Here is a 72089-nt window from a genome sequence, read left to right as displayed (position 1 = left end):
AGAAATCGAAGGATTCTTGAAAATTAGGTGGACTGATAAGGTTGAAATGAGGGGGTTCTAAGCAGAATCGGATAATAGAGGAATATGTGGAAACCACGGAAAAGGAGAAGGTTCAAATGATTCAAATGGCTCTGAGCACTATGGGACTTAACTTCTGAGGTCATGAGTCCCCTATAATGTAGAACTACTTAAACCTAACTAACCTAAGGTCATCACACACATCCATGTCCGAGGCAGGATTCGCACCTGCGACGGTATCAGTCACGCGGTTCCGGACTGAAGCGAGTAGAACCGCTCGGCCACACCGGCCGGCTCAAGGAGAAGGGACACGATAATAGGAGATCTTTTAAGACATGAGGGAATGATTTCCATGGTACCAGAGGGAGCTGTATAGAGGGCAAAAACTGTAGAGGAAGGCAGAGATTGGAATACATCCAGCAAATAATTCGTGGCGGTCCGCATCAAACCAGTCAGAAGACTGATGGAAAGAAAGAAAGAAAAAAAAGCAATACAGTACAGTGCATACGGACTGTTGTGGTTCAGCAGTCATTAATACACAGCACTGTAATATTTTAATATAAACGCGCATATGTAAGAATGGACCTACTTAGACATCCAACAATTCTTTTTTTGCTGCTACATCTGCATTTAGTTTTATCCTGCCAGTTTCACCAGTTTCCGCTTTAGCGTCCTGTCAAACTGGCAATTTTACCAGCCCCATTTTGTGTCTTACCAAATTCCAAATTTTACAACCTGTTTTACCATTTTCCAGATTTCCCAATTCTAGATACCGTTTACCAATTTCCGAATTTGGTGTCCTCCCAGACTGCCAATTTCACAAACAATTTTACCAATTTCCAGTCAGCATCCTACCAGTATACAAATCATACAGCCAATTTACCGACTTCCGACAAGAATTGACGTATTTACACACCCACCAATTCTTTTTTTGGCCACTGCATCTGTATTTTGGTTTATCCTGCTAGTTATACCAATTACCGTTTTATCGTCCTACCAAATTGCCAAATTTACCATATTCTGAGTTTCTTGTCCTTCCAGTTTTCAAATTGTAAAACCAATACTACTGAGCCGTGCGTTGCTCATATTCGTGACATCTAATATTTAACATCCTGTTTTTTAACGTACGGCTGACACGTCATTTTAATTTCAATACTGGTGTCACTGAATTGCTGTCTTGCCTGCCCATGAGTGGCAGCAGCCACGCGTATCGCTATTAGCCCTGCCGTATTATCTTTGCTGGACGGCTGTTACTTCCCGGTCGTCGTGTATCGTGAAGGTGAGATCGCACCTGGCAGTCGTGGGGTTGGAACGCTGCAGAAGTGCAGTCGGGACGTAGCAGCAGTCGGGGACGGAGCGCTAGGGAGGATTTTTTTCAAATGGCTCCGAGCAGTGTGGGACTTAACATCTGAGGTCATCAGTCCCCTAGAACTTAGAACTACTTGAACCTAAGTAACCTAAGGACATCACAAACATCCATGCCCGAGGCAGGATTCGAACCTGCGACCGTTGCTGTCGCGCGGGTCCAGACTGTAGTGCCTAGTACCGCTCGGCCACCCCGGCTGGCCATAGCGCTAGGGAGGAGTCGCGGACAGCCAGTACTCGCCTATCGCTCGCGACTCACGATGAACTGTCCGATGGACGGAGATGGCAGCGGGATCGACCGCTGGTCGGTCGTTCAGTTGATCGCCTCTTTGGGCGACCTGTGTTTGGTCTTTTGAACGTTTGTGGGCCTCGTCACAGAGTCATCTTGCTGGAAGTGGCTAGGTTCCTTCTTGTGCGCAGACGTCGTGGCCAATCGGCAAGAGTTACCTCTGCGTGGTTGGGTCTGAGCCAGTGTGCCTGGATAGTCAGACTCGCCCGACCGCTACTGAGACACATGGTTTCAGTGGCAACTTCCTTGGTTGGTTATTGGTGAGTCGTCTGGTCAGACGACGTGTGTTTCATCACCGACTGTCCTTCGGTTTTGTGTGTGTGTGTGTGTGTGTGTGTGTGTGTGTGTGTGTGTGTGTGTGTGTGTGTTGTGTCCGCCTGTGATTTCTTCCAGTCGTTCATGAGTGATTCGTTTTACGAGTGTTCCGAGTTTCTTGTGGCAGTGTTTCGTGGAACACTGTGGACCCTGTGTCAGTTCCACTGAGCAATGCTTTAAATGCCGTAAAGCTGTCTGCGTAGTGCAGTGGCCAGTTGGTCGGTTGCGACAGAGCAGCGAGTGAGTGTTTTCTTACCTTGTCCATGCTGTCCGCCATGGCGTGTAGTTCCACAACCGTGGCGATGTTCGTGTATCTCAGTATTTATTGTGCCTTGGCTTGTCAACACACCAATATTTGAAAGCGAGTGTTACTGGTCTCTTCGCCTCACCGAACTCAGGTAGTTGGTTGGTTCGTTGGTTGTCTGTCGGTTGGGTTGGCTTCAGATTAAGTAGTCGTTGGACGGGCTGCCTGTCTCACCTAAACAGGCGTTAGTCTTAGTATCCCAGGCCAACCCTTGGAAACTTCTGAGAGCCGTTCCGTGTCTGTTACGTAGTAACTTCTCTCTTTGACTTTTAGTTATTGGATTGATGTGTGGCCTTCAGCCGATTTTTAATTTCACAGTATATCTTTTAAAGCCTTAAGCCGTTAAATTATTGTGTTGATATGTGGCCTTCAGACGAGTTTTAATATCACTTAAATTAATGTTACTGTTTTGAACATGAAATGTTTTAAGATAAAGCCTTCTGCCTTTGAAATTAAAATTCTTCTTTCTAGGCCTAAGCCGTTAAATTATTGATTAATAGTCAACCTTCAGCCAAGATCCATTAAAATTAAATTGATAAAGTCTTCAGCCTTTTTGGATTCAAGATTTTAAAAAAAAATTTGGGCTTAAAGCTTTAAACCTTCAGAAGAACCTTGTATTTTAATTTCTTGCTTAAGCCTTGCGCCTTGGATTTTGAATATGGCCTTCAGCCGATCTAAACTTAATCATAGGAGATCGATTAAAACTTTGAGTGTTTTTAATCATTGTGTAATATTGTGCGTGGACAAATAAAGTTTGTATGTTGAGTGCAACTGACAGGAACTCATTTTGGCCTCTTTGCACAACCTAATCTGCTCTGTCCTGGCAGCGCAGGCATTTCAACTACCAACGTCCTAACTGTATTATAACATCATACAGATGATAGTTACGAGAATCTGCTGCTGAAAGGTCAGCTGCTAGTATTTTACAAACTGCAAGTGTCTGTGCTGTTAGTGGTTGACAAGGTTGAAGACATGACAACCATTTTATATGACATATTTATTTACACACACACGCGCGCGCGCGCGCGAGCGCGCCTGTATATAGTTAAAGACAAAAAAAAACACACACCAAGAAGAAGAATAACAGAATGAAATTTTCACTCTACAGCGGAGTGTGCGCTGATATAATACTTCCTGGCAGATTAAAACTTTGTGCCGGAGTGAGACTCGAACGCTGGACCTTTGCCTTTCGCGAGCAAGTGCTCTACCAACTGAACTACCCAACCACGACTCACGCCCCGTCCTCACAGCTTTAATTCCACCAGTACCTCGTCTCCTACCTTCCAAACTTCACAGAAGCTCTCCTGCGAACCTTGCAGAACTAGCACTCCTGGAAGACAGGATAATGCGGAGACACGGCTCAGCCACAGCGTAGGGGATGTTTCCAGAATGAGATTTTCACTCTGCAGCGGAGTGCTCGCTGATATGAAAGCTGTGAGGACGGAGCGTGAGTAGTGCTTGGGTAGCTCCGTTGGTAGAGCACTTGCTCGTGAAAGGCAAAGGTCCCGAGTTCGAATCTAGGTCCGGCACACAGTTTTAATCTGCCAGGAAGTTTCAAGAATTATAATACTTCGACGGAAATAGGTATATGTGATGTACATGCACAAACAAACATATGATTACAGTTTCAGAGAATTGGGATGATTTATTCAAGAGAGAGAGCTTCAGAAACTTGTTAACTTTCGTAACCATAGCCGAAATGACAACATCATGACCACTAATCCCTGTCTCAACACTGACACCGTCGATGAGGTTTGGTCTGTTCGTGGCTACCAGATCTAAAATATTTCCATTACGCGTTGGCTGTCGATTTAGCTGCTCATGACAGTTTTCGGATAATGTGTTCAAAAGTAATACACACGACGGCTTGTCTGTACCACTTGTAATGAATCCATAGACACCCCGGTCTATACTAGGTAGGTTGAAGTCGCCTCCGACTAATATAGCATGATCCGGGTACTTCTGCGATACAGAATGTAGACTCCCTTTGAATGATTCTAGGACTGTCACGGTGGAACCTGGTCGCCAGCAACAACACTCCACAATTACCTTTATTTCGCCTAGCCCTGTTAAACGTGTCCAGATAACTTCACAATCACACTCTACTTCGATCTCAGTAGACACAATATTTTTGTCAACTGCAATGAAGACACCACCTTCTACGGTGTTTAATCTGTCTTTCCGATACACGTTCCATCCCTCACCAAATATTTCAGAATCTCCTATCTCAGGGTTCAGCCAGGTCTCAGTCCCGAAAATAATTTGAGGGACACACGTTTCTTGGAGGGCAGTAAATTCAGGAACTTTATTCCGAACACTCTGAAAATTTACTGCTAGTATTCTGGGCACTCTCTTGGCGCTGAGGATCTCGGAATATTGAATTCCCTGACGATTTACAAAATGGAATGTCTCATGTGTCTAGCTCCCACTAACCTTCCGCGTACAGACTCTTTTAGTTCCCGTCGCGCGGCCACTGAAGGATTAGAACTTCAATGTACTGAACCATCCACTGCAGGCACCAGATCTGCAGTTTTATTTCGTAGTGACACACTTGCGTCCTCTACTTATCTACGTTTCTCTGGATAGCAATGCGTAAACTGAAACTGGTAGAGGAGACCTAGTGTACACGGAGCCGCTACACTTACGAAGCCATCGCACCGCAGATGTTTGGGCAAGTAAACTCTTTAGAGATGCGACCCACCCGGCTCGTGGTCCTGACGTGCTACGGGCCCGTCAAAGCGCCGGCACAGGTCATGCGAGATTCGCGTCGCGCGCGGCCGCTGGCTGGCAGGTAACCGGAACCCAGCACCGCAGGGAAGCTGCCTCTGATTAGGCCGCTAACTCGCTAATTAGTGGGGACGAGGCTACGTCGGCCAGGCAGCACGTGGCTTCTGCATCGGCACACTTCTAACCGCGTGGCGCACTCCGCATTTTGCAAACGCGTACGGATTGGTATTTACTATCCATAAGCAACATGCATTATCATTCAATGGACACAAAAAAGAATAACATGTTTTCTTGTTGCGATTATTACGGGGGGGGGGGGGGGGGAGTACATTGTTCTCATTATGGTATGCTTAATAGCGTGCAATGTTTTCATTTTTATTTATTTATTTATTTTTTGACAAGTAAATTGATAATATTCTCAACAAATATTAGCACATGAGGAACATTTTCTCAAAGATTACTTTGCCTATCACTCTTGCTCAGATAACTGAGGAGGGAGTACATTGCCGTTCTTGGGATATTCTCTATAGCCTGCAATGTTTCCATTTTTTTTTTTTTTTTTTTTTGCGAGTAAGTTGATAATGACAATGCTCGATATTTTCTCAACAAATATTAGCACATGAGGAACGTTTTCTCAAAGATTACTTTGCCTATCACTCTCAGTGCTGTCATTTAAAGTATTCCCTATAGTCTGCAATTTTTCAATTTTTTTTTTGTCAGTTAAATTGATCATGACGATGCTGGATGTATTCTCAATAAATATTACCACATGGGGAACATTTTCTCAAATATTTCTTTGCCTATCACTCTTGTTCAGATTACTGAGGCGGGAGTACAGTGTTGTCATTATGGTATTCTTAATAGCGTGCAATGTTTTCATTTTTTTTTTGACAAGTAAATTGACAATGACGATGCTCGATATTTTCTCAACAAATATTGGAACGTGAGGAACATTTTCTCAAAGATTCCTTTGCCTATCACTCTCAGTGCTGTCATTGAAAGTATTCCCTATAGTCTGCAATTTTTCAATTTTTTTGACAGTTAAATTGATCCTGACGATGATGGATTTTTCTCACCAAATATTACCACATAAGGAACATTTTTTCAAAGATTACTTTGCCTATCACTCTTGTTCAGATTAGTGAGGGGGGGGGGGAGTACAGTGTTGTCATCAGGGTAGTCTCTATAGGCTACAATGTTTGTTTCTTTTTTTTAATTTTTTTTTACAAGTAAACTGATAATGTCGGTGCTGGATATTTTCTCAACAAATATTAGCACATGAGGAACATTTTCTCAATGATTACTTTGCCTATCACTTTTGTTCAGATTACTGAGGGGGGAGTACAGTGTTGTCATTAGGGTAGTCTCTATAGCCTGCAATGTTTTTTTTTTTTTTTTTTTTTTTTTTTGACAATTATATTTATCATGACGTTGGTGGATATTTTCTCAACAAATATTTCCACATGAAAAACATTTTCTCAAAGATTACTTTGCCTATCACTCTCACAATGTCATAGATTATTCTTAGTGATTAGACAAGAAAATCTGTGTACCAGTTTTCTACTATTATTCTTAGTTTTTAAATTTATGTGGTTGGTTCACAGCAATTTTTATTTCTCAAAATTTTAAATTAATTTGGCAATAATGCATTTTGAAAAATTTCGTACCACAGAAAGTTTTGTTACAGTATTTACAAAGTATTTACAAGTGATTTCAGCTTTTTTTATCTGCAATGGTTCAGCAGAAAATGGTCCTTGTTGTTGTTGGGGTCTTCAGTCCAGAGACTGGCTTGATGCTGCTCTCCATGCTACTCTATCCTGTGCAAGGTTCTTCATCTCCCAGTATCTACTGCAACCTACACCTTGAAAAATGTAAGTTGAGGAAATGCAAAAAGGAGATTCTATTAGGATTTAAGACATAAATAAGAACCTTAATGTTGGCCATAATCATACATTTGGTCTTCTTGGATTTCATTCAGCGTTTTTCTTCCATTGTAAGCCTTTGCGGCGTACCCTTTTGGTAATACCCTTCAGTGACGTTTTAGATATCATCAATCCTCTTCAATAGGTTTTCAGTGAAGCAACTTGCATCAAGTCGTAATCTCGTAAGTGTGTTCATTCTCCCAGTGTTACCGTGACTGAACACCAGACAAGCATCATATGAGGCAATTTTAACAATAGTAGATGAGCAAAATTTCGTCTTTGGGCAGATCATTCAAATGGAAAACTTCAGGGAAAAATAACTAACGGCAGGGAAAGATAACGCGTCCTAAACTGGCTCACTGCCTTTTACGCTCTTCAAACGCTTATCTGACCGCAGGACAAAATAAAACATCGCAAATAAGAACTGAGATGCGTAGAGAAGGAGGCGTGGCGCTACACATAAGTTGAAACAAGACGGCTTTTACACCATTTTTGGTAAGAATTAAACTCTAACAATTAGAAACATAATTTCTAACACGCAGCAGAACTAAATGATGGTAAAAATCTTCAACATTTTTTTATCAAATTTGCGTGCACCCCCATTTATAATATTCTAATGGCTAGCTTTGGAAAAATCGTTGCCCCTTTTTGTCCTGTTGGTGGAAGAATCTGCCGCTAAGATTCTTCTTAACGTTTCTCAGGATATATCTGATCGTATGAAATCTCATTTTGTTCAATGATCCTGAGACAGCTAACGAATCAGCAGTCAACAACACCAAATAGTGGGGCTTCCACAGAATGTGAAGAGAATTATCTTGCTTTTTGTTTTCTCGTTTCTGGAATTTAGCATTATCCTTGTTGTACACATTAATCGCTTTGTTTTTATTTTTATTATTTCCTGTCTCTCTTTTACTGAGTTTCGTCTGTAACTGATTCTTTGTACATTACTAATATCTTTGTGTATGTTATTAGTGCTCTAACAGTATTATAATAATTTCGTATCCTGGGATCCTAAAATAAGTAAATAAATAAATAAAGCGTTTAGAAACGCTTTTTTTTAAATAATTACCAGATAAAAAATGAGAGACAGACAGGGAGTCTATCTTGGACCATTGTCTTTGACGAGCAATCCTCTTACGCACTGAACTATTGCCTTTTTTAAACATTTATTTTTTAATGAAACCATTCTCGCTGTTTACTTTACTTCGATACCAACGAACGAACACAGAATTAATTAAATCGGAATGTATTAGATTCATCAAGAAGTATAGGACTAATGATGTGATTCCTAAATTTACATGTGTCTGAGTATCAAGCCGACATCAGAAGTGGTGAAACGAACGCTAGAGTTTTAACCAATGCACTCGAAAATAGCTCTAAAGCCGAAATCGCTATATAAAAAAAAAATAGATAATGACAACGTACAGAAAAATGACAGCAATGATATAATTCAGCAACTGTATTAATCTGCTGCCCAAACCAAGGAAAACATTATTTGTTTTTTATTTTTGTACATACTTTAGACCCTCATTCCACTCTTTCAACCCTCCCCTCTTGCATTCATCATATTCAAAACCTCCGGAGTTAGCATAAACTAACGAAATATTCTTCTCTATAAGTTTTTACAGTGATGGATAAAACATAAAATCCCTTTGTGTTCGTGTGTTTCTTGACGACTACGTGGGATAAAATTTTATCATCACGTCGAAAAAGTTGCTTGCAGGTACATGTCTATCATAAGATAGAGGGCTATCAAAAAGTTTCCGTTTGAGGGCATTGCCTCAGCATATATAGGACGTATCGCGACTCCGATGCCGATCTATAAGCATCGACGTGTAGGCAAAGGATTAGTGTGGCATTCGTGTCTTTCGGATGCGCGTGCGATAAATGCGGGCACGTGAACTGTGGCGACGTTCTTATCAAATGCTTCCAAACGTGACATACCTGCTGTTATTCTTTCCCTGCATGCCGAATGACAAACGCCGATAGACATCCACCAGAGAATAGAGAATGGTGTGTGGGGTAGCATGTCTGTCGGAAACCACCGTTGTGGAATGGTGAATCTTTTTGAAAGCTTTTATATTTGGGTGAATATCAAGGCAGTATCAGAAGTGGCGATGCGACCGCTGGACTTTTCACCATTGCGCTTGAAATGTCTCTACAGCCATAACCGCGGTAGTGAATTAACAAATAACAAAAACTTACAGTCAAATGGTGGCAATGATTTCATTCATTAAGTATATTATGACTTCTCCCCACCAAGGAAAAATCATTTATTTTTCTTTTTTTATGTATGAGGTGTATTCGGAAAATAAGGAATGATCGGTCGCGAAGTGGAAATCACAATGAAAATCAATACTGTTTTATTTGTCACAGTTAGCTACAACTTCCAGCTACTTCTTTACATAGTCACCGCTCCGACTTCGACATCTGCCGTAGCGTTGTACCAGCTTTCCAATAACCTCGTCACAAAAGGCAATTTTTTACGCTAGACTGAAGCTCGTTGTCCGTGCCAAAATTTTGCCTTCATAGCCAGCCGTTCATTTGAACAAGGATGAAAAGCGGAGGGAGCTAAGTCCGGGCTGATCAAACACTTCCCATCGAAAACGCTACAGGAGCGTCCTCATTTCCCCTGCACTTTGCGGCCGAGGACTGTCATGAAGAAGGAACGGCATGACAGTTATGTCATGTGGGGTTGCATGACATCAGGCGAAATCTCTCGGCAGGCGCCTATACATGAGGGGAGACACTATTTTCTAGGCATTTTTAGGCGTTCACTGTGCCCTCAGAACTCAGATGACTAACGTGACACTGTCTACGGCCATCCTAGAGACATGCCATCTGTGCAAAGCTCCATTGGATCTTTCACTGTGGTTTTGATTTCGCGACTGATGGTTCCTTACTTTCAGAATAGGCCTCGTATTTAATTTGGACGCTCATTCCACCCCTTCAGCCTCTCCATTCTTGCACGCATCTTAATTGAAACCGTCGGCGTTAGTAAAAACTGTTCTTGTCTGGAAGTTTCTCCCCGTGGTGGATAAAACATAAACTGGCCCTGTGCTAAAGTTTTTCTTGGCGATTACATGGGGAAAATTTTCACTGTAACCTCGAAAAAATAAAGTTATTTCTTTGTTTGGTTGCTGGTACATGTCTGTCATAGTAAAGATAGAAATCGTGGCGTAGCAGCATCCCAGCTCATCGCTAGTGGTTCGAGCACAAAATGACTCATTCCATCCATCAAGTGGGAATCGGCTGAACTATCTTTCTGCTGTGATAGTGTCGCGCGTTGACGTCAATGTGCAGCAGTACAGTAGTCATTGCCTCCTAATAAACAAAAAAATTAATGAGTATTTTTTTGTTTTCAAGCTGATAAAAAAAATTTATTACTATACCTTGTAAATATCTGAAACAAAAAATTCGTTAGAAATATTTTATGGAGATGTTGTTCTACATCTTTAACAAATGTTAAGAATTTCACTATGCAATACAGAGCTATAACGGCGTATTTCATCAGAGACAGTCGATTTCAGCTTAGGAGCAGACCTACATCAGGTACAAAATAATCTATGCATTTGTGTAATAAGGTTAGATGTAAACTATGTGACCTATGTGCAGCTAATACCAATGACGAAATAATGTACATCCGATAACTGTTATTCCAATGACACAAATCCGTAGCTGAGATGGTTTTTGGATCCGATGATGGTCTGATCCTAGAACGAAATCGATCGAGTCTAATAAAATATACCGACGTAGTTGTGTATTGCATAATGGCATTCTTCACAAAATTATTCCTGTGGTACAGAGTTACCGTAAAGTGCATGATGTGTTCGTTGGAAACTAAGGTCAAATTCACACTGCCACCTACATTCCCATATTCCACCAGTGAGTGAACAGTCGACTGTATTTGTTGTTAAGTTGTTTAACCACGTCATTTCCATTTGTATACAATATTTTCGTGAAATACTTTTGATAGCTGGATTGACAGTTTATTCTCGTTTACAATGTAATGTTTGCTAGGCAGTGATGTTGTCTGTTTCACTGACATTATAATTTTATTATCATTTGTATCTATGATGTCTTTTGCTTTTTGTATACTGTGTTTTTATCAGATTCAGTTTCCCAAAATGTCATCAAAATTATCTAGATATTTTTTTTTTTTTTTTTGTTTGAGATCGGTTTCTTCGTTAAGGAAATCGTTTGGATATCTTTTAGTGCTTGTATATATATGTAATTCTTCCATTCTGTTCATGGCATGTTCTTTTAGCGTTCTGTGTAGAACGTTTTATACAGACGAATGTTCAATAGGTTTTTTGTGTTCTGTTTAAAACTTCTGATACAGACGAATGTTCGATAGGAGTCATCGTCTTTGGTCAGTGACATAGGAAAAAAAGCGACGAATGCCGTAAACAATATAGCGACTATAAAGTGATGTTATTGGGGATTTTTCAAACGGGCTAAGGTATAGATCAGTCTGTAACCACAACCAGATGTTTTTCTTTTAATATCACATTCGTAGGTTTCTACAAGTCACAGTCAAACTGTTACTTTCCAGCCTAACCTGTACCTAGGGCTAAACTATAGCTCAATGCATGACCAAAACTAGATTTATTTTTTTGCTTTCAAATTCGTTGGCTTCGCCAACTAACAGAAAACTGTAGACATATGCACCAAATGGTGGCGTGGCAGCAGCCATTCGCATTACGTCACTTGGTCACTGGCCAAAGCCGACGACTCATTCGAACATTCGTCTTGACCCTAACTCGTAATGTATTTTCGATATGTTGCGTTTGTGGTTTTGGTTTCTGCGATGGAGGGAAGAAGCTTGAGTAATTAGTGCCACAATTCCCTGTGTGTTATTTGAGTCTAATCCCAAAAATTTCGACCCACTTGCCCGATATGGAATTTTGTTCAGTCGTTAGGAAATTCTGTGTGTATCTGGGTTGACAAAAACCGGGATTTTGGATTTCCCGGATCGAATTTTCGTTTTCAGCTTGTTGTTTCTCGGAAAACTAACATTTTTATTGTTTTACTTAAGATTTGGTTCATTTTGTTTGATATTTGTCTCAAGTATACTGTCGATAAGAAGGTTGCTTTTTGTTCAGTTTTCATTTCTCTTGTTAATTTTATTTGTGTATGGTTTCCATTTCAAGTATAGTGCGCTTTCTTACAGTTTGGTAACTACCCTGAGGTAAAAATTACTTTCTTGGGCTATATATTGGGGTATTCTACGTTCATTTTTCATTGCCTGGTGTTCTGAAGGTAAACTGATTACTCTGTTGCCCATTGAGTTGAAATAGGCTTTTTTTGCGGTTTGGAATAACAAGAACTATTGATTATGCGGTCTGTGGTAGTTGTTTTTGTATAGATTAAAAAAAAAAAGAAAAGTGATGATCGTTATCACTGCTGATTTTAAGGTCAAGAATGTTTATGGATCTGTTTGTTTCCGTTTGCATTGTAAATTTTAGTTTTGGATGCAAGTTGGTGGGTTCTTGATAAATGTCAAACCTAATATATTCAAGAACTGTATGAAAAACTCACAAAACCCTAAAAATCAAACCACACATAAAGACTTAAAATTAACAAATAAAACTAAACGAAAAGTAACATACTCTGGACAAATATCGAATGAATCAAACCTTAAACAAATCAACCTTAAAACTAGCTTTCCGAACAAATAACAATCTAAAAACAAAAATTCGATCGAGGAAAACCAAAATCGTTGCTTTTGCGACTCAGACAAACACAAAATTTCATATAACGACTGCGCAAAATTCCATATCGGGCAAATTTTTGAAATAAAACATTAGACTCAAAGAACAGACATTGAGACGGCAATCAATTCAGCTCTTCATCTGTATCTCAAAAACTAAAATTACAAAGCAGAACATATCGAAAAATCATTATAAATTCCTCAGAACACTGAAATAATATACCGTGAACATCTTGAAGAACTAGAAATACGTACTTACACAAAAAGCACATGAAACGGTATCGTTAGTGAATAAACTGATCTCAACATAAAAATTATCTAGAAAACTTTATTGATATTTTGTGAAACGGAAACAGATAAAAACACAGTAAACGAAAAAGAGGAGATAGTAATAGATACAAATCACAACAAAATTATAATAAAAATGAAACACAACTAACATCACCAAATAGTAAAGATTACACACTAAGCATAAAGTATCAACGAGAATAAACTGTCAGTCCAGCTGTCAAAAGTACTTCACGAAAATATTGTATACAATTAGAAATTAATTGATAATAACAATCTAACAACAGAGAGACAGTCGACTGTTTACTCACTGGTGTTATATGAACATTCATTCCAAGTAGATTTAAGTGTATGTGTAAACTGACCTTTGTGTACAACTGTTACAAACGTAAGTAGACTCACCAAATGTAAAAATCTACTGGTTTACTTGAGAATGGTGCTATAACCGAAATCAAAAAATGTTCAAATTTGTATGAAATCTTATGGGACTTAACTGCTAAGGTCCCTAAGCTTACACACTACTTAACCTAAATTATCCTAAGGACAAACACAAACACTGTCGTACAATGAACAGTCTAAATACTTCAAGCACTTTAGTCCTCTAATTTCCTGTTAGCTTGATTGGAGGAGTAACGCTTCTGCCGAGAGATCCCTGTACTACAAACTAGTGCACACAACTGCTACACAGTAAGCATTATTGCACGCCACACCATTACAATGAAAAGTTTCGTAGCACCAATGGTTGAACCCGCACCAAGCTCCATCGTCTACTAAAACTTCATATCGAAAAATATCGCAAGAAAACGTAACACATAGTGTTTGCACTGAAGTGTTTCCCATTCAAAACAAAAATCTGATAAATGTGTTACATTAATAAAGCAGCATGTGATAGAAGAAAAGTTGTAATTGTTCTGTGAATAGCTGCATTAAGATATTTGATAAGGAAATTAGAGACCTTTTGTAAAGAAACAATCTGAGGGCTTCTTAGTTTACCCTCTCTTCATGATGCAAAGAAATAATTGCAAGTGTAATTTTTAACCTTGTAGAGACAGTTACTACAATGTTAATATGTAGAGTTGGAATTCAGATTTACAGTGTCCACTATGGCGTCGATTATAGCCATTCGAGACCCAAGTGCTGTAAGCAGGACGGGAAGTATCAAATCATAACATAATTATGTCCAGAGGTCCTTCTTAAATCGATGCAGCTTCCAGATCTTAGCTGTAGGAGCATTCATAATTTCCGTTACTTGACGCTGTCGCAAGAGATGAAATAATTGGCATTTTATCCGCTCTCTGACTTCCTTTCCCAGAAAGTGGCAATAAAGACAAGACAGTAACAAGCGGAATAAGTTATTATCTCGATATACTCTTAGTTTTTCTACGCGAGTAATTCCTAATTTAAGAAAAAGAGGCAGCTCCTGAATTTCGCTTTGAAAGCAGCCGTAGTACTACGGAGTACAATAGAGACAAGCCACACTTCCTGCCTTCCTTAAGATTTTGAGAAGTGGTGAGTTGGGAATAAGTATGCATACTGCATTAATCATTTGGGAGCTATTAATGATTTCAAGAATTAGTTACGTTGTGACGAGGCGAAACCACTTGCGTCCAGCCACAGCTTGGGTTGTTTGGTTGCTCGGTGAGGTGTCACATCAAACGAGAACGCATGAAATATTAATTCACTTCATTACATTAATGAATAGAAGATTTACTGAACTCTTGACATACGTCTTGGATCAGGTTCAAAAATGGCTCTGAGCACTATGGGACTCAACTGCTGAGGTCATTAGTCCCCTAGAACTTAGAACTAGTTAAACCTAACTAACCTAAGGACATCACAAACATCCATGCCCTAGGCAGGATTCGAACCTGCGACCGTAGCGGTCTTGCGGCTCCAGACTGCAGCGCCTTTAACCGCACGGCCACTTCGGCCGGCTTGGATCAGGAGTACTGTATAATTTATAGCTGCCACTGACTAAAAAAGCATCTCTTGATGCACCAATCCACAAACGGTTCACTTGAGGTACAACGTTCAACATTAAAAACACTACAAGTTCATCTAAAACTTTAACGACTCGTTGACCCTACGTTACGATGTTGACTGCTGTAGCTGAGGTCTCGAACTTCGCGACATCTGGCACGCCCGACACTATACTGACCTCAATGTGAGGACCTTGCAGAGCCGATACGGGAAGCTTCGTTTTCAGGAGCGTCTACCATAAGTCGTTGCGAGACTTCGCTGATGTGTGTGGTATCATTAGCCTTACAGGCTTTGGTATGGCAGCGCGATCTCTGTACAGTACCATAAATTACGTTGACCACAACCTAGGACAGTGGCGAGATCTCACGAGCAGAAGACTATAGAACAGGTAATGTAATCCAGTTAACAAAACTTAATTTCGTTATAGGCTCCACTGCGGCAGATGTATATCCAGGGTTACTTCATTTCCGATGGGTAGGTGAGAACGGTAGCATTTTTTGTCTGGAATAAATCACATATAGTGGCGAACTCTTTCATTTCATGTATTCTTTCTTTTTGAGCCTGTTAGAGCATCAGTGTTTATTTTCATTCTTTCCAATTCATCGCAAACCACAGGAACGCCATCAATAGTAACGCGATCATTGAAATACAAGACAATTAACCATCTGTATTTGTGAAACATATAAATACCTAGGGAGTGCAACGAATAAAGGTGGAACATGTGAAGAGACTAGAGGAACAGATTAATCTAAGGATGGTGAGTAATTTCGAAACTGAACTCACTTTCAAGCTTTGGACATTCTTGCGTGGTCAACGACCGTATACAAAGTAAAACTAACAACAATAGCAGCCCTTGGTCGCAAAAGGAGTCTTTTGACCCAGGTTTTCTTTTGACCGAGATTTCGGTATTGCTATGAGTGTCTTTATCATAAAAAAATGGCTCTGAGTACTATGGGACTTAACTTCTGAGGTCATCAGTCCTCTATAACTTAGAACTACTTAAACCTAACTAACCTAAGGACATCACACACATCCATGCCCGAGGCAGGATTCGAACCTGCGACCGCAGCGGTCGCGCGGTTAAAGAATGTAGCGCCTAGAACCGCTCGACCACCCCGGCCGGCTCTTTATCAGAAATAAAACTCCCAAATTAGGCTATAACATAATAGACTCCTTTTTTGCGACCGGGGGCTGCTATTTCTGTTAATTGAACTCCCTTTCGTGGGCACAAAAATCGGATTGAGAACAAAAGTTCAAATATATAAAGCCATTATTAAGCCAATTTCCATCTATGGTTCGGAGAGCTGGGCAGTTAAGGAGAAGAACCGCAGGAAGATCAAAGCTGTTAAAATTGTGTTGCGAAGACGAGCGTCAAGAATCTGCCGTTTGAGAAATAGAACATATGAGGATATACAAGGAACAGAAAAATACCGTAATGGGCGAAACAGAACGCAGACATCTTTTCTGGTTTGGACGCTTGACAGTAAAGGATATGTTTGAATGTAGACCGAGAAACAGGACTGGTTCCAGGGATAGAGACTAGTATGACTAATACAAACTTGACAATTGAAGACACACAAAATAGACTATTATGGACGCCGAGATGCGGGATATGACAGGAGCGGTACGATCCACGCCAACATGCAGGATGAAGCAGCCAAGACAAGTCACCTCAAATACGTCCAGAATGTATACATATATCAAGGTGCGGTTTTCGCCAAATTATAGAGGACAATATCGCGAATTTCCTATCGTTCACACGTTTTTTTATCGCCTGCAGTCGGCAAATTACGACACCGACTTCGTTTGTTTCTAACAGAATTAATAATTTTTTCTGTGGAATTTGAAAGAAGCTTCTAAGAGAACTTAAACGACATAACATTTATGGGACTTGATCTAGTAGTATGAAGATAAAATCACAGCAAATTACCGTCCCACCGTCGGGAGAAGAGGTCCTACAAACGTCTGCCCTGCTATAGAAAATGTAAGCTAACATGTAACACAGATATTTAGCAAGGAAAAATCACCAAACAGCAATATCTGACCAGCCGCTGTCTCGTATCCTCGGTAGATCAACAGAGATAACTCTGGTATCGTTCTTGCCCTTACCTGTGCGCTTTAAGCTCATCAATCTGTGTTCTGCTGTTGCAGCAATTAGAACGTTTTCTCTTAAAGCTGTTCAGACTTTTACGACCGTCGAATGACAATCGTAAGAATGAATATCGTTTTTGGCGAATGCAGCCAAAGTATTAAAGTAGGGGTGCGGTTGAATCCTGAAGAGTATCCAGATCATGCAAGTACTCACGATCTGTATTTTATAAAAAAAAAAAAAAAAAAGGTCTGCAAGTATGGAGAGTAAAATACGCCAAGGAAAAAGAAGAGCAGCTGATGAAAACAAAATAAAACTAACGTTATAGCAGTAATACCGCACAATGCCAACGTCTCTAAGTGGCATCTTGGAAGTACGAGAAGGATCAACGAAAAGAATGTTCTGCAAACACTAGATTCCATAGCATTTCATCCTCTTCAAATTTCGCTATATCTGCAACTTCACAGCAATGATATCCACAATTGGTTACAATTCTCCGAACGTTATCTAGGAAAAATCTAAAGTGATTCCGCATCTCTATGCAAAATTTTATTTAAGGAGAAAACATTGTTTACAGACCATGGGTAAGTCAATCTTCAATGGTTCAAATGGCTCTGAGCACTATGCGACTCAACTGCTGAGGTCATCAGTCGCCTAGAACTTAGAACTAATTAAACCTAACTAACCTAAGGACAGCACACAACACCCAGCCATCACGAGGCAGAGAAAATCCCTGACCCCGCCGGGAATCGAACCCGGGAACCCGGGCGTGGGAAGCGAGAACGCTACCGCACGACCACGAGATGCGGGCAGTCAATCTTCGCAATGTGAGCTATTGGACAGTTTAAATTCCACGCTGACTCAAAGAAGTGGATAAAAACAACGCCCTTGGTCTCTCAATGCTTGGTACGTTTCTTAACATCCGCGTCATTGGTCCCTGTTACACTCTTGGGAATATAAATTTTTCTAGTACATCGAGTTCCTAAGATATGCTGCTGCTGCAGGTATTGGAAGACATTCCACTGGACATAAAGCAGTCAGAGTGGTACCAACATGACGGATGCATTCCGCACGTTTAATGACAGACCTTCTTCGGAACCTATTTGGAAAACAATGGAGCGTTCGTCCATGGAATGCAATATGGTCTGGCTTAAAAAAACTTCACACTTCTATACTTCATCTTGACGAAAATTGAAATTAGGGAACACTGACAACTCACAAAGGCATGAAATGCATATGCCGTGAACTCCAGATGAAATTCCACGTGTAACACTGTCTCCAAAATTACTTTGTAGCTTGTAACAATCTTCAAGGTCAAATTTTGAGCACTTGGTAAGAAAGCCGTGATAATAAATACATTAACCACATCTGGTGTAAAGGACAGTCGTTTGTGGAACCTGTTCTCTTTAATTATTGTTGCAGGGCAGTAGTTTGAGGCGCTGTCATACTATTTGATCAAGTGCCGAAGATCAACTGCCATAGAAAAAAGTGTATAATTTAATTAGAAAAAAATTAAGTGGGCGTCGTAATTCGGTGACTATAAACAATAAAAGTTACGTCAGGAAATCCGCCATATTGTTAGTTATAACTTGGAGAAAACCGCACGACAGTATATTATCATTATCCGTTTTGTTCAAGAGAGTATAAATTTCAGATCATCTTAATGTACCGATGATTAAAGTGTAGTCTTCAAACTGTTTCATTTCTCCTCTCTGTATCTTTCATTAAAAGGCGGACTATTGTATAGCTGTTCTAGCACCTTAGCCTTAAATCTGGGAGTGTCCTTCTTTTACAGAACTCTGCTGTTATTTGAGAGCCTTGTAACTATGACTCCTAATTTTCGTATCCGGCGGTAGCGAGAAATTCTTACTGGGATTGAATACAAATATGGAAACACCGTGAGAAATTCACACAGGAACACAAATGTGTGGTAGATGCCAGCCAGGCCAGCAAGTTTAGCTGTTATTCTTTACCACGTGTCAATCGGGTTGAGAACTGTGTTCTGTGTAGTTGTGAGTGAATTGTGTAGGAGTTATGTGAATACGAATGTGGACAAATTTTTGGTGTTCCACGGTGGATGCTTCGGTAATCAATGGAGCCCAAGTGTTTCATGTTTCGAGAGAACCCCAGCCAAGACTTATTAGGCATACAGGGAAAGCGGAAGTCGAAACACGGACGAAAGTATGTTTCGATTGATGGGTGGTCATTGAAGAGGATTATGACGAAAAATAAGAGGAAGACAGTTGCAAAAGTCACTGCAGAACAATGTCGCACGTGTGAATCCTGTCAGCACCAAAACAACACGAAGGGAACTCCAGAAACTGGAAATTACAGGGCGATCAGGAATTGCTAAGCTACACATCAGTGATGCAAATGCCCGTAACAGGAAAGGTAATCCAGAAGCCATAAAACCTGGATATGGAGCGGTGGAAGAACGTCATTCTGTCGATCGGATGAGTGTTCTTTCACACTCTTTCCAACTTCTTGCCACGTCTACGTGCCAAGAGTGAACCGTGGAAGGGTTCGGTGGTTATTTGGGCAGTCTTTTCGGGGTACTGTATGCGCCCCATGGCTACTCCACAAGGTCACATTGTTACCACAGATTATATGACACCTCACATTTGGCAGAGCTTGAGCCTTCAATATTAAGCTGCATAATACGAACTAGGAGTTTCTCGTCTATAGCTGGACATATTGTATATCACCTATGACACTGTTGCTCGTTTAGCACCACCCAGGGGTCACGTGTACGGTAATTTAGGTTATACCTACGGACGTGAGCAATGTTCAATTGTCTGCTCTTCTTGATTACATTCGCACATTGGTGAACTGATCCAGCCCCATTTGTAGCTAAAGTAGCTACAACAACCATGTCCAGTCCTTAACCAGTTGAGGCGGCACCAGAGGTTCCTCGGTGGGTCAAAACCTTTTGGCTTCTTTATGGGATCAAGGTGATGGACTCTTGTTCCCAATGTTTTTGTTGTCCATTCATGCTTCCAGCTTTCATTTAGATCAAAACCATCCGCGATGAGTTGTCCTGCGGTAACACTTGCTGGTCTTCTTGATCGCAATCGTTGCTATGGCGGATGACAAAATTCCTGGTGCAGTGGTAGGAATTCAGATGAACAAACACGTCTACCAACTTTCGTTTACATCGCACAACTCCTTCTTGGTGTTTCGATTCTTTTTCCCTCATCATAGTTATCGACAAATAATCTTATCCAACAAGACTGGTACGAAAATTTCGTAGCTGTTCTTGATTTCAACTGTGCACTCTCGTCAACTAGAGAGGTATTAATAACATACGCATTTTGAACAAAAATATTGGGACGCATGCTCTGCTGGTCATACGACAAACTATCACTATCAAATACATTTGGTTTAATGAACCTTTTAGCCACTTACAATTCTGAGAATGACGATGTGACCCAGTCATGCAAGAAACTGAACCTATATGCTTCACAAACGCAAGAAGATGGGTGGAGGGGGGTGGAGGGGGGTAGGATTTTGGGTAACATTTAGCACCTTCCTCATGCATAATAACTGAACTCATTACATCTCCTCAATGACTGTTCATAAATGTCGTGTTTTAAGTGTCTTTTGCAAGTTTATGAACAGTGGTGAAACATGGCCCAAAACCCATAGGAATGGAAGTGTCTGACTACAAGAAGACAGCCATTTCATAAGAACAAAGTTGGTTCAGTTGGCTCTGAGTACTACGGGGCTTAACATCTCAGGTCATCAGTCCCCTAGGCTTAGAAATAGTTAAACCTAACTAACCTAGGGACAGTACACACATCCATGCCCGAGGCAGGATTCGAACCTGCGACCGTAGCAGGAGCGCGGTTCCGGACTGACGTGCCTAGAACCGCTCGGCCACAACGGCCGGCAAGAACAAAGGAAGTTATTATTCTAAAAAGAAGTGAACATCAGACCAACTTACGAACTGAATTTCTCTCTTATTGGGTTACGTTTCTCTTTCCCTACAGGATGACCACTGAACATGCGATAACTGTGCAGCACCAATTTAATATCTATGAGTACTTCAGTTAAATATTTTTTTATTGTCATTCTGGCTAAAACATGAGGTGTATATCTCGAAACATTTTGCTTCATTGAAAAATTTAAGTAAGTCAACAAATTTTGTAATTGGGAGGGGTCTCTAAAAACCTTTACAAAGATGTAATATTCTCGGGATTGAATTTGAAAGAAGCTACGATACAAGAACTGTGTCATAATCTCTTATCGTGATTGTAGTGCACGAAACTAGTATAAAGTGTAGCTCAGTTTAGAGTAGAACTCGAATGTAGCTTCTCCCACGAACTCCAACAACATGTAAATTATTTGTGGGCCAATTCATGAAATTAAATCAGATACCGACTGTGACAAAACATATTATTATTGGCAACATACGTATCGATACGCCGGTGTTCCGACGCTGAAGGAGACTCCGGGCCGTAATGTTGCAAATAATTCACAGCTTGCGGTTAATTAGCGCAGGGCACACAGAGATTTATGGCTCTGCCAGCATGTTAGGGCGTAGCAGAGATTGATGCGTAATGCAATAATGTGAGACGTGACAAATGATTGATGCATTAGACGCAGGGCTTATCACTGACCACGTGGAACACTCAACACTTGGCAGCCCGCTGCTAGCAGCAAAATGTGGAACACAATTTGCCTTAGGTATCACTCGATCAAACAACTTTCAGAAGTGAGCGAAATGCGAACTCTTATTGGCCAGCGTGCTTAATAGAATGATAGTTCTGAACTCCAGTTTATTTTTTCTACATATCGCTCTTTTTATCGCGATGCTCTGAGTGTTCCCTTATATACAGATCACATTTCCTAGGAGTTTTCCGTTTTGTAAAATATATCTGAGATCATTTAACCGGACAAAGGTGAGAATTATGAGTAAAACATTTGTGGGTTTGTAATTGCGTCGTGTTCGTGATAAATATGTTCTACGAATGTATGTGGTGATGAAGTTTGGTTTGTGGGACGCTCAACTGCGGGTTCATCAGCGCATGTACAAAGTGCCAATTTTTACACAGTCCAGTTTTTACACAATCCAGTCCAGCCACTGTCACGAATGATGATGATGATGATGATGATGATGATGATGATGATGAAATGATGAGGACAACACAAACAACCAGTCCCCTGGCGGAGAAAATCACCAACCCGGTCGGGAATCGAACCTGGGACCCCGTGATCCAAAGGCAGCAACGCTAGCCTCCACTAGCCCAGGAGCTGCGGACAGGTGTGAGTGTGTGTGTGTGTGTGTGTGTGTGTGTGTTTGTGTGTGTGTGTGTGTGTGTGTGTGCGTTTGTATGTGTGTGTGTGTGTGTGTGTGTGTGTTTGTATGTGTGTGTGAGTGTGTGTGAGTGCTTGTGTGTGTGTGTGTGTGTGTGTGTGTGTGTGTGTGTGGGTGTGGGTGTGTGTGTGTGTGTGTGTGTGTGTGTGTGTGAGTGTGTGTGTGTGTGTGAGTGTGTGTGTGTGTGTGTGTTTGTATGTGTGTGTGTGTGTGTTTGTATGTGTGTGTGTGTGTGTGTGTGTGTGAGGAGGGAGGAAGACAGACAGAGAAAGAGAGAGAGAGAGTATGTGTCACCCCTTGGTGTTACGGCATTTCTAAGACATTCTGAGCCCTTTTATTCGATTGAAGCCAGAAAGGAGTTTCGCTTTATTTCGGACTGCTTTTTTAGATGCAATTGTGTATAACAAGTAGTTCTCTGTATAAGTCACTTTTTTATAACATCCACGATGCGTTTCGATCGATTACACCGTTACCTACAACCAGAAACAAAATATCTTTACGTGCACATTTCTGCTTCACGCTTCTTCTGAAAGGCTCCCCGTGGTATCTAGACAGCGTTCGTTATCAGTAAAAATCAAGTGTGCCTCTTATAGAGCTTGCAATCCCTCGTAAAAGTGACTGATAGAATGAATTTTTTTGCATTGTTTTCCAAATTCTCCTTTTAAGAAAGCTTTTTTCCCTGTCCCCTACATCTTTTTACGCCATTTTCAGGTGATAAAAATGGTCTAAGGATATGTGAGGCGACACTATATATATCCCTTTGTCGGAGAAAAAGAGACAAATGTGCCATTTATGTTAAACTCTGTCTTCTTTATGAACTGCATATTTACATACTATCTCAATAAAGTACTGACAGCTAATTTCCTTGCTAATGTAGTGTCTTCTAGTTACTAAATACGGTGAATGTATTTAATTGCCTTAATGAATAATTTTGCTATTAGTCTTCTTGTGGTGATCAACCACTGTAATTGCAGAAGCTCACAATCTAGGGCTTAGTACATGGACCATAAATAACATGACCTATGCTTTAGCATTTAAGGAAACGTATATCACGTTGTAACTGTAGATAATGTTTGGGATTGTGCCAGGGGTAAAGGTAATATAATCTCAGAATTAGACAGTAGGAGGAGCTGCAGTAAATGTTTTCGAAGTTTAGAATGGAAAAAGCCACGACGTCTAACACTACTTCGCATTTTAAATGACCTCGTATTGTACTCTTCTTACTTGAGTGCGTATTCTATCAGGAATAAAGTGCCTACACGCTTGCATAACGCAAATGTGTAAGCTCGTAACGAGAATGTCTTTGACTTCACAGTTTGTACCTTTCTCAGACCACCTCAGACTGATGGATAAAAATAATTGCAATACAAATAAAAATAAACATTGATGGGAACTCCCCCTGCGGGTCCGGGGATTAGAATAGGCCCGAGGTACTCCTGCCTGTCGTAAGAGGCGACTAAAAGGAGTCCCTCCCCCTCAAGGGGGTAATTAGCAACTGCGTCCAGAGACGGACGGTTCCACGGTCATTTTGCTTTTTCACTTCTCGTTTCTTCCTTCCTTTGGTTGGCTCCTTTCTTTGCTCTTCTCCATCTCACTGTCTTCCTTACTCTTTCCCTTGTCTTCTCCTTGCCTTCTCTGGTCTCCGCCTCGGTGTTTGAAACAGTCTGTCCTCTCTCTCCCTCTCTTTTTCCTCTTCTTCCTTCCTCCCTGTGCGCACCTGAAGGCCGACCCACGCGTTCGCACGCGTAGGCGGTGACGGGGTAACGCGTAATTCCCAGCCCTGGGTAGACATGTAAGGCACGCACGTACCCCCTGGTAAAGGCCAGGCCCAGGGAGGGGTGATTGCCTGAGCTGATACCTTCTGACCACGCCGATTGGTCCCTCCGTCTTTTTCTCGGGAGGTGTAACCTGAGGTGTAAACATTCACCTAAGGCGGGAGTGCCCTCTGAGAGGGTCCCCACAAGGAAGGAGCGCGCCATCGGAGACGCTGGCAATCATGGGGGATTCCTCCGCAATGGATTTCACTCCATTTCTCTCGACTTCTGCCCAAAAACGGAAACTTGACCAGCCACCAGTGACAAAAGTACTACCGCCTGCCCCACAGTTCCTCGTCGTTTCTCGATCTGAGGACGGAAAGGATTTTTCCTCTGTCAACCCTTTCGTTATCCAGAAGGGCGTAGATGCCATAGCCGGATCTGTCAAATCTTGTACCAGGTTGCGTAACGGTACCTTATTACTGGAAACTGAAAGCTCCTTTCAGGCACAAAAACTGCTTCGGGCCACACTCCTGTACACGTTCCCTGTCTGGGTGGAGGCTCACCGCACTTTGAATTCGTCTCGTGGTGTGGTCTATACTAGATCCCTCGACCGATTGACTGACGAGGAGATTCAATCTTTCCTCGCTGAGCAGGGCGTGACGGCTGTCCATAGGGTTATGAAAAAGGTCAACAATGACCTTGTACCGACCCAGACAGTTTTCTTGACCTTCGATAGTGTTAAGCTGCCATCGCGCATCAAGGCGGGCTACGAGGTTATTTCTGTTCGCCCCTATGTCCCGACACCTACGCGCTGCTACCAGTGTCAGCGTTTCAATCACACTCGACAGTCTTGTTCCAATGCGGCTAACTGTGTCACTTGTGGCAGCGATGCCCATGAGGGTGACTGTCCACCTCCGTCTCCTCGTTGTGTGAACTGTCAGGGTGACCATGCAGCATCCTCCCGCGACTGTCCCGTCTATAAGGAAGAGCGCTGTATCCAAGAAATTCGGGTCAAAGAGAAAGTGTCCACCTCGGCTGCTCGCAAGCTTTTGGCTAGTAGGAAGCCCACGCTGCTCCCAGCGGGGAAATACAGCACTGTCCTCGCCTCTCCTCGGACTACCAGGGAGGTGGCAACCCAGACATGCGATCTGACCTTCAGCACCACGGTCGTCCGTTCGGCCAGTGCTAAGATCGCGCGGTCGACGTCTCCTCTTCCTCCCATCACCCCACAGACACCAGCCCCTTCATCAGCTTCTGCTAAGACGAAGACCCAGAAGTCAGATGCACGGGCCTTCATGAAGGAACCGTCCCGTGCAGACTTCCTACGTACCTCGACCTCCCAGCCATCGACCGGTACTTCCACCAAACGACCTTCCAAGAAGGCTCATAGGAAGCACAGTTCTCCTTCTCCGCCACGGCGCATTTCTTCTCCTGCGCCACCCAGCGGTTGCCGCCCCAGGCCGTCATCCGTTTCGCCTGGCCGCACCGCTGGTAGCCGAACATCTGGCCGTTCACCGGCGGAGGAAGCTCCCCCTCCCCGCCATCTTACCAAGATGGCCGTTGAACCTATAGAACCAATGGACGATGACTGTCCGCCTACTGATAGCGGCGGCAGTGCTCGCTCGAAGCCAGGCCCTCAGCGGCCTTCGAGGTGACCCCTTCTTTCATCTTCCTTTTCTTCTTACGATGGCACTTATTCACTGGAATATTCGCAGCATTCGCTCCAACCGAGAGGACTTGAAGTTGCTGCTCCGCTTGCACCGTCCGCTCGTCGTAGCCCTCCAGGAAATGAAGCTACGCCCATGCGATCAAATTGCCTTGGCACACTACACCTCTGTACGTTTTGACCTACCCCCTGTGGTAGGTATCCCGGCCCATGGAGGGGTTATGTTGCTGGTCCGGGATGACATTTACTACGATCCCATCACGTTGCACACTGGCCTGCAGGCAGTTGCCATCCGAATTACTCTCCCCACTTTTACATTTTCCATTTGTACCGTTTACACTCCATCGTCGTCTGCCGTTACCAGGGCAGATATGATGCAACTTATTGCTCAGCTACCTGCACCATTTTTGTTAACTGGAGACTTCAATGCCCACCATCCCCTTTGGGGCTCTCCAGCATCCTGCCCGAGGGGCTCCCTGTTAGCAGACCTTTTCAACCAGCTCAATCTTGTCTGCCTCAATACTGGCGCCCCTACTTTTCTTTCGGACACATCTCACACCTATTCCCATTTAGACCTCTCTATATGTACTCCCCAACTTGCACGCCGGTTTGAGTGGTATGCACTTTCTGATACGTATTCGAGCGATCACTTCCCGTGTGTTATCCATCTCCTGCAGCACACCCCCTCTCTGTGCTCATCTAGTTGGACCATCTCCAAAGCAGACTGGGGGCTCTTCTCTTCCAGGGCGACCTTTCAGGATCAAACCTTCACAAGCTGCGATCGTCAGGTCGCACACCTCACGGAAGTCATTCTCACTGCTGCTGAATATTCCATCCCTCACCCTACTTCTTCTCCACGTCGCGTACCGGTCCCCTGGTGGACCGCAGCATGTAGAGACGCTTTACGTGCTCGTCGACGTGCTTTACGCACCTTTAAACGCCACCCTATAGTGGCGAATTGTATCAATTATAAACGATTACGTGCACAGTGTCGTCGTATTATTAAAGAAAGCAAGAAAGCCAGCTGGGCTGCTTTCACAAGCACCTTCAACAGTTTTACTCCTTCTTCTGTTGTCTGGGGTAGCCTGCGCCGGCTATCTGGCACTAAGGTCCACTCACCAGTTTCTGGCTTGACGGTCGCGAATGACGTCCTTGTGGCCCCTGAGGCTGTCTCCAATGCCTTCGGCCGCTTTTTCGCAGAGGTTTCTAGCTCCGCTCATTACTACCCTGCCTTCCTCCCCCGCAAACAGGCAGAGGAGGCTAGGCCACCTAACTTCCGCTCCTCGAATCGTGAAAGTTATAATGCCCCATTCACCATGAGGGAACTCGAAAACGCACGTGGCCGCTCACGGTCCTCCGCTCCAGGGCCTGATTCTATTCATATTCAGATGCTGAAGAACCTTTCTCCTGCGGGTAAAGGTTTCCTTCTTCATACTTATAATCGCATCTGGATTGAGGGACATGTTCCCGCATGCTGGCGCGAGTCTATTGTTGTTCCGATCCCTAAGCCGGGGAAGGACAAGCACTTGCCTTCCAGTTATCGACCCATCTCGCTTACCAGCTGTGTCTGTAAAGTGATGGAGCGAATGGTTAACTCCCGTTTGGTTTGGCTGCTCGAGTCTCGACGCCTACTTACCAATGTACAATGTGGATTTCGTAGGCGCCGCTCTGCTGTTCACCATCTGGTTACTTTGTCGACCTTCATTATGAATAACTTCTTGCGGAAGCGCCCGACCGCGGCTGTGTTCTTTGATTTGGAGAAGGCTCACGACACCTGTTGGAGGGCGGTCATTCTCCGCACCATGCATACATGGGGCCTACGCGGTCGCCTCCCACTTCTTATTCGTTCCTTTTTAATGGATCGACAGTTCAGGGTACGTGTGGGTTCTGTCCTGTCGGACACCTTTCGCCAGGAGAATGGGCTGCCACAAGGCTCAGTTTTGAGCGTCGCTCTCTTCGCCATAGCGATCAATCCAATAATGGATTGCCTCCCAGCTGATGTATCAGGCTCCCTTTTCGTGGACGGTTTTACCATCTATTGCAGCGCGCAGCGTACGTGTTTCCTGGAGCGCTGTCTTCAGCGGTCTCTTGACCGTCTTTACTCCTGGAGTGTCGCCAATGGCTTCCGTTTTTCTGCCGAGAAGACGGTCTGTATTAACTTCTGGCGCTACAAAGAGTTTCTCCCACCGTCCTTACGACTCAGTCCCGTTGCTCTCCCATTCGTGAAGACAACAAAATTTTTAGGTCTTACATTTGACAGGAAACTTAGCTGGTCTCCACATGTGTCATATTTGGCTGCTCGTTATACCCGTTCTCTAAATGTCCTCCGTGTTCTCAGTGGTATGTCGTGGGGAGCGGATCGAACCGTCCTACTTCGCCTATATCGGTCGATCGTCCGCTCCAAGCTGGATTATGGGAGCTTCGTATACTCCTCTGCACGGCCATCCATCTTACGCCGCCTCAACTCCATACAACATCGGGGTTTACGACTTGCGATCGGAGCGTTTTATACTAGTCCCGTCGAGAGTCTTCATGCTGACGCTGGTGAATTGCCACTCACCTACCGGCGCGATATACTGCTTTGTCGGTATGCCTGTCGGCTACTGGCAATGCCCGACCATCCGTCTTATCGTTCCTTTTTTGACGACTCTCTCGACCGTCAATACGGGTTGTCTGTCTCTGCCCTGCTACCCCCTGGAGTTCGCTTTCGTCGCCTCCTTCAACACCTTAATTTTTCACTCCCTGCAACCTTTCGAGTGGGCGAGAGCCACACGCCACCTTGGCTCCAGGCTCAGGTTCGCGTTCACCTTGACCTCAGCTCGCTCCCAAAGGAGGTTACCCCCGGTTCAGTCTACCACTCCCGTTTTGTCGAACTTCGTTCGAAGTTCATTAATATGACCTTCATTTATACAGATGGCTCTAAGACCAATGACAGGGTCGGGTGTTCTTTTATTGTCGGGGCACAAAGTTTCAAATACCGGCTCCATGGCCATTGTTCGGTCTTCACAGCTGAGCTCTTTGCCCTCTACCAGGCTGTTCTTTACATCTGCCGCCACCGACATTCTGCATATGTCATCTGCTCCGATTCCCTGAGTGCCATCCAGAGCCTCAGTGATCCGTACCCGGTTCACCCTTTCGTGCACCGGATCCAACGCTCTCTTCAGCAGCTGGTGGACGTCGGTTCTCCGGTTAGCTTTATGTGGGTTCCTGGCCATGTCGGTATCCCTGGGAACGAAGCTGCAGATGCCGCGGTCAAGGCTGCGGTCCTCCAGCCTCGGACAGTTTCTTGTTGTGTCCCTTCGTCAGATTGTAGCAGGGTCGTTTGTCGGCGCATTTTATCGCTGTGGCATGCCGATTGGGCTGCACTTACCGACAACAAGCTTCGGGCCTTGAAACCGCTTCCCGCGGCTTGGACGTCCTCCTCACGCCCTTCTCGGCGGGAGGAGGTAGTTTTGGCCCGGTTACGAATTGGACACTGCCGGTTCAGCCATCGCCATCTGCTGACGGCTGCGCCGGCGCCGGCGCCGTTCTGCCCATGTGGGCAATTGCTGACGGTCCGCCACATTTTAACGTCCTGTCCGGTTCAAAATGGCTCTGAGTACTATGGGACTTAACATCCATGGTCATCAGTCCCCTAGAACTTAGAACTACTTAAACCTAACTAACCTAAGGACATCACACAACACCCAGTCATCACGAGGCAGAGAAAATCCCTGACCCCGCCGGGAATCGAACCCGAACGTCCTGTCCGGATTTTAACACACTGCGTCTTGATCTTGGCCTGCCATGTACTCTAGATGCCATTTTAGCGGGTGACCCACGAGCAGCTGCTCGCGTTCTTCATTTTATCAACTTGACAACCCTCTCTAAGGACATTTGATTATGCTGTTTTTTTTAATCCTCTGTCTGTCAGTCTGTCTTTTATCGTGTTTTCCGTTTCGTTGCTGTTTTAAACTTGTGACTCGCGGTGCATTCCTAACGTAGTCTGGGCGCTAATGACCGTTGAAGTTGTGCGCCCTAAAAGCACAAAAAAAAAAAAATTGATGGGAACAGTAATAATAAATGTGTGGTATTAAAAGACGTAAGCATGTTGCAGATTCTTGTACACACAGTCAGGACAGTATCGATTTTATTTGTCATACAAATCCAATTAGAAGTCCTGGCCTACACGCTACTGGGACATTAGTTTGCTATCATTATTAGAAAGCTCATTCTTTGGCAATCACAAACTATTTAATACTTGTTAAATAATGGTGTTATACAACTCTGCAGTTTAGGAGAATAATACGCCCTTCTGATCATAATATGATTGTCACTCGCGTTTCTTTCGTCTATAGGAGGTTATCTTCCTCTGACAATTGAAAATCTGATTCATGTTTCGTATAAAATACTGTTGGTAAAAATACTTTACGCCTGAGAATAAATACTCCTAACACATAATATATTTATTATTTACATTTTCAGATTATTTTGAAATGGAAATTCTGTCGTTGCCACATTAAACAGCTGTTTCAGCGCTATTGTTCTCAGTATCGACCAACGTGGAAAGCGAACATAGTGACAGTAATGAATTGTATTGGTACTGATATTTTCTACCCATTGAGCTTCAGCAGGGCGGATTTCTCATACTACAAAGATAAATTACACTCATAGTATGAAAGCTTTCACGACCGGATGACATATCTTCTGGTAAACCTTCCGGGATGTAAGGTCGTGGTCCATGAAACTCTTTAGTTCCTAATGTTTCGTCCAGAGCTGCGCTGGACATCTTCAGAGGGTGTTTCTCCTCCGGTGATTCTTGCCGACTGAAGCGTCGGACGTCTGAGAGCGACTTATGTATCGTAGAAAGTGGGCGTGACCAGAGTTACACGTGATATGCGGAGATAATCTTTGTCAGAGATAAAACTTAACTATCGGAAAGATGAGACCATGAAACTTAGTGATATTTGGACAGTAGCACTACAGAATTGCTAGACAGTTTTATCCGTGACGAGATTACGATCGATAGTTAAGTTTTATCTCTGACAAAGATTATCTCTGCATATCACGTGTAACTCTCGTCACGCCCACTTTCTACGATATATAAGTCGCTCTCAGACGTCCGACGCGTCAGTCGGCAAGACTCACCGGAGGAGAAACACCCCTCTGAAGATGTCCAGCGCAGCTCTGGACGAAACGTTAGGAGCTGAAGAGTTTCATGGACCACGACCTTACATCCCGGAAGGTTTACCAGAAGATATAAATGACACTGATTAATACGCTATTGTTGTATCTATATAACAATAATGCCTTTTTAGACGTGAGTGTAGATGTCGGATCTACTGTCACCCAACTTTCAGTCGTTATGTCTACGTTTAATTGAAGTATTTCAGTGAGGCCTATTGACCTGTCAGACGGCAGATAAATGAAACGAACCATCCTAGAAAGTTGTTCATGTTTCTGTATTTCGTATCCAGTATCTGAGCTAGTTATGTTTCCTTATTGGTGATTCTGGATGCCTCTGTAGACCAGACAGTAAACACTAAATATTACTAACATAGCATCAGCGACCGAAGGAGGTTATCTAGTGGTTAACTTCTTCCACACGCATTGATTAGGAACAAGTTTCGAATTCACCGACCCATCATCGTGATTTGCGTCTTCCGTGGTCAACGCTAGTACGTTTTACTCATACGTGCTAGGCTCATTTTACATGCATTGTATAAAGGCTTCGGAGTTGACAGGTCGTTAAAATCTCTGAAATACGAGCCAGTATTTGTACTTTAAACCAAGTTATTAGGTTAGGGCTAGCACCTCTTACTGTAATCTACATCAACCGTATCCTTGTGTGTCATCCCTTTCTAACATCAAAAGCGTGTAGAAATAGAAAATACCAAGATTGTCTAACTTAATATAATCTCAAGTAGTTTATTTCTCGCTTAATTGACATCAAGAAAACATTATATTATAAAGTTTTACACAGCTCATAAAAACCTACAAAACTGATTCATTTATACAATGCCCTAGAGGTAACGGTACTTCTACAAAAGCTACGGATATGCATCGGACGGTGGTTACTGCCCTCTCCATTCTAACATATTTCGGATAAACGGGTTTGAAATATAAACACAAGAGAATCGGCGCATGAAATCAATACAAATGATAATATTTCAAAGACAATGGCACCTCGTCTTCATTACACAAGATACAGCAATTCATCGTTTTAGATAGGTACGTACAACGTAAAACATAGGATGCATGGAATATTTCTTATTTTCAGTTATATTATGCACTTTTCTGCCTTGTTTGAAGAGGATCAGCTTGTCGCGGTCAGTACTTCATTCACATTGAAGGAAGTTTAAATTAAACAATTAACTGGATAAGAGTCACTTATTTTTACAAAATCACTACGACCGGACGCGCCGACTTGAAAATATTATTGGGGGAAAGAGACACTTTGTAAGGTGCTCCATGTGGCAGATAACTTCGTTTTTTTGGTTGTGGACTGTATTTTATCATGTTATGAATGATTACAACAGCAAAACCAAAATCTGCCATACCACCCATCTGCTTTAATCCTTGACTTCATCAAGTGGGTGCCGGACACACTTATTTCAAACACAGCCAACTTGGCGACAATGACACCACCAATAGCACCCGCGAACAAACATAAAAATCAAGTGAAATATTTAATACCAGCAAAGAAAAAAATGAAACCAACGGAACAACCGCTGAAAGCAGAAGGTTTTGGGCGGGGTAAACTAAAAATACAATACTAATAACAGCACGATCCCAAAATAAATATTAACCCAAAAATCGAGCACACAAAATTTTCAGTTATCGACAACCAAAGAAAGCAAAATAATTAGTACCATAAATTTAGCTTACCCTATATAGCGCAAACGTAGATCGCGATTCCAGTAACGTACGCACAATTCGAAAAATAGCAAATTTAGCCTGACCGATATAGCTCAAATGAAACTCACGATACCGAAAACGGTAACATTCATTTCGTCAGTTCATTATTTCGATATACTAACAAAGCTACAAACGTAAACACACATACCTTGGCTGGTCCCGGCGGAGGTCCGAGTCCTCCCTCGGGCATGGGTGTGTGTGTTTGTCCTTAGGATAATTTAGGTTAAGTAGTGTGTAAGCTTAGGGACTGATGACCATAGCAGTTAAGTCCCATAAGATTTCACATACGTTTGAACATTTTACACATACCTTATTCCCTCACAACACACGACACTTTACGTGTAAGCAATCCATATAACTGCAAGAACTTGTTGTCGACAACATATCTTTTACCACAGCCGCGTACAATAACCTCCTAGTAAATTTATTGTCATATTCATAACTGACAAAAAAGAAACACACGGCACTAATAACTCCAAATACAAGCACAAATCCACTAGCTACAATATGGAAATTCGAAGTAACTCACTAGCGAACCGGCAAAAACAATTCCAACTACAATATTACACGCCGAGCTAACAATGTTAAATGACTAACAACTAATTCGAAACATAAACATCCAGCACAAGAAGTTGCCACTAAATACAACAAAATGCCATCTACAAACGAGATTCACTTACCCCGTGTCACCATAACGTCGAACAACACAACACAGCTATGTCACGGGTCAGAGTCTACAGTTCGTTCGGCAGAGCTGAGTGGCCGCGCGGTTTGAGGCGCCATGTCACGGACTGCATGATCACAACCGCCGGAGGTTCGAGTCCTCCCTCAGGCATGTGTGTGTGCTGTTCTTAGAATACGTTAGTTTAAGTTGTGTGTATGTCTAGGGACCGATGACCTCAGCAGTTTGGTCCCTTAGCAATCCTCACACATATTTTTGACAGTTCGTTCCGCAGCTATCGGTTCGTCCGCGCCAACCAAATATTTGCATGTAAACACATTAGTAGCACTACCAAATGGTGCAGACATTTATTTATGTTCCATGAAGTAGATCAGCAATTTTACAAGTAAATAAATCTGAAGAGGTATAGCTTTATTTTTGGTCACAAATGCACTCCTCAGATCATTCATGTATATGAACTCGTTACATGTGGCGTCCAGGTCACGGTTCATCGATTAATCTACATGTGCGTTGAGCAGGGCAGTGGTATTAAGACGATCCTGCCGCATTACAGACCGAAAGTATGTTTTCACTCTTCGCAGACAAGAAAATGATCGTTTTGCGGTAAGGTATTGGAAGCGCCAGTATGAATTTCACAAACTCCGGCAGTAATTCAAGTCCGTGTTTTTCCCTTTTTGGGTATTTCACCATTTCATCCAATGAACTAATGCTTGCAGAATCACTGCTGAGGGTAATTTCATGAAACATGCTTCGACGGAGTAGCAAGCCTTCCTTGTCTGTACCTGATTTGTAGAAAGATAAAATATAATATCAATGTTTGTTATTACCAACAAGAAACTGTTCAGTTTAGTTTACAGACACGAGTGACAGAGTGTCGAAGCGTAATTTCAAGAAGTTGATGGACGCATACATTGTCTCATAATAAAATCTTCTATATTTATCACACACTTCAATGAATACCTGTTTTGTAAAAAAACCTGCCTTTTCCTGCTGTTTTATTTACAAAACAAGTATTTATATGCATGCTGCGGAGGGTGGCCACACAAACAAACTTGTACTTTAATAAATGTTTGGAGTCTTCGTATTTCTTAGAGATTTTTCTTTTACGGGGCAAGTTTAGGGAATCAGTATCCATATCTTTTCATTTTGAAATGGTTTCAGCCCAGAATGATTCCAGATTATTTCTCATAAATTTTATCGATGTTACAAGCACGCAGGTTATCTAACTGACCTCCACTAATTGTAGGGACTTCCTCTATAATTGTATATTTACCGTATGAAAGAGACCAAATAGTTTTACCAAAACTTATAAACTGAAACAGAAATCAAAAGTAAGTGTGCTAATTAAAAAGCCGTTTGCTTTGGCCCTAGTGTCTAAACTGCAATTTTTTGAAACATTTAGAAAAAATTCTTGAAGTCTTGTGTAAATGAACGGACCCAAAGATATTGCCAAGTACCTTACGGTCCACCTTGACGACAGCATCTGCCTTTAAGTGAACAAAAGGATCTAATATTTTAGATGGAAAACTAACAAAATGTACTAAACCCTTCACAACATTCATTGAATTTCGACATTCCACGATGACTTTCTCAGTGTCTTTTAGTGTCAGGTTTAAAGAGTATGCAAGGCAGTGCACAAATACAGCTCTGCCCTCAATTTCGATAAATTTGGCCAGGATGCCATTATATAATCCGGCCATGTTAGCTGAACCATCATACCCCTAGTCTCTGCAATTATATGCAGGTAAATCAAACCGTCTTAAAATATCGATAATAGTATCAAGCAGAGCCTTAGCTGTTGTACTTTGTGCACAGTAAACCGCTAGAAAACATTCTTCTAGCTCTAACAAAGAACCAATAAATCTTGTACTCACAGTAAATTGCCCTTGGGTGACTATGTCTTTTGTTTCATCTGCCATGATTGCAAAATGCTCCAAACTTTTGATAACATCCAACAATTTTCTAAGAAATATATGACTTAACAATAGTCAAGACTTCATTTTGTACATCATGGGATGTCCGTTTAAAAGTCACATTGAAAATGGCTGCCGGCTGCTGGTGGCCGAGCGGTTCTAGGCGCTTCAGTCTGGAACCGCGCGACCGCTACGGTCACAGGTTCGAATCCTGCCTCGGGCATGGATGTGTGTGATGTCCTTAGGTTAGTTAGGTTTAAGTAGTTCTAAGTTCTAGGGGACTGATGACCTGAGATGTTAAGTCCCATAGTGCTCAGAGCCATTTGAACCATATAAAAATTGAAAATGGCTGATTATCTTCACATCGAAGGTGTTATAAACTATTGGCAAATTTAGGTGTTTCACCAGTATGTCCTCGTATTGGAGGCCCTTGCACTGCTAACTAACGGATGGAGAATATGATTTTTAGCAAAAAACAGGATTTTCTTTCATTTGTGTCAGTCATTCTTTTGAAATCTGGCGAAATAGATTGACATTCGATTTTAAGGATTTTAATTTCAGTACAGCTTCTGTGTGGCAGCCTGATTTTTCAAAAGTTTTCAACTCTTTTTGGGGCAACGCCCTTGCCGCAGTGGATACACCGGTTCCCGTCAGAAGTTAAGCGCTGTCGGGCGTTGCCGGCACTTTGATGGGTGACCATACGGGCCGCAATGCGCTGTTGGCATTCTTTTGGGTGCTCTCAGCCTCGTGATGCCAATTGAGGAGCTACTCGACCGAACAGTAGCCGCTCCGGTCAAAGAAAACCATCATAACGACCGGGAGAGTGGTGTGCTGATCACACGCCACTCCTATCCGCATCCTCAGCTGAGGATGACATGGCGGTCGGATGGTCCCGATGGGCCACTTGTGGCCTGAAGACGGAGTGCCTTGCCTTCAACTCTTTTACCACTTTTGTTCCACTTCAAAAAGCCAGTTTCCATGAAAACTTTTGTCCATTTGATGAGAAAACTGAAAACGATTCTGTTCAAATGTTTGTTTGCAAATTTTTCAAAAATTACATCTTTTACCTTACTGTAATCGATCCATGCAAATTGCTGGCTTCATGACAGATGATAGTTGCGATGTTTTTTTTTCCTATTACTACTACATTTTCATCAATACTTTTGTCTTCGTTTTCACACACACTATCGCTGACATTAGGTCTAGGTTCACCATTACTAACACTTGGCAATTTAGCACTTTTATTCCTAATTGTAAACGTGTCCATTTGAAAATGGGCAATAAGGGACGAAAGCCTGATTAATAAAGCGACGGAGTCACAGTAAGACTAACAGACCACTAACGCTGTCCACTGTGTACCCTGTTACTGCACACGCCTCAGACGATAAGAGATTTAGACTACCAATCGGACACTTTTATTTTGCCCCTCTCTGATCGGTGAAAGTTCGGAATGTTTACGGTCGCTGTCAACATTAGCTACGAGGCAGTACCGTGCGCCGTAGCAATAAGCAGCCAAGGTGTGATCAGTGTTGAGTCGTGTGCGGTGTCGTTCCTTGTGATCGTCAGTATTATTTACAAAAATTAGCAAAGAGTCTTTACCAGTTCCTGGTCCTTACAGCGTTTCGACATCAATTTTCGTGTTGCTTCTGCGGCACATTAACCAATTACAAGTTTGTTTCTTCTATAAATTGTAAGCTGGCTGCCACGGGAGAAGGAGGCTGAGCTTGTCCGAGCACACAATGCTCTAGAGCTGATCGTAAGCATAGCGACCAAGTAAAAAAATATGCAGTTTGTACAGATGCAGGGGAAATCCCGTCACGACAGCTCCTCATGTACAGAGGTTAGAGCAGTAGCAGAGATGAACTCTCAATTGCTCATGTAATCGGCATTTTTCTCGTAGTTAATCTTTACACACTATTTTGCAACAACACATGCAAGTTTAATAGATTTCCCTGTAAAAAATGGGGGGGGGGGGCAAAGCCAAAACTTCTAAATATTGGGGGGGGGGGGGGGGGGGGGGGAAGGTGGAACAAAGTGCCTCGCCACGCCCACCCTCCCCCTCACCCCCTCCCCGTAAATCGGTACCTCTACGAACGATCCTCTTTTGTCATGCCCCACTTGGCCTCCCCTCTCACGGAACGAATCACACTGAGTTCGAAGCACACTCAGTACGAAAGTTTGCTTGTATTCGCAGCAGAATTTCCCTAATTCGGAGATCCGGTGATGTAATCTCAATTACCCGGTGACATCCCCATCTGCAATAATATTTACACTTCGCAAACTACCGTGAAGTACGTGGTAGAGGGTAATTCCGATTGTACCGTAAGTTACTGCTTCTTCTCGTTTGATAAGTGGGAACAGTGGCTGCTTAATCGCCTCTGTAATTAGTCAGAAGAGCGAAGCATGGAGGCTTGTGCTACATTCCTGGATTACTTACTTAATTGTGATTGTTGGATAATCGGCGTCTATCTTGAAACTTTTGCCAGTCAAGGTTTTCCTGCATCTCCCTGACGCTCCCCCAAGTGCTTAAATAAACGGGTGATCATTCATGCTTCTCTTTCCCCTTCTGTGCAGAAGACCAGTATCCCTCATAAGTCCTATTTCGTATAGGTTGATTGATTACAGGTTAATAATTTGTTATTGTAGTCATAAGATGCAACATTTGCTTTTAAGTGTATAATTTCACATTTCTGAACACTGAAAGCAATCTACACTTGTTGGAAAATATACCAGGATATTACTAAATATTTGTTCAGCTTTTTTTCCTTTTTCAGGTAACATTTTGTTACAGAGAACTGCACCATCTGCATTTAGTCTGAGTTTGTCTACCACGTCATGAACATAAAAGCAACGGTCCCAGTACACTTCCCTTAGGCACGCCTGTAGTTACTGCCACATCTGTCGGTGACTGCCCATCCAAGACAGCACTCAGCTTCCTCCCAATACGGAATTCTCAGTGCAGCCACAAATTTGCTTTGCTGCTGCACACGGTCATACTTTTGTTAATAAGCGTTTGAGTGTCTGGGAGTTAAATTCACTTCCAAAGGGAAGGAATACGCACATCCCTCTCTGCCATATCCCTATCTTTCAGTATGTCATCGAAGTAAAGAGGAAATTGAATGTCGCACAGCGGATGTTTTGGTGCCCATGATGGTTGACATGGAGGATCTCGTTCCGTTTCGGATACCTCACTGACATTGGAATACGTTGCTAGATTCTACAAGAAAACAACGTCAAAGCTAATGGACGGTATCAATTACATCCTTCTCCGGTAGGTGGCAGCGTTTTCAATACGTAAAATTCTCCGACGTTTCGGACATTTGCAACGGTGGCCGAAACGTCGGAGAATTTTACGTACTGACAATTCCGTCACACACCCTAAAGATTTTTGTTGACAGTGACAACGGCACCGGAAGCCTACGCTTACATATTTACAGTAGATTCGTGAATTACTGCTGTTACCCTTTTTGTAGGCACATATGATCTGTGGAATACACCAGCTACTGGATATAGTTCTCCCTTTCCCTGTGGCAGAATTATTTAGAAAACGATAAACTCAGCCTCGTAACAGCAGCTGATGTGACGAAATAAATACGCAGAAAATCTATGTTATATGTCGCTGAACTCACAATGGGCTGCGAACCTAACGATTATTTTTCTTTTTTTTTTGTCGCAGTCTTTAAAGGACCGTGAAAGAAAAGTGTCTCAGGCTGTAAAATTGTAGTCGGTCAGAAAGTCCGCCTATTGATTAGGTCGTCTCCGAAGAAATTGCTCGGAGTAAGGTTTCGCTTTAATCGTAACACTTCACTGGCTTGCACTCTGGCGTACAAGTTATCACCTTGTTAATAACTTTCCACTTTCTTCCCATTCAGCAGAACCTCAACTCACCGTCGTGAAAAAGCGCCGAGAACACTCGCCCTGAGAACTATTCGCCTAGCTCGTGAAATTAAAACGAGAGAGCTCCGGAGATAAAATCTGACGTGGCGAAAAGTTTACGCTATTTCCGTGAAACTGGCGTCTGCAGTGGCTCTAAACTTGGCGCCCCTATTCAAAATGATTTGCGGTTCGCTTCGTCCCGAGCCTTCTCTCCACTCACCAACTGCTCCGTTCCCGCTGCGCGCATCCCGCGCAAAGTGCCGGCTGGTAGCGAGTTCCGATAGGAGGGAAACGCGAGGTTTCCCAGCGCCGCCACATTTTCCTACCTCCCGCCGTATTCAGCAGCGTCTGAAAGGAAGAAGGAGCGCTGGGCCATAACGGTGAGTTAGGCGGGGGGGGGGGGGGGGGGGGGGGGGGGTAGGGGAGCACGGACGGCAAGTAGGTTCCCGCGAAAAGCCACGCCGCGGAAATCGTCGTCGGAAATTAAAACGTTCTTATCGGGCGTTGTCAGCTATCAGCAGGCAAATGCTGCGGCGGTTTTGGACCTCGGAGGCGCCAAAAAAACCGATGCTTTCGTCTAACGTATGTCTAGGTGACAACTGCTGGTTGGCGTTGCTACGGGAAACGGCAAGGGAGCTCTTTTCGGCAAGGACGTTGAATTCGTTAAAGAGATATATTTTATTTATTTTTTAATTGTTTTACATGATAATGTCTATCAAATTAGGATTCAGTTTTTTCTTGTCAACATATTGAAGCCTTGTGTCTATGGTAATAACAAAAGTATAAAACCGTCGTGTCTGTACACTGAAAATATTTGTCAAAAACTGATTGCAGGTAATCTAGGAAGTGTAACGGAATGCAATAAAACTGTTCTTTAAAACTCTGGCTGTCTGTTTGTGTGAACTTGCTAGGGTCCAAAACTACTTGAGTAATTTTCATTCGATTTTCTAGTTACTATGAAAACTAGCCTCCCCATGAACCATGGACCTTGACGTTGGTGGGGAGGCTTGCGTGCCTCAGCGATATAGATAGCCGTACAGTAGGTGCAACCACGACGGAGGGGTATCTGTTGAGAGGCCAGACAAACGTGTAGTTCCTGAAGAGGCGCAGCAGCCTTTTCAGTGGTCCTTAGCGCACTGTAAGTTGGTGGCAGTAGAATCGTGAAAAACCATTCAACAACCACCTCATGCTGTCTGTTGAAATCAATTGTCTTAAGTAAAGAAATGTTTTATGCGATCTTGGCTGTTGCATCTGCCAGTTTCTTTCGATATATATATATATATATATATATATATATATATATATAGTGTCATGGACTCGACTAATGTCTGAAGTAATGCAGGAGGAAATTGACGCCATGAATCCTGCAGGGCTATCCACAAACGTGTAAGAGTGTAAGAGTACGACGGGGTGGAGAACTCTTCTGAACAGCACGTTGCAAGGCATCCCAGATATGCTCAATAATATTCGACTCTGGAGAGTTTGGTGGCCAGCGAAGGTGAGTAAACTCAGAAGAGTGTTCCTGGATCCACTCTGTATCAATTCCGTTCCACTCTGTAGCAATTCCGAACGTGTGAGGTGTCGCACTGTGCTGCTATGGAATTGCGAAAGTCCGTCAGAATGCAAAATGGACATGAATGGGTGCAGGTGATCAGGCAGGATGTGTAACCTGTCACACTCGCATCTAGACTTCAACTGCAAACGCCCCACATCATTACAGAACCTGCAACAGCTTGAACAGTCCCCTGCTGACATGCAGGATCCATGGATTCAAGAGGTTCCGTCCATATCCGTACACGTCCATTTGCTCGATACAATTTGAAACGAGACACGTCCGACCAGGCAACTGGTTTCCAATCATCAACAGCCCAATGTCGGTGTTGACGGGCCCCAGCGAGGCGCAAAGCTTTGTGTCGTGCAGTCATCAAGGGTACACGAGTGGGTCTTCGGCTCCGAAAGCCCATATCTATGATGTTTCGGTGGTGGTTCGCACGCTGAGACTTGTTGATGGTCCGGCATTGCATCTGAAATAATTTGTGGAGAAGTTGCACTTTTGACACGTTGAACGATTCTCTTCAGTTGTCGTTGGTCCCGTTCTTGCAGGATATTTTTCCGGCCGCAGCGATGTCGGAGATTTGATGTTTTACCGGATTCTTGATACACTCCTGGAAATTGAAATAAGAACACCGTCAATTCATTGTCCCAGGAAGGGGAAACTTTATTGACACATTCCTGGGGTCAGATACATCACATGATCACACTGACAGAACCACAGGCACATAGACACAGCCAACAGAGCATGCACAATGTCGGCACTAGTACAGTGTATATCCACCTTTCGCAGCAATGCAGGCTGCTATTCTCCCATGGAGACGATCGTAGAGATGCTGGATGTAGTCCTGTGGAACGGCTTACCATGCCATTTCCACCTGGCGCCTCAGTTGGACCAGCGTTCGTGCTGGACGTGCAGACCGCGTGAGACGACGCTTCATCCAGTCCCAAACATGCTCAATGGGGGACAGATCCGGAGATCTTGCTGGCCAGGGTAGTTGACTTACACCTTCTAGAGCACGTTGGGTGGCACGGGATACATGCGGACGTGCATTGTCCTGTTGGAACAGCAAGTTCCCTTGCCGGTCTAGGAATGGTAGAACGATGGGTTCGATGACGGTTTGGATGTACCGTGCACTATTCAGTGTCCCCTCGACGATCACCAGTGGTGTACGGCCAGTGTAGGAGATCGCTCCCCACACCATGATGCCGGGTGTTGGCCCTGTGTGCCTCGGTCGTATGCAGTCCTGATTGTGGCGCTCACCTGCACGGCGCCAAACACGCATACGACCATCATTGGCACCAAGGCAGAAGCGACTCTCATCGCTGAAGACGACACGTCTCCATTCGTCCCTCCATTCACGCCTGTCGCGACACCACTGGAGGCGGGCTGCACGATGTTGGGGCGCGAGCGGAAGACGGCCTAACGGTGTGCGGGACCGTAGCCCAGCTTCATGGAGACGGTTGCGAATGGTCCTCGCCGATACCCCAGGAGCAACAGTGTCCCTAATTTGCTGGGAAGTGGCGGTGCGGTCCCCTACGGCACTGCGTAGGATCCTACGGTCTTGGCGTGCATCCGTGCGTCGCTGCGGTCCGGTCCCAGGTCGACGGGCACGTGCACCTTCCGCCGACCACTGGCGACAACATCGATGTACTGTGGAGACCTCACGTCCCCCGTGTTGAGCAATTCGGCGGTACGTCCACCCGGCCTCCCGCATGCCCACTATACGCCCTCGCTCAAAGTCCGTCAACTGCACATACGGTTCACGTCCACGGTGTCGCGGCATGCTACCAGTGTTAAAGACTGCGATGGAGCTCCGTATGCCACGGCAAACTGGCTGACACTGACGGCGGCGGTGCACAAATGCTGCGCAGCTAGCGCCATTCGACGGCCAACACCGCGGTTCCTGGTGTGTCCGCTGTGCCGTGCGTGTGATCATTGCTTGTACAGCCCTCTCGCAGTGTCCGGAGCAAGTATGGTGGGTCTGACACACCGGTGTCAATGTGTTCTTTTTTCCATTTCCAGGAGTGTATTTGCGGTACACTCGTGAAACGGTCGTACGGGAAAATCCGCACTTCATCACTATCTCGGAGATGCTGTGTCCCATCGCTCGTGCGCCGACTATAACACCACGTTCAAGCTCACGTAAATGTTGATAACCTGCCATTGTAACAGCAGTAACCGATCTAACAACTGCGCCAGACATTTGTTGTCTTATATAGGCGCTGCAGATCGCAGCGCCGCACTCTGCCTGATTACATACCTCTGTATACCAGTTTCTTTAGCGCTTCAGTGTAGAGGAACAGTGGTCGTACCACTCTTCCCTGGGGTACCCTGACGACACCCTCGTCTCTGATGAACGCTCGCCGTCGGGGATAACGCACTGGAGTCTATAACTTAAGAAGTCTTCGAGCCTCTCACGCATCTGGGAATCTGTTCCACATGGACGTCCTGTGACGCTACAACGCAGCCCTTGCTATGAATTTTTTCGCTTACTTAACAAATGAAACTGTTTGTATCCGATGTATTGTCTAGTATAAATATGTATTGTAAATACTATGTTTAAATTATTTAATATTTAACACTGGCAAGTCAGGGCATATTTAGTTAACGTTGAAGTCAGAGAGATTGTTTTGTCGTGCCGCTGGGCGCGGGAGCGCGCCAGCGGGCAGTAGTAGCAGTGACGCCGTGATCAGAGTAAGACGTACAGTCGAGTGCTGCTAGTCCTAGCTGTGTTACGTCTAACGGCTAGTGTGTGGATCTAAGTACGACGGGAGAGTAATGGTCGGCATATCTGGAAGCATGGCCGGGCAAGTTATTATGGATTAATGGGCATAGTGCTGAAGAAACGAGGGCTTAAATGCGAAGCGCACTGTGGGCCCAAGTCGCAACAGTAAAAGCCCGCTGGCACATTGTGTCGCCGCCGTGGACTTCCGTCGATCCACCGACAACGAGGGAAGTAAGATCTACGTAATTTTCGTGGGATAAAATTGTAGAAGGCTTGCCAGTGGCTGTGCTTTTCTCTGAAGTTGAACAATTAATAACAAGCACTTTATAGTCGAAGTGTTGCAGTTACATTTCACCCGACAATAACACCAAGTAAGTTCCTTCCGATCCTTACCTTATTGAAGCGAGTGTGTCACGCCATTATCAAGAGAAAATATGGTAATTATCAAATTATTTGCATAGACGGTGAAGAGTAAATTTCAGACTGTTTTGAACGATTGGTTATCGTAGTTAATTGTTGCACTTGATAAGCTTACGCCAACCGTAGTAATTTAATAATAGACTGAAGTAATAAATTTGATTATTACGATTTATTTCAATGCATATTCAGCTAAAGTTAGTTCAAGGATATTTAATGAAACTATAAAGCTTATTCCACCTGACAATAGCCTCATTAATGAATTATCATCATTCAAAACATAGTTAATCAATTACTGGCAATATATTTCATTATCAGTAGATTAAACCGTGCAAAGTACGTAATTTTAAAGACTGAATGACAGTCCATTATTCAAAATCTCGATAGATAATTATCTGTGTTGTCAGCATTGCACTTAGCTGACAAATTATGAACAAAATAATTATCAAAATACTTATTGAAAGTTAACCATTAATGTTTAAGTGTAGTTAGATTGTTATGACATTATTTTATATGACTACAGAGCCAGTCACAGCACTTACGTAACAGTTGCCGTTCCACCTGCTGCGCTACAAACAGGTAAACTTTATTTTTGACACAATTATTCACGTACTTAACAGTACTATCGCTCATCAGTTGAGCTGGCGAGCGATTTTGAATTGCTTTTACAACTTAATCATTTCTTCCGCAAAATTTCCACTCGCAAAATTTATTTCCAAATTATTTCCATTATTTCATTTACCGATCGTCATTGAATGAAATTACTCATTCAATGACGATCAAGTTATAACGTCTCCTGTTTCCCGCGAAATAATCATTATTTACTTCGGATTCGGATGCCTTATCCCGACACGGGTCAAAATTCATAATTCACGGTCATTGTTAACTTGTAATTTCGCAAATCCCGAGAAGCAGGGGGGTGTTATAGTACTTTCGTTAATAGCCTGCAATGGGACACCGTATCGGTTGGTTTCCGGAAATCTGGAAAAATGGAAAGTGTTTGTTATCCTTCATCCATTGTTCGCACTACATCATGTCAGAAAGGGGCAACCTGAGTTTCGTACGAGCGTTGCTTTCTAAACTCATGTTGATTCGTGGACATAAGTGTCTCGGTCTCAAGAAAATTTACTATATACCCGTAGTATTATACACCCATGGTAGTCACTCCAAATCTCTGCGAATCCCGGTAAATTGGTCTTCGGCGCTAATACGAGACATGAGTGTGAGGTAGCGGGCCGCTCCAGACAGCGGCGGCCGTCGCCTGGGAGCTGTTCCCGGGCTGCAGCCCCGCCGTTGGCAACTTGCGCGGCCTGGCGGGCCGGCTGGCGAAGTGGGCCTTATCACGTCTCGCCGCTTGGCTGATTCGCAGACCGGGCCAGCGCCCCCGCATTATCGCGGCCACTTGTGCAAGTCTCCGCCGACTCACCCGTAATTCCGGGGCGCTCTCTCACCCTCTTCTCTTGCCCTCCTTCCAGACCTGGCCATTCACTCGCCGAGACCGGCTCGCAGATTACTCCCTCCCTCCCTCCCTCCCTCCTCCACCAAACCTCCAGCCCTGCTGATCTGACAAGTGCGCCAGCCGCAGCCGGGATCACCTGCGTCACGAGCCGGTAGTGTCAAGTTACAGGACGAGCCAAGTGCCTCTAAGACGCAGGATCCGCTGTCTGAGTAGGCTGCTTCACTCCTGCAACAGTTCATCCCAGATCTGAAAAGGCGATAGCTGGTGGTAACACGGACACTCTCTGCGTATTATGTTTCTACGAGGTATCTAATTTGAATGTTACAAATAACTGGGAAAAATAATATAAAAACAAATGTACTTCTACTATCATGAGTACAATTTCAGATGCTCCCCTAAACAAAACAGGAGCAAAATTCAACAGCTTGAAATGCACTACACTGACGAAAAAAAGAAATACCAGTAACCAAGAAACAGCTAATGTCGATTTATTAAATTTTACGAATATATCTATCTACGTAACATACAGACATTGTAATTCTGTCAGAGACAGCAAAGGACCTGGAAGAGCAGTTGAACGGAATGGATAGTGTCTTGAAAGGAGGGTATAAGATGTACATCAACCAAAGCAAAACAAGGATAATGGAATGTAGTCGAATTAAGTCGGGTGATGCTGAGGGAATTAGATTAGGAAATGAGACACTTAATGTAGTAAAGGAGTTTTCCTATTTGGGGAGCAAAATAACTGATGATGGTCAAAGTAGAGAAGATATAAAATATAGACTGGCAATGGCAAGGAAAGCGTTTCTGAAGAAGAGAAATTTGTTAACATCGAGTATAGATTTACGTGTCAGGACGAATTAAGTCGGGTGATGTTGAGGGAATTAGATCAGGAAATGAGACACTTAAAATAGTAAAGGAGTTTTGCTATTTGGGGAGCAAAATAACTCAAGATGGTCGAAGTATAGAGGATATAAAATGTAGACTGGCAATGGCAAGGAAAGTGTTTCCGAAGAAGAGAAATTTGTTAACATCGAGTATAGATTTAAGTGTCAGGAAGTCGTTTCTGAAAGTATTTGTATGGAGTGTAGCCTTGTGTGGAAGTGAAACATGCATGATAAATAGTTTGGACAAGAAGAGAATAGTAGCTTTCGAAATGTGGTGCTACAGAAGAATGCTGAAGATTTGATGGGTATATCACATAACTAATGAGGAGGTATTGAATAGAATTGGGGAGAAGAGGAGTTTGTGGCACAACTTGACACGAAGAAGGAACCGGTTGATAGAACATGTTCTGAGGCATCAAGGGACCGCAAATTTAGCACTGGAGGGCAGCGTGAAGGGTAAAAATCGTAGAGGGAGACCAAGAGATGAATACACTAAGCAGATTCAGAAGGAAGTAGGCTGCAGTAGGTACTGAGAGATGAAGAAGCTTGCACAGGATAGAGTAGCATGGAGAGCTGCATCAAACCAGTCTCAGGACTGAAGACCGCAACAACAACGTAACATATGTAAGTAAATAACGTTACAAATTCACCGATTTAAGTAAGCGGTATGTGCGAATTTCTCGTACATTAATAACGGGTGTAACCGCCAGACTTTTGAATGCAAGCATGCAAAACTTATATGAGTTGTGATGTACAGGTGCCGAATGTCAGTTTGCGTGATGGAGTTCCATGCCTTTTGCACTTGGTTAGTCAGTACAGGGACGGTTAATGCTGGAGTTGTCGTTCGATGATGTCACATATGTGCTCGACTGGAGAAAGATCTGGCAATCGACCAGGCCAACATGTCTACAGATTAAAACTGTGTGCCGGACCGAGACTCGAACTCGGGACCTTTGCCTTTCGCGGGCAAGTGCTCTACCAACTGAGCTACCCAAGCACGACTCACGCCTCGTCCTCACAGGTTTACTTCTGCCAGTACCTCGTCTCCTACCTTCCAAACCTACCAAACAGAAGCTCTCCTGCGAACCTTGCAGAACTAGCATTCCTGAAAGAAAGGATATGGCGGAGACATGGCTTAGCCACAGCCTGGGGGTTCTTTCCAGAATGAGATTTTCACTCTGCAGCGCAGTGTGCGCTGATATGAAAGCTGTGAGGACGGGGCGTGAGTCGTGCTTAGGTAGTTCAATTGGATGCCGGCACGGTAGCTCAGCGTGTTCGGTCAGAGGGTTAGCTGCCCTCTGTAATAAAAAAACTGAGTGAATGGATCAATAACGAACTTCAACGGGCGTCAGGTGACGTCCGCCACTAACTATTGAAACGAACAATAACGAACAAAATGAGATTACAAAAAACAAAAAATTAAAATTGGTAGAGCACTTGCCCGCGAAAGGCAAAGGTCCCGAGTTCGATTCTCGGTCCGGCACACAGTTTTAATCTGCCAGGATGTTTCATATCAGCGCACACTCCGCTGCAGAGTGAAAATCTCATTCTGGGAACATGTCTACACTCAGTAGAGTAGTATTACTTAAACATCGATAGCTGACACAAACGCTATTATCGATATTGTCCTTAAAAGATATCGAAATGGCGAGTTACTATCGATTGTTCCGTGGAATATAACAAATAAAAAATAGCTTTCTAAGAATTTATGTTGATTAAAGATAACAATACAAAATAAGAAAATTTTGTGTTATAAAAAGTAAGGTATTTAAACGGTTCTCCTTCAGTCAGTTTCGTTTTTCGTTAATTATTTCTCCTGCCTTGGAGAAAACCCTGTCAGCAGGAACTAAAGTCGCTGGACAACACAAATATTTAGTGGTAATTCACGCAACATACTATTACATTTGTCTATTACAGGTTTTTCAAAATATGGAATCACTGACTGGTGTAACGACATCGACGTTACCCCGTTGCTGATTAGGCAAAGAAAGTACATCACCCGATTTCAAACTGGTAGATGTATCAGTAGACGTATTAGCACTGCTCGTGGATGCTTCTGTTTCAGGTATTATTCTTGATGTTGATGAGACTATATCAGGATACTCTTTCTGAAGTAATTGCGCCGTTTTGTCTGCCTCTTGAAATATCCTGAAACCAAGTTTTTTAAACCTAGTATCTAATAATGTTGCAAGCATGTTAACAGTACGTGTGTTAAATGGTTTCAGTCTTTCGATGACTGATTTAATTTAGAAATCCAAGACACTTCGTGCTTTATTAGTAATTATGGTGCTTTCCAAGTCTGAGAAATTGGCAGAAATACCTAGTATAAGAAGTATAATTAAGGACGCAGTGACGTATGACTCCCCTGAGATTGCTGTTGTTGCTACTTAAAAAGGTTCAAGAAGGCCTAATATCTCTTGTATAGCTAAAAACTTTTCTGCTGTGACGGAACGCGGTGCTTTTCAACTTTCATTGATAGCAAAAGCAAGCTCAGTTCCTACTTCCAAAATTCTTTTGAGCATGTAGTACGAGCTGCTCCATCGAGTCGGCACCTCTTGTATTAGTTTCCATTCTTTTCCTTTGCTCTTTTTTGAGCGTTGCGCAGTTTGTCAAATCGTGGTGTCACAATAGCAATCGCGAAACCCCTCCCCGGTTTCGGCACCAATTTTTGTGTCGTAAATGACAATAGTAGGGAGCGAGTTGCGTTCTAACGTAAATTTTTACTTACAAGTCACAGAACATATAAAGCGGAAGAGTTTACAACAAATAATGTCTTAGGAATCAGTATTATCAGACACTGTGATAGTAACTTCCCAACATTAACACAACAGATATTATTCGACTATAGGTTTCTAACAGCTTGTACCGAAACAAAATTTTGAATGTTCTGCCAGTTCATTGCTTCCCATATCGTAGAAAGTGGTACACTGTCATACACGTTACGCAATTCCATGAAAACCAATTGTGTTTCCAGGTTATGTGTCACTCTCTAGTCAGTAACTAGCTAAACCTACAGATATTACCAGTACAAGGTCAACCTGCAAGGAAGTCACTCTGTCCTCCTGCTTTTTCATTTTCTTTTTTCAGTTCTAGTTTTTAGGGATCTTCTTCTAGTTTCTAAGAATCTACGCACATAGTCTTAATATAGAATTGAGAGCTGTGATGCTTCGATAATTTGAGCAATCACCCTTTCGTCCCTTTTTAAAAAAAGTTTGTGATATACCGTTCTTTAAGCTTGACTGTAATTTCCCCTCCACTAGGAAAGAGATTAAATAGTTTCTCGAGAAGCTCAAATAACACATTTGTCCCGGCCTTCAACAACTCCACATTTGCATAAACAGTTCCAGGTCCTGTTGCTTTGGACTTCTGAATCGTTTAACTGTAGCCTGTACCTCCACTGTTCCTATCTCCTGTATTTTTATGTCATGTTCGTTGTCTAGAAAGCGGAATATGTCGTGAAATTAATATTGATCTCTCTTAAACAGTTCCTTATAGTATGTCTTCCATCCGTCTGGGTCTAGCCGCACATTTATACTGTCTCTGTCATTTGTTTGTAGTTACTTACCATCTTCCATGCTGCTTTGGGCTTTTGACTCACTATGCAACGAATTTCTTCAAACTTAAGTTTTCAGAAAGAATTTTTTACTGTAAATATTACTTTCTTTGCCGTTCTTCTCAGTCTTACATACCTACTTCTATCATCAGCGTAATTGCTCCTCAGCCATTTGTCATAGGTCTCCTTTTCGTATTTCACTTTGCTTCAATATGACCATTCCACCAACCACTTTTAAATTTGCCATACGTGTTCTCAAGTGCTCGGAGACATTCATTGGCAGCTTGGTAAATAGCTCTCACAATTGCCATATACACTACTTCCACTGTCGTATCATCAGTCTGATGTAGCTTCTCACTCAATCTAAGATAACTGAAAGATAGTGAAGTAAACGTAACGTGTTGACGGAAAGTCATCGAGAAAAACAAAAGTGATATATGGGTTCTCCGAAGGAAGTATTATAAGCCCTCTCCTGTTTCTAATCTGCATAAATGATTTAGGGGACAATTTGAGCAGACATTTCAGATTCTTTTCGTACAGTTCTGTCAGTTATCGTCAAGTTAAGTCATCATAAGATCAAAACAAACAGCAAAATGATTTAAAGAAGATATCTGTATAGTGCGAATAGTAGCAACTGACCCTAAATGACAGTGTTGGGGAAGGAGAACCAAAGATTGCGTTTTGTTGGGATAACAGAAGCTGCAACAGGTCTACTAAAGAGACTACACACACTGCGCCTCTTGTCTGTCTTCTGCTAGACAAGTGCTGTGCGATGTGGGATCCTTACCATATGGGAGCACATCGTAAAAGTTTAAAGAAGCGCAGCTCGTTTTGTATTGTTGTGGAATAGGGGAGAGAGCGCCACGGATATGACACGCAAATCGGAGTGGCAATCATTAAAGAGAAGATGTTTCCGTTGCGGCGATGCCCTTTGACGAAATTTCGAGCTTCATCTTTCTCCTCCAAATGCAAAAATACTCTGTTGACAGCCCCCTACTTGGAGAGAAACGGCCATTGTAGTAAAATAAGAGAAATCAGAGCTGGCACGGAAAGATTTAAGTGTTCGTTTTTCTCGCTCGCAGGTCGAGAGAGGAACGGTAGAGAAATAAAGCGAAAGTGGTTCGATGAACCCTCTGCCAGACACTAAATGTGAATTGCAGAGCAGTCATGTAGATTTAGATATGGATATTGTGACTGGTCCAGTGTCTCTCGATTCTCCTTAAAATTTTTTAGGCACCTATGGATTTTTTGAAAGGGGAGCCAAAGTGCACATCATAGCAGGAAATAGATCCACGTTCTTCCCAGTAGACTCTGCAATCTAGGGTTGGGCAAACGAAAAAACGCTAAGAAATATCGTTGTGATAGTACCAACAAAAGTCACTAGATCGTAGGCCGATGAAAAGATATAGAACCGAGATTTCCCGAACGGTGATGTAAACTATTCCTACAGTTCGAAAAAATGGTTCAAATGGCTCTGAGCACTATGGGACTTAACTTCTGACGTAATCAGTCCCCTAGAACTTAGAACCACTTAAACCTAACCAACCTAAGGCCAACACACACATCCATGCCCGAGGCAGGATTCGAATCTGCGACCGTAGCGGTCGCGCGGTTCCAGACTGGAGCCCCTAGAACCGCTCGGCCACCGCGGCCGGCCAAAAACAGCCCTACTGCAGTCCTCCACCTTAGCTTAATTCTTTTCTTTCCCTATAGCATAATAACATATAGAACGTATCTTCGCTATAGGCTGTATTCGTATGTATGTATGCCTCTCTTTGTGTTAGAAAAAGTGTAATCTCTTAAGACTGTACTGTTTACACATTTCTACCAGCCTCTCTCCATTGTCATTCACAATGTCATTCCAAAATCTTCCTACAGCCCTGCTAGCGTCCTGCTTACCCACTCGTCCATTAAAATCGCCTGAAAGACACGACCCATTCCTATTTCCAGTTCCATGTAACAGATTTGTCAAATCAAGAAAATTATTCTTACCAACGGCAGCAGTATTACCTGTGGTTTCTTATGCTGCAATGATCGCTACGTCGTAGCCTATTAACTTCATATCTTCACGCATCGGACATTCATTCACACACTCGTATTTCTTTACGCAGAGTTCTCATTTTCCCTGTACAGCAACAGTTGTCTCTTTGCCCAGCACTCTCTGTTCGCTTTACTGTAAATATGAGCATAATCATCTATTCCCTCTGCTCGGTTATTTTTCTTTATTGCTTCTGTAAGTGCTATTAAGTGTACATCGTTATATTGTTCGACGGATTTCCCTGAATACTTCTGTTTTCTTAATTGTGATGCTTTGAATGAGTCATGTACAAAAATTCGTATATTTTTTTTCGTTTGTTGGGTCTATACCGTTTGATTCACATCTGGATAGGAAGTTTTACTCGTGGATATCTTGCACGCTGAAATTTTCCGAGTGATGGGGATACGCCTCAACCCACAACCTGAAGGACCAGCAACACCATACCCTGGAAATGAATCTGCATGTAGCTTATAAGAATCCGAAACTGATCATTAAAGTGATTATTACGCGCAAGTTTGTCAATAAATATAGCATAAAAATGCAGAAAGTGACCTCTGTTATTTAGTTAGTGAGAAGTAAATAATACAACAGACAAAAAACTTCTTCGACAAAGTATTATCTATTCCATTACTTACAAATAATATACAGTCACGTAGAACAAGAAAAGAAGACTCAAAAAGAATATTGGCTAATAAGAAATTTTGAATAACAGTGAAATTTTCTATAGGTTCCGTAAGAACAGAATTTAAAATATGTTATATAAATGAAAGAATTGCGGTAAATTAACACAATCGAAAACAGTATATTGAAGGAACGAATGACTACCGACTGATTTATTCTGACTTACTAAGTACTCACATGTTGATTGTAACAGTCATCTTCGAACATGTATTGCCATATTGATGTTTGTTGTAAAGATCAGGAAATATGTGTGCAGCCTCAGTAGGACAGGCTTGAGAATGAACCAACTGGTTCGAAACTAGTCGCCAAAAATGTGTACTACAGCTGTGACGCGTCATGAAATAAATGAGCGCGCTGACAAAGTGTGTAAGATATCGAATTTGTTTACGGAGAATAGGGGCTGAAATCCCTGTCAGATCTATCAAATTTACGATTACCACAGATTCCGCAACTCATTTCAGGTTTTGACACTTCTTTCTGAAGTTATCTCGCTCGATTTCTGGTCATATCGTGACCAGTACAGACTGTAATGGCCCATACTTCGACGGATATTAACCGTAATCTTCCTTCTTTCCTTTTAGTAGCAAGCAATATTGTACCCAAGGACTAGAGAATAAACTAAATTTCATCTACTTCCAGACAACGGATGGGGAGGGCAGTTAATAAAACGAAGGAATTTTGTTCTACTCCCTTGTCAGGCACGAGTTTTTATCTCATCAGAAAGGGGAGCCAGGAACTAGACTGCACCTAAGAAAAAGCCGATGACATCTTAGTAGCTTGATGATTGTCGTACGTCATTTACCTACAGGTCAGCAAGTACACTGATGAGAAAAAAAAAAATTGAACCACCACGAATTAGTGATACGACATAAATACAGGGTTATTACAAATGATTGAAGCGATTTCACAGCTCTACAATAACTTTATTATTTGAGATATTTTCACAATGCTTTGCACACATATACAAAAACTCAAAAAGTTTTTTTAGGCATTCACAAACGTTCGATATGTGCCCCTTTAGTGATTCGGCAGACATCAAGCCGATAATCAAGTTCCTCCCACACTCGGCGCAGCATGTCCCCATCAATGAGTTCGAAAGCATCGTTGATGCGAGCTCGCAGTTCTAGCACGTTTCTTGGTAGAGGAGGTTTAAACACTGAATCTTTCACATAACCCCACAGAAAGAAATCGCATGGGGTTAAGTCGGGAGAGCGTGGAGGTCCTGACATGAATTGCTGATCATGATCTCCACCACGACCGATCCATCAGTTTTCCAATCTCCTTTTTAAGAAATGCCGAACATCATGATGGAAGTGCGGTGGAGCACCATCCTGTTGAAAGATGAAGTTGGCGCTGTCGGTCTCCAGTTGTGGCATGAGCCAATTTTCCAGCATGTCCAGATACACGTGTCCTGTAACGTTTTTTCGCAGAAGAAAAAGGGGCCGTAAACTTTAAACCGTGAGATTGCACAAAACACGTTAACTTTTGGTGAATTGCGAATTTGCTGCACGAATGCGTGAGGATTCTCTACCGGCCAGGTTCGCACATTGTGTCTGTTCACTTCACCATTAAGAAAAAATGTTGCTTCATCACTGAAAACAAGTTTCGCACTGAACGCATCCTCTTCCATGAGCTGTTGCAACCGCGCCGAAAATTCAAAGCGTTTGACTTTGTCATCGGGTGTCAGGGCTTGCAGTAATTGTAAACGGTAAGGCTTCTGCTTTAGCCTTTTCCGTAAGATTTTCCAAACCGTCGGCTGTGGTACGTTTAGCTCCCTGCTTGCTTTATTCGTCGACTTCCGCGGGCTACGCGTGAAACTTGCTCGCACGCGTTCAACCGTTTCTTCGCTCACTGCAGGCCGACCCGTTGATTTCCCCTTACAGAGGCATCCAGAAGCTTTAAACTGCGCATACCATCTTTGTTGGATCTTTGTTGAACTTCGTCCTGAAGTGTCGTTGCACTGTTATGACTGACTGATGTGAGTGCATTTCAAGCACGACATACGCTTTCTCGGCTCATGTCGCCATTTTGTCTCACTGCGCTCTCCAGCGCTCTGGCGGCAGAAACCTGAAGTGCGGCTTCAGCCGAACAAAACTTTATGAGTTTTTCTACGTATCTGTAGTGTGTCGTGACCATATGTGAATGAATGGAGCTACAGTGAATTTATGAAATCGCTTGAATCATTTGTAATAGCCCTGTACATTTGAAATACAATGTCTATTCAGATTTCGCGCCAGTCGTGTTAAGAGTGGCGGTACTGGCGCCACTATGAGGATGCAGATAGTTGTTGCTTTAACCCTGTGGTGCATGGACTTCACTGCAGTGGACAACTTTTAATGGTCAGTTCTCTGGCGTTTTCAATCAGTCATGAGGCTGCAAATGCATGCATGACACGACACCAGTAGGGAGTGCCAACTGCAGCGAACTGTGTGCACTTTCAGCCTCAGCACTGATTGAAAACGCCAAAGAAGCGACCATTAACAGCTGTCCACTGTAGTGGACGCTATGCGCCACAGGGTTAAATACACTTTGTAACGGGCATGCGTGTTAGTCACCTGGACGTGGTGAGTTGATGTTAGTCAAGAATGCCTTTAAAGCGACAAAGACGTCATTGGCAACACCTCACTGAGTTCGAACGAGGTAGCGAAATGAGAAGCTGCATGTTCCTTCTGCGATACCGTAGAAATACTTGGCAGGAATGTAACGACTGTACATGATTGCAGGCAGCGGTGGTCTCTAGAATGTACGGTTGCAAGAAGATATGGCGTCAGATGACCACGTGGCGCTACCGAGAGGGAAGACCGTCGTATTCGGCGTATGGCTGTGGCGCATCGTACTGCAAATGCAGCAGCAATTTGAGCAGCACTCGGCACCACAGTGACACAACGAACTGTTACAAATCGGTTACTTCAAGGATAGTTCTGAGCCAGAAGCAATGCAGCGTTCCATCCAAGGACCCCAAACCAACGTAATTTGCGACTTCAATTGGGGCAAACGAGAGCTCATTGGAGGCCAGGGTGCAGGCCTGTTGTGTTTTCTAATGGAAGCTATTTCTGCCTCGATATCAGTGAAAGCCAATCTTGGTTACGAGCAAGCCAGCTGACGACCTGCAACCAATCTGGCTTCGTGCTATACACAATTTCGTGCGACAGCTGGAGCAGTCTCCTGGTTATTCCACGCATCCTGACTGCAAATTTGTATGTGAACCCGGTGATTCAACCTGTTATGTTCCTATTCATGAGAAGCATTCCTAGAGGTGTTTTCCAATAGGACAATTCTCGCCCACATTTCGCTGCTGTAACCCAACATGCTCTACAGAGTCTAGAAATGTTGCCTTGACCTGCTCGATCAAAAGATCTGTATCCAATCGAGCACATGCTGGACATCATCGGACGAGAATTCCACAGTCATCCACAACCAGCACTAACCGTCCTCGTATCGACTGACCAAGTGCAACTGTCATGGAACTCCATCCCACAAACTGACATCCGACACCTGTACAACATAATGCATGCACCTTTGCGTTCTTGCATTCAACATTCTGGCGGCTACACCTGTTATTAATGTACAACCATTTCACATTTCCAGTGACTTGTCTCGCATTTAACATGTGACCTTGTAATGTGAATGAAGCCGGCCGGAGTGGCCGTGCGGTTCTAGGCGCTACAGTCTGGAGCCGAGCGACCGCTACGGTCGCAGGTTCGAATCCTGCCTCTCGCATGGATGTGTGTGATGTCCTTAGGTTAGTTAGGTTTAATTAGTTCTAAGTTCTAGGCGACTGATGACCTCAGAAGTTAAGTCGCATAGTGCTCAGAGCCATTTGAACCATTTTTAATGTGAATCACTTAAATATGTTACATAGACAAATATACTCCCGAACATTCATTCCTGTATGTTAATTATTTTTTGGTGTTGCGATTTTTTTCCGTCAGTGTATAAGCCTCAACATCAGTTGACTACTTGTAGTAGTACGTTTCTCGAATCTTGCTGGTAATTCCAGAGCCCTTTGCCTCTTTACCACTATCACATCGCATAGCTTTCAAATCAAAACGCACTTGCGCACGCTCATACGCACGTACGCACACGCACACACACACACACACACACACACACACACACACACACACACACACGCATACAAACACGTACGCACACATACACACAAACACACAGACACATAAAACTTCTGGATGTTCGACAACTGCTCTTTTTTCACAAATCTGCTTTGTCTTCTTAGTCCACCGTCCGGAGACAGCTGAATGTCCCACTAACAGATGAATCATAGACCGTAAGGTCAATGGATGAAATAATTGTAGATAGAATGTTTGTTTGGAGAAGTGCCTTGTCTAAGATGGTACACACAGATATAAGAGCTGTGGATAGATCTTATCACCGAAAGCCACCCAAGTCTTGCTAAGAAATATAAAATCAAACGCACCTCTACAGTATACGCAGTGTTAAAGCGAACATGGAACACATACCTCTATGCAAGGAAACGACAAATATTTAGAAGCGAGTCAGAAAAAAATCCCTCTGTTATCAGGGGAATCGCCGTTAACGCAATAAACCTCGACCAAGTTTAGCGACCAGATTAGAATGTTTTCCCTGGCTCTATACTTTTGCCTGGCTTGTTGGACACTCGATATCATTCTTCACCAAACTCAAGGTCACCGATATAGAGGAATTTATCCACTATTTGTTGTAGCAAGAATGGAGACTTAAACCTCATCTAGGAAACATATATGGACCGTCAGTGCACAATTACCTACCTGTGGATCTCGAGACTGGTTAAGAAAGGAAAAAACGAATTTATCAGTAACATCATCACCTAACGGAGTAAGAAGTTCGATAAATCATTTTAAGTTTAAAAAGAAAAAGAATAAAAGGGAAGACTGTTCTGACAACATACAGAGAATGCAACACAAACAAATTTTACTTTGGTCTATCTTCGTATTCTTTCTTCTTTGTTATTGTTGTCATTATTATTTTTTTTTATTATTATTATTAAAAGTTCAAAGGAAGGAAGCAAATTGATTTGCATGTGAATTAAAGGTTATAAGACCTTGTAATTCTCATAGTTCAATAAAAAATTAATTTATTTATTAAAAAGACTGGCTAACTCATATGAGCTGTCTCTCTGATATGATAGTGTTTATTGACAGATCTACTATCAGTAAAACCAAAAACAGTGCATAATTTAGAAAAATTATAAATGACTGTACTTAAACTGACACGCAATATTTTTAGCGCAACGCAATCTGACTTTCAAAAATCCCTACAAAAGAATGGCCCTGACTAACAATAACCTAAACCTTTCATGAATCACTTACCTAACAAAAATCTTCATTACACAAACTACTGCAATACAGGTGCGCCAATACTGCCAGCTGAATAAAATATTCTAACTACTGAAGGCACTAACTACTGATAGGCATAGTTAACAAATTGAAGATTTTGATAGAGAACAAACAATGTATTTACCTTAATAGTGTTCAAAAGTCTTACAAATTTACTGTCTCTGATGGACACACGTCCAGATCATCCGCTCTCAAAACTACGCCATCTCTCTCCCCACATCCACCACCGCTGGCGGCTCACCTCCAACTGCGCATCGCTACGCGCTGTTAACAGCCAACTGCCCAACACTACAATAGCAAATTCCAACAATGCAAACCAGCCACAGACTGCACACAGCACAGTCAGTGATTTTCATATAGAGCGCTGCATGGCGTTACCAACATAAAAACTTAAACACCCTATTTACATACGTACGCAGTAGTTATAAGCGTCTCGGATATTGAACCGGTACAGGCACCTGCTTCCGTTGTCCTCTTTAAAATCAATTTAAGATGACAATTCTATCTATATTTTTAGTTGAGTTACGACAGTTTGAAAATAGTTCGAAACTGTAGTTCATTAGTGCATGATTGCCTCCTTGCATCCAGGGTCGATTTTAAAGATGTCACATTAAATATAGTTCCAGAACATTGGGATTGTTTTGCTTTGTGGATATTAGCGTGTGCTACCAAGCACCGATGCTTATTCAATTAATGTCTACCAGAAATAGCTACATCAGAGAAACCAGCTGCACACTGATTGCCGATATCGGCGCAGTAACCACACAGATACTGCTGTTGTCCCACTTGCATGCAGAACCGTGTTCAGTGCCAACAACCTACTGTATCGCTGCCTGACGCAGAGTGGTCGGTTGCACCTTCGCTGATTCAGTTTCCCGCCGCTGATGTAATAGTCTGAATTCCGGCTAGCGGGAGAGTGCAAATAGCCGAGGCTGCCGGACGCGTAACTCGCATCTGTAACGCCGTTTCTCACAGCTGTTAACAGGCGCGAGTCGGCAACAGCGCGCTATTGCTGGCAGGACCACCGATGTTCGTAACTACAGATGCAGCAGTGGGCGCAATGCTGCACTGCGGGATTGACCCCTGGACGCTAACGCGGCAGCAAATTGTCAGCGTATCTAGTAAATACGACTGCACTGAACCCGTACGCTCGGTTTCGATGTCTTTACTCTCTCTCTCTGCCTTGCATCACTCAGCAGTCGCACTGCTCTCTTACTCACAGCTTGCAGTGGAAGCGATCTGCTGTGGCTTTCCTCCGACTTCTGTATCTATATTCTACAAGCCACCTTACAGTTATCTGCCAAACGCGAACGGCGAGCGGAACGTCTCCGTATGACCTACTGGTCATTTCACGAGACGTATGTGGGATGACGTAATCTGCCGCTCTACTCATCTTGGCAGATGCACTCCCAGATTCTTAACAATCTCAATGATGCATCACCGTTCTCTTGCAGCATTTGCCACTGAAAGTAACTGAGCATTATCGTAACGATTTTGCAGTTATCAAACGAACCTGTGACTTAACATGTTGCTCATCGCTCTGTCTATCTCTCTTCAGCCGGCCGGAGTGGCCGAGCGGTTCTAGGCGCTACAGTCTGGAATTGCGCGACCGCTACGGTCGCAGGTTCGAATCCTGCCTCGGGCATGGATGTGTGTGATGTCCTTAGTTAGGTTTAACTAGTTCTAAGTTCTACGGGATTGATGAACTCAGAAGTTAAGACCCATAGTGCCCAGAGCCATTTTGGTCTCTTCCATCTCCCTCTCTCGCTCTTTCTCCCACCTTCCCCCCCCCCCTCTCTCTCTCTCTCTCTTCTGACTGGTTTGATACGGTTCGCCAAAAATTTATCTCTTGTCGTGAATTTGCAATCTCTTGTCGTGTATTTGCATCCTGCGTCTTCAGTTATTTAATTATTTGTTGAATATATTGCAATTTCCGTCTTCCTCTACAGTTTTTACCCTCTACTGTCTTAACATTTGTCGTATCATCCTGCCTCTTCTTCTTGTCAGTATTTTGCATACATTCCTTTCCTCGTCCATCCTGCCCTCTACAATTCTCTCTCTCGTAGAATGGAAGCTATTTCCTGATGCCTTAACCTTTGTCGTATCATCCCGCCTCTTCTTGTCAGTGTTTTCCATACATTCCTTTCCTCTTCGATTCTGCGGAAAACGTCTTCAATCCTTGTCTCTTCAGACCACCTAGTTTTCAACTTTCTTCTATAGCACCACATCTCAAATGCTTCGACTCTATTCCTCTTTTCTCACAGTACATGTTTCACTAGCATATTGTGCTGTGCTTCAAAGGTACATTCTCAAAAATTTTGTTCCTCAGAGTAACCACTGTGTTTGGTACTACTACACTTTTTTTTGGCCGTTAATGCTCTTTTATGACTGCATGTCAGCTTTTTAAGTCCTTCTTGCTACGTCCAACATGGATTATTTTGCTGCCTGGGTAGCAGAATTTCTTAACTTCTTCTACTTCGCGTTCAGAATTTCTGATGTTAAGTTTCTCGCTGTCCTCGTTTCTGCTGCTTCTCATTATCAATACACATTAGACTTTTAATTCCATTCATCAGATCCTTTAATTATTGTTCGCTTTTACTGAGGATAGCAGTGTTATCTGCGAATCTTACCATTGATATCCTTTCACCTTGAATTTTAATCCATCTCTTGAACCTTTGCTTTATTTCCGTCATTGCGTCTTTGATGTATAGATTAAACAGTAGGGGGGAAATACTACATCTCTGTCTTACACCTTTTTAATCTGAACACTTCGTGCTTCGTCTTCCATTCTTATTTTTCCCTCTTGGAAACATTGTTTAGGAAATTTGTGGTAAGCTCCTATGGGACCAAACTGCTAAGGTCATCGGTCGCTAAGCATGCGAAATACTCAATCTAACTTAAACTGACTTACACTAAGGACAAGACACACAACCATGCCCGAGGTAGGACTCGAACCTCCGACAGAGGGAGCCGCGCGGACCGTGACAAAACGCCTCACACCGCACGGCTACCACGAGCGGCGTGAACATTGTATATGACTTTATTTCCCTATAGGTTACCTCTGTTTCTCTCAGAATTTCGAACATCTTGTATCATTTTACGTTGTCTAACGCTTTTTCCTAGGTCGAAAAATCCCATGAACCTGTCTTGATTTTTCTCCATTCTTGTTTCCATCATTAACTGCGTCAGGACTGGTTGACCTTTCCTAAACCAAACTTATCCTCTTCTCAGAGCTGCTAAATTTTCTTTTCCAATCTTCTGTAGTGTAATAGTTTGTAGTTCCGGCATTCGCCACACAAGCGTTATATTGCGTTGTTTAGTTTTGTCAGATAACAGTCGCCAGATAGTCAGTGTTTTGTTCTTAGTTGCACCTAGTTACTCGAGTAAACGTGGCTGGCGCAAGGCTTACATTCGATGAAAGGAAGTCGGTTTTGAAGTGGTATTTTAAGTATGGCGGAATGAGTATCAGACAGAGTCACCGACACGTTTAACGATTCGTCGCATTCGAGACAATTTTTGAAGCTGAAGGCTGTGTTAAAGATGTACACAAACAACGATCTGGACGACCTGTAACAGTAATCAGTCCAGCTAACTCCCGTCGTGTGTTACAACAATTCACTCGCTCACCACAGAAGTCTGTGAGACAGTGTGCCCGTGAAACTGGAGTGAGTCGCTCAAGTGTTCGGCGAATTTTGAAGACAGCATAGTGGAAGTGCTGCATCCCACGATTGTTACACGCAATGAACAAGGACGACCCAGATCGTAGAATGGAGTGCTTTGATTGGTTCACTAACATGGTGCGCAACGATGAAGAGTTTGTAGAGATGATTGTGTGGTCTGATGAGGCACAGTTAAAACTCAATGGTACAGCAAATCGCCACAATTGCATCTACTGGGCCGCCGAAAATCCGAACGTCCATGTAGACAAAGCCGTGCATTTGCCAGGAGCAAATGTTTGGTGTGGGTTGTCTTACCGACCCTTGATTGGGCCATTCTTCTTTGACGGCACAGTTACCGGTGAGGTGTACCTTCAGAAGCTACAGACATCCATTTTACCTGCCATCCGAGACTTGTTTGGAGACGGAAGAATTTACTTTTAACAAAATGGTGCCGCAGCCCACTAACAAAATCGTGTTAGGGCGTATATCGACGGAAATCTGCCAGGAAGATGGATAGGCCGTAGAGGTGGTGTGGAGTATCCACCACGTTCCCCAGACCTAACTCCTCTGGACTTTCATCTGTGGGGAACACTGAAGGACGTCGTTTATCGACAAAAGCCACGCACATTGGATGAACTTCGAGAATCCATCGCACATTCATGTGAAAATATCCAACTGAACACGTTGCAGTCAGTAGTTCGTGCTGCAGTTCGGCGGCATCGTTTGTGTGGATGTTATTGGTGACCATTTCGAACACCTACAGTGATATCTTTAAGTTGGACTTTAAGCTACACTTTCACCAAAAATTAGACAATTCTGTCGATTAGTTTGATAGTTACGGACTTTTAAACAGTGGATACATATGACAATACCAGACCACACACGAGCACTGCGACATCTGCAACCATCCGACGCGCTTTTATTCTCTGTCGTCGATCGTCCCTCGTACAGTTCCGACTTGGCCCCATCCGATTTTCATCTGTTTCCAAAACTTAAAGAACGCCTTCAAAGACTCCACTTTGTTAGTGATGAAGCGGTGCAAGATGAGGTGGGATTATGGCTCCATCAACAAAGTCAAACATTCTGTAACTCAACCACGATTTTACTGTACTTGGCCGTTATGGGAAACATGCGTTGATGTTACAGTAAATATGTACAGCGGTGAATAACGAAAATGCATCGCATTTTCAATGCTTTCAGGTCTTTTGTGCATATAGTAACAACCCCGATTACGAGGCGTGTTTTTTTTAAGTAAGTACCGTTTTGAAATTTAAAAAAGACGTGCTAAGATATCTCAATAATTTTATTTTTACATGATAGCCTGTACCTTAATCTACTTTTCTACATAATTTGCGTCAATATTGAGGCACTTGTCATAACGTTGTACCAGTTTTTGAATACCCTCCTCATAGAAGTCTGCCGCCTGACTTGTTAACCACTGCATCACCACTGTATCGACTTCGTCATCGTCTTGAAGACGCTGACCGCCCAGGGGTTTCTTCAAGTGCGATGGTAGTCACTGGGCGCAAGATCGGGGTTGTACGGAGGACGATCTAGAGTTCCCCATCGAAAAGATGTGATGAGATCTTTGGTCTGATTCGCCACATGCTGACGGGCATTGTCTTGCAGCAAAAAGATGCCCTTGCTCAACTTGCCACGTCTTTTGTTCTGAAATGGACGGCGCAGATTGTGCAATGTCTTACAGTAAGCTGCTGTATTGACTGTCTCATCACCCGAAACAATTTGGTTTAAGAAATCATCACCGTCGTTACGGTACCGCTCAAGGAAAGTCAACGCACTGTGTAAACATTTGGTTTTGTGCACATCCGTCAACATTTTCGACACCCAACATACGCACCATTTTCGGTAATTCAAGGGCTCGGTCACAATGCCATACAAAACACTGTGAGAAACATTAGGAAAGTCATCCCGCAAGGAGGAAATCGTAAAACATCTGTTTTCTCTCACCTTATTATCCACTTCCCGCACCAAATTTCCATTATCGACCGAAGGACGGCCACTCCGTTGCTCATCACGCACATTTGTGCGGCCATCTTTAAATGCTCTCACCCACTTTCTTGCCATTCCATCACACATAATGTTTTCTCCGTAAACTGCACAGATCTCACGATGAATATCGATCGCTTTTAGGCCTGTAGTACTAAGAAATCTTATAACAGCCCGTACTTCACAGTCGGTGGGACTCACGATTATCGCATACATCTTAAACACAAAGTACACAACGTAAACAAGAAAGTATCAGACTGTAATCGCGACAGTGCGTAGACAACAGATGTAGGTACCCAGTGCGCATGCGTAGAATGCCGACCGCAGCATTGCGGCCGCGGTGTGGCAAAACGGTACTTACTTAAAAAAACATGCCTCGTACAAGCTAACCCTCGATAAGCCGACCGACGTGACCTCACTCCCAGGTGAAATAATATTGTGGTCGACTATTACAGTGACGATACAAACAAAGTGATCTCTCGTTGGGAGAAATGTCTTCGTCAGCAGGGTGACTGTGTGTGCAGTACAAATTTAATCATGACGATTCCTGGTTATATCCTAGAGATCCATCGTTTTCTCTGTGCCTGGGTGTATCTCGCAGCTGGACTATTGATAGTGCACACAGAATGCCATGGCCGCTAGATGTGCAGACAGCAGGGCGCACGTGGGGTGAGCGGTAGTGGGGGTGGGGGGTTAACGGCAGACACTGTAGGGGAAATCCCGAGCGCTGGTGGGGAACTGGCATGATGGCCATTCAAAAAGATCTACTGTCGCCTCAGCTTACGTTAGTGTCTAAAAATAAATTTGCCGAAAATGCAGCGATTTATTTTCGACTGGTTCGTTAACCATTTGTAACTTACAGAGAAGATCATGAGTGGGAATTTTGAGTAAAACCTACACATTTCTCTGGTTGCCATGTTAAAATTTGCTTCTTTCGCCAAAACACAGCGGAGTTTACACAGTATCACCACACTAACATGTTGTCGAGATGCAGTTGCAAAATAATTCTGAAAAAGCGGGTTACTAAGTTTATTGGAGAACTGAGGCAAAGCGGGGTCATTATCTTATGTAAAAGCGCATTCTCGGTACAAAATAAACGTCTTCACTTACGTTGTTCCAAAACCTATGGCATTTCATATCGCAGGCCGCCCCAGTAGCTGAGTGGTCAGTGTGACAGATTGCCGTCCTACGGGCCCGGGTTCGATTCCCGGCTTTGTCGTGGATTTTCCCCGCTCAGGGACTGAGTGTTGTGTTGTCCTAAGCATCATCATTTCATCCCCATCCGGCGCGCAGGTCGCCCAATGAAGCGTCGAATGTAATAAGACCTGCACCAAGGCGCCGGACCTGCCCCGTAAGGGGCCTTCCGACCAATGACTCAACGCTCATTTCCATTTTCCATATCGCAAAAGACTGTGCATAGTATTATTTGCAAAAGTCTAGTTTCCATATCTCAAACCATTTATGAAATATGAGGAATGTTGTGCATATTTCACCCTGGCTTTATTGCTGGCGCTACACGATAGCACACGAGTGTCCTACATCAGATCAGTTTTCTCGAGATTGGTGACCTGCAGCCAAATCTTCCTTCTGAACAAATGAATGAAATCGCCCAGCGTTTTGGACGAAAACTGGTCACTTTGCATCGGCCATCGTACCCTCCATGGGCTATACGACCTGCACTCTGCTGCGGCTGGAACACCTGGCGTAGCTACACTCTCTCCACTGCACTGACGCAGTGGTTCCACTGAGTTTTGCGAAGGCGAGAGCTCCGCCACCCAGGGCCAGTGCACGCCACGGAGATGCCGTTGCGATGGCTGTATCAGTTCTGGCTGAATTTCTGACCCCACAACCGCCCCAAAACTGGTATTTACACCTACCAACCATTTCAAACTACCGCCATCCGTCTGAAATCCAAACATGCAGACAACTTTGCTACGGTGGAAAGCTCATAGCCACACTTTTCAGAATAACTGTTGTATGCCAACGGCCTTGGCGCAGTGGAAACACTGCGCTGCTGGGCTTGGCTTGCACTTCGGTGGGTGCCCGTCAGGGCCTGCCAAACGATATTCGCAAGTGGGGCACACCGAGCCCTTTTGACTCCAATTGGGGAGCAACCTGATGGAGAGACAGAGGCACCGGTCATGAAAACTTACGATGGCCGGGATAGCGTCGTGCTGACCACATCCCTCTCCATGTCCGCATCTAATGAGACCTATCGGCTGAGGATGACACGGCGGTCGATCGGTACCGCTGGGCCTTCCGATTCGAACGGTGTTTGAGGTCTCTTGTTAATGGTAGATGGTGTATGAAGATGAAATACGTTAGCATTACACATTCACTGCCGAGATATGAGATATATTCAGTATTGTTCGGCATCGAGCAGGACAACCACGGGAGTCGTATTCACAAGTACTGTTCCCAAGGGTCTGAAATTCAGTTTTTAATGAGCGTGATAAGGACGTCGCCTCGCGGAAAGAAGTGAAAAGCTTCAGTTACTGTGCCTGCCAACCAACTTGTGGTGACTCTGGAGTTCGCACTTAGTTTCTTGTCACGCCCGCCTCCCTTTTTTCTCTCCTGCCGCCGTTCGCGTTGCAGAGTGAGTGAAGCGCGAAGTATTGGGTCAAGATTTAATCCGGAAAGTTGCGTCGTTATCAGCGCGGTGCAGGCCGCTCTGGCGTCTGGGACATCGATTGCTCGCGGCCCGCGCCTCGGCAATGCTCTCCACTCACGCTCGCCCCACGCTTCGCCCAGCACGCAGGAAGCAGAAAACTGCGCAATACGGCAGCCGCGATAGGTCAGTCTAACATGCTTCTCGGAATAACTTCCCTAACACAGATTCAGCACATCTCAATAGCAGTGAGGCCTCTTGCAAAATTGTACTGCTGTTCTACAATGTGGTGACCGATAGGATCTTGATTTATGAGAACACTTGTTAATTTTACGTATGTAAACTGAACTGCTTAAATACATTTAAATTTAATACTTAATCGTTTAACATTGCAAGGAATAAATAAAGACGAAAGAAGGTAGCAGTGGAAATTGACTCTAGGCCCGTAAATTGCCACTCTATCACGACGTTCCGAAATTTGTTGCTCCTTAGTACCTCATGCTGAATGCACAAACTTTTAGAGAGTATTTTACCTTTTCTTACGGCAAACTCAGACAAAATATTCAAGGAAATTGATACGGGCATCAATATGCTTTTACTCACATAGTTTTATTTTATCTATAGATTCTGACAACGGAGTTAGTGGGCTTTTGAAAATCAACAAACATCTTTTTAACTCAGTAATGTGTGGCAAACGATTGATTTCAGATTAAATATTTGTTCAGAACATGATCTTCCCTTCCTAAAACTACACTGATATTCGCATAAATTACTCTCAAGTGTTTTTGTACCCTGTTTAGTACAATCTTGGAAAATATGTTATATGGCACATGCCGCAAAAACGTCCCTCTCAAGTTTTTGATAACTTGTGTATTGCCTTCCTTACTCTCCTCCGCGTTTTTCTGCTTCCAGAGTTTCTCAAATATTAATTTTAGCTAATTTCTTATCTAGAGCCATTTCAGAAGTTCTCCTCTAAAAGCCTTCCCCACTACTTTTTTTTAACATGGCCGCACTTCATTACTGTTACAGAATAGCAGGTGAATAAGATAGCCAACCAGTTGCAATAAACAGTTGTTTTCAGTTAGCATTCATTATGGTTTCAACGGATTTAAACCCGTCTTCTTCAGAAGAACAAGATACAAATTTCAAATTAGCAAACCGTCAGTGAGTTAGTAAAGTTGAGTCAGCATGTAGCTCTTAACATGGTGATATGTGATTGGTTTTACTAATGTGACAAGCCCTTGATTTTTAGGGGTCTTAACTTTAACAAATGGATGCACAGATCGTTGGCGACACATTTCGTGTGGAAATGTTACATCGCTTTATTAACTGACTGTTTGCTAACTTGAAGTTTCTTTCTTGTCCTGAAGAAGAGGGGTTTAAATCCGTTGGAACGATGTTTAAGGTTAACTGAGAACCACCATTTATTGCAACTGGTTGGTTGTGTTATACACTTGCTCTTCTACATTAGCTTTCTAAGTTTTTAATAATTTCTTCAATTTCTTTGATAGCGGGGAGTAAATCTTCTTCTACATTTTCATGAGTGTTTGAGTATTCGAGATTAGGAACTGATTCTGGACGAATAAGAAGCTGAGCAAAGTATTTTACAAGTTCTCCGAATTTTTCAGTGTTACATAACCAAATTGGTGAGCCACGTCCTAGCGCTGTAGCAGATCATGTACAAAAAAAGCTTTCATTCTGAAGTTCCTCACGTACTCGCTTTTTTTACCACCATCTAGCATATAGCCTTTTGACTTACGCTATAGAAAGTATAACTAAATTTTATGTATTAATTTTACATATATAAAGTGAACTGTTTAAATATATTCAAAGTTTTAATCATTAGTTGAACATTGTAAGGAATAATATAAAGGATAGAAAAGATGGTACCAGCAGGAATCGAACACAGGTTAGTGATTTACCACTCTGTGCACAGTACCATTTTTTTCTCAGCTATGGCGCTATTACGATAGTGGGATCTGTATAATGCGCTTGCGCTTGCACAATATGCTACCCGCAGTTTCAAAGCAAACACTGACCCGATATTGTGAGCAACGTAGCATTCGTAGTTCCGGAAGTAATCACGCCACTCAGCGCAAACAGAGAGCTGAATCCGATCTCCGAATTGGTCTTAGCGCGGCTGACCACCATTTCAGCATTCGACACAAAGCGCTACGAAACATGTTTTCGTCCATTTTATTTGCAGATCAGTAGACATTCGAAGAAAAAAATGGTTCAAATGGCTCTGAGCACTATGGGACTTAACATCTGTGGTCATCAGTCCCCTAGAACTTAGAACTACTTAAACCTAACTAACCTAAGGACATTCCACACATCCATGCCCGAGGCAGGATTCGAACCTGCGACCGTAGCAGTCGCGCGGTTCCGGACTGAGCGCCTAGAACCGCTAGACCTCCGCGGCCGGCCATTCGAAGAGAAATGGCGTAATTATAGTGAGGGAATTATTATCACTATTATGAAAACTAAAAACTGGTTTTATTACGAGAATGGATCAAATATTTATATCTGCTTATAATCTTTTTATGTGCTGTTAAGACATAACCAAGTCTACATTAGTTTCCTACGAAATCTTCTGATTTAGAAATGCAGAGACCACAGCGTTTTGGCAGCTTTCTGTAGCCATCATTACAAAAAGAGTGGGGTTGTGTCACAAGTCAATGTCCACTAAGTGTTCTAATGCTGCGTCATCCCCACATCTCTTGACCTCTACGGTCTCGAGTGGTCCAGAGAGGTGAAAATCTCAGGACGACAGGTATGGCCCGTAAGAAGGTGGATCGAATAGTGTCCATCTCGAATCGTCCAAGTTTCTAGCGCGTGAGAGCTGCAGTATGGAGTCGTGTGATGTCATGTATGGAAATGACCTCATTTTAAAGCTCACTGTAATGTTACAGATGTATGAAACTTCTCTTCGGAACTATTAAATAATCCGCGTGTACGTCAACATACGTGTTAAGTTTTATTATTTACTGGTTTGCAACGAAATATTTTTGTAGATTTTGTTTTGCTTTTTATATTAAAAACAGTTCGATAGTGGCGTTCGGATTTCACTTACATCAGTTTTTCATTGATTTACGCTTGCAGCTGTACGTGTCGTGTGCTTACGTATTTCCCCGATATCCCCGTGTAGGGCTCAATTTCAAGTTGGTTCACTGCAGGGCACATTTCTTAACGTGAACCACAGATGTTCGGGGCACGAGGGAGATTCGAACACGTATGTCCCACTTTACAGTTCAGTACCGTGACCACACAAGTAAAACGCCGTTGTTCATGCAGTTCGCTCGATGTTGCACATCTGGTGCTTGGATCGCTCATTGTTTCCATTTTGCTTCTTTCTTTCACAGTTCAGTTTACTTTCTTCCTGTATTCATGCTTGATGTGTGTTCAGTTGTTGACGGGACATCCGCTGGGCCATTTTACCACTAAATCTGAGGGAGGTGCAATCAGGAGTTTCCTTATAAGGGGCAGTCACGAGGTCCGAGTGGCCAAAGCTATGAGCTACGCAAGAAGGGTCTGCACAGAGGAAGGATACCAGAGTACTTCACCGGCGTCAGAGTCAACTACAAGCAGCAGGCTGACATCTGGTTGGTTGGTTGCCAACGTTTTGTTGGATGACTGCTCGTGGCTTGGGTGCCCCCTTCTACCTGGCTGTATCGGGCTCTGACATGAATTTAGTGTAATATGCTGCTGCTTCTTATACTGATCGAAACATCAAAACCGTCAAAAAATGGCATGTGTAAAAGACAAACCATACTACCACCAGGAGGTGTAAAAAGCTCTTCCAGTTGTAGGGAGTCATTATCATGGTAGTTCCTTCGGCATGAAACGACGGTATCTGCATCTGAAGGTACGTCTAACGTCCATAAGATGCCATGCAGTGTGTGGCAGAATGAATATAGTGTACGAGAACCATTCTTCCTGCCTTCCCTCCCCACCCCTCCCCTCAAAATGTTTCATACTTGGATGGTGCGGGAAGGAATATTGTCGGAACGGTTCCATAAACATCCGATATCCTCTGAGTTCAAATTCTTGGTCATCACACGAGACGTATCTTGGAGGCTGTTGTATCTACCTTGTAACGATTTGTGAGCTTATACCGTCTTCACAGTAAGGTTATTTGTGCATGAAGTGGATGTAACATGTAAGGGATCCGTGATCCCACAAACATAGATGCTAGTTTCCGACACCAAGGTCGATAGCAGACAGGAATCGATTGTCGAGCGCTGCAGGACGCAGTGAGACTAGTGTCGAGTGAGCGGTAGCACTGGAGAGATGGGCCAGAATGGTGATTGAGTGAGTAGTAAATGGTAAATTCACCGGAGTATGACAAATGACCGCGTCCCCCTGATCGTCGTGGGGTTGACCCTCATCGATACCGATTCGCAAGTGATATGATGCCAAAAGTGACAAGTGTCGATTCACGCGTTTCGCGTAGGCCAGCAACAACGCTGAATTGCAGTGAGGATCGTTGCGAATGTTAACCATCATCATAGCATGTGACGATGTACTTAAAATAAGCAACCAATAAAAGATATAACCGTAATAAAACGTGCAAGGTGAAGGTAGCAACTGCCTCCGAATTTGTTTGTTAGTAGCAAATACATATTAGTTTGTACATCGCAACCTTTATGTTCTTTAATAATAGACAAATTTTCAATCATTAACTATTCCCTCTTAGAACAGCCACACTCGGTTGAAATACCCCCGAAACCACAGCAAAAAAACCGATAGCCTTTCATCCATTAAGCATACGGTCATATGATTATAATAAATAACTGTTTGGCGGCTACGGTAAATAACACAAAACCCAATAAAGGACCGAAAACGGGAGTGTTTCAAACATTCACATTAAATGGAAGAAACCATCAGGCTCAATTGTTCCGTACCAGAGATCCACAACGCAAGATTCCTCATGTGCTTAAATAGTTCGAATACAGGTGATAGTAGTAGTTTTCATCGCCTGTATTTGGCCTGAAATGAGAGTGCTGATGTGCTAACGTAATCGACTAGAATCCAAACCACACACTCGTGTACAGTCCGAAACCGCGCGACTGCTACGGTCGCAGGTTCGAATCCTGCCTCGGGCATGGATGTGTGTGATATCCTCAGGTTAGTTATGTTTAAGTAGTTCTAAGTTCTAGGGGACTGATGACCACAGATGTTAAGTCCCATAGTGCTCAGAGCCATCTGAACCACACACTGGAGTGCGTGGGATTTGTCACCATTTCTCCGTTGTTTCAACACCGCTATCCACAACACAAACGTATTACTATGATTTACACGCGCTGGTCACAGGCACTGTTAACACTATGGAGTTTAGGACGTGGTAACACGGCGTCAGCAGCGAGAATTGGATTAGGAAATGAGATACGTGGAACGGAAATAAGGTCCGCAGCTCGTGGTCGTGCGGTAGCGTTCTCGCTTCCCGCGCCCGGGTTCGCGGGTTCGATTCCCGGCGGGATTTGGGATTTTCTCTGCCTCGTGATGAGTGGGTGTTTTCTATGTTCTAGGGGACTGATGACCATAGATGTTAAGTCCCAGAGTGCTCAGAGCCATCTGAACCATCTGAACGGGAGTAAGTAATCCCGATGGTCGTTTGGAACATCGTAGTGCTTCACTTTAACTGCATTATAGTTAGGCATAACTGCAACTGATTACAATATCAATTTAGATACACAGAAAATCTTAACAATCAATGTTAATAATATACCCTCGATGCGTTTCGGTGCATTTATTTAAATCAGGTTTAGACGATGTGCTTTAGGCTTTTTTGTAGCAGCCGGTTGCACTGTACTCTGCAGACAACTGCTGCTTTTATGTAATTATCACATTTACATCACCCATACTTTCTGTAATTTGAAGTAAGCAAATATTGCCAACAAGAGAAACACAGTAAGACAGACTTCCCAGAAGCAATTATGTGTACAGTCCGTCTGTGTGTTATGAGTTTGAATAAATCCACATAATGATCGTGGTATAACCCTCTCAAACTCATAGCAGAAAAACC

This window comes from Schistocerca piceifrons, chromosome 2 (genome assembly GCF_021461385.2).
Source record: "Schistocerca piceifrons isolate TAMUIC-IGC-003096 chromosome 2, iqSchPice1.1, whole genome shotgun sequence".
Taxonomy (NCBI): Eukaryota; Metazoa; Arthropoda; class Insecta; order Orthoptera; family Acrididae; genus Schistocerca; species Schistocerca piceifrons.
Note: the sequence above shows the minus strand (reverse complement) of the source record.